The sequence below is a fragment of the Bos indicus genome, chromosome 17 (genome assembly GCF_029378745.1).
Source record: "Bos indicus isolate NIAB-ARS_2022 breed Sahiwal x Tharparkar chromosome 17, NIAB-ARS_B.indTharparkar_mat_pri_1.0, whole genome shotgun sequence".
NCBI lineage: Eukaryota > Metazoa > Chordata > Mammalia > Artiodactyla > Bovidae > Bos > Bos indicus.
The window spans coordinates 29,412,188-29,484,276 of NC_091776.1; positions in this window are offsets into that span (position 1 = coordinate 29,412,188).

The window sequence follows — 72,089 nt, forward strand, 5'->3', positions numbered from 1 at the left end:
TTTAATTTCATGGCTGCAGTCACCATCTACAGTGATTTTGGAGCCCAAGAAAATAGTTTGTCACTGTTTCCACTGTTTCCCCATCTATATGCAATGAAATGATGGAACCAGATGCCATGATCTTTGTTTTTTTAATGTTGAGTTGTAAGCCAGCTTTTTCACTCTCCTATTTCACCTTCATTGAGGCTCTTTAATTCCTCTTAGCTTTCTGCCATAAGGGTGGTGTCATCTGCATATCTGAGGTTACTGATATTTCTCCTGGAAATCTTGATTCCAGCTTGAACTTCATCCAGACTGGTATTTCACATGATCTACTCTGCACGTAAGTTACATTAGCAGGGTGACAATATTCAGCCTTGACAGACTCCTTTCCCAATTTGGAACCAGTTCACTGTTCCTTGTCTAGCTCTAACTGTTGCTTCGTGACCTGCATACAGGTTTCTCAGGAGGCAGGTAAGATAGTCTGGTATTCCCACATCTTTAAGAATTTTTCACAGTTTGTTGTGATCCACACAGTCAAAGGCTTTAGCATAGCCAATGAAGCAGAAGTAGATGTTTCTCTGGAACTCTCTTACTTTGTCTATGATCCAGCTAATGTTAGCAATTTGATCTATGGTTCCTCTGCCTTTTCTAAATCCAGCTTGTACATCTGGAAGTTCTCAGTTCACGTACTGTTGAAGCCTGACTTGGAGAATTTTGAGCATGACCTTGCTAGCATGTGAAATGAGTGCAATTGTGTGGTGGTTTGAACATTCTTTGGCATTGCCCTTCTTTATGATTGGAATGAAAACTGATCTTTTCCAGTCATGTGGCCACTGCTGAATTTTCCAAATTTGCTGGCATATTGAGTGCAGCATTTTAATAGCATCGTCTTTTAGGACTTGAAATAGTTCAGCTGGAATTCCATCACCTCCACTAGCTTGAAGACATGCTAGTAACAGCCAGACAATAAACGCAAAAGTATTTTGAAGAGTTTTAAGTGCTAAGAAGAAAACAAAATAGTTATTAAAGCAGGACAGAGTGATGGGGGAAGAAAAGTACTAATGCTTCTGCTAGGACTGTCCAAAAAGGACTCTCTAAGGACTGCCTGGAAAATCCCACGGACGCAGGAGCCTGGTAGGCTGCAGTCCATGGGGTCGCTAAGAGTCGGACACGACTGAGCGACTTCACTTTCACTCTTCACTTTCATGCATTGGAGAAGGAAATGGCAACCCACTCCAGTGTTCTTGCCTGGAGAATCCCAAGGACGGGGGAGCCTGGTGGGCTGCCGTCTATGGGGTCACACAGAGTCGGACATGACTGAAGCGACTTAGAAGCAGCAGCGGTAAGGACTGCATATTAGACCTGTGTGTTGAAAAGAAAGCAATCAGGTAAACTTCTGGGAAAAGAACATTTCAGCTGGGAAGAGCAAAGGCCCAGAGACATGAGTGCCTTGGGCAGATCGAGGGACAGAAAGGTAAAGATAGAGGTTGAGACAGGGAATGGGAGGAGGAAGACTGAGGTGTGGGTCCTTGCAGGCATTGGTGAGGAGCTTACATTCTATTTCAAAGTGAAAAGAAACCATAAAATAAATGTAAGTGTGAGAGTAGATTGATCTTTACTCGATCTCTCCAACTGCTGTAGAAAGAATGTCTATGGAAGGAAACAGAGAGACTATTAGGAGACTGTAACAATGGCATGGTTGAGCTGTCGTAGTGGAGGCATTGAGAAGTGGTCAGCTTTGGATACAGTGTGAAGCTCCAGGACATAATGATGGATAATAGGTAAGGTATAAAATAAAGTGGAGGATGATGGGTGACTTCTAGGAATTTGACAAAGTGATTGAGTAAACAGTAGTACTATTTACTGGTAATGGGGAGTTTGAGAGAGGAACAAGTAAATGGAGTGTATGTAGAATCAAGAGTATCTTTAGCCATGTTGAGTTTGAAGTTGACTGTTAGACATCCAAGAGTCTCCTGAGTTAAACAATAGTTGGATATACAAATCTAAAGGTATGAGCAAAATCAGAGCTGGAGATATGACTCAGGCCATCAGCATATTCATTGTGTATAAAGTTCTGGGCCTGGATGAGATTACCTCAGCAGAGTAGCTGCCTACAGAACTGGGGTAAATGGAGAGCTCCCAAGCATGTGGCTAACTTATTTATTGTTATTCAGTCACTCAGTTGTGTCTGACTCTTTGCAGAGTCAAACACATGGAATGTAGCATACCAGGCTTCCCTGTCCTTCATCATCTCCCAGAGTTTGCTCAAATGTCCATTGAGTCAGTGATGCTATCTAACCATCTCATCATCTGCTGCCATCTTCTTCTTTCGCCTTCAATCTTTCCCAGCATCAGGGTCTTTTCCAATGAGTCACTCTTCCCATGAGGTGGCCAAAGGACTGGAGCTTCAGCTTCAGTGTCAGTCCTTCCAATAAGTATTCAGGGTTGAGTTCCTTTAGGATTGACTGGTTTGATCTCCTTGCAGTCTAAGGGACTCTCAAGAGTCTTCTCCAGCATCACAGTTTGAAAGCATCAATTCTTCAGCGCTCAGCCTTCTTTATGGTCCAGCTCTCACTATCATACATGACTACTGGAAAAACCATAGTGTTGACTACATGAACCTTTGTCGGCAAAGTGAGGCAAGATTTATTTCAGACCCTTTTGTATTTCCTCCGCTAATGTAATGTCAAAAAAATGAGGGGAAATTACCAGGACAAAATATCTGACCAACATGAAACTTCAAGGATGATGAAAGTTCCTTTTTAAACTAGATAATCTAGAGGGGAAAGCAGCAAAATATAAAAGTAAAACACAAATAATCATTCCTTTCTAAGTCGGTTTCAAAGCCTGTTTTCCTAGTTAAGCTAATGCCATGTGAAATACTGGGGTGGAGGTAGGAAAGAGCTCCAAACATTCCTTTTAGATGACATCATTGATTCTAACCAAAGAATCAAGGGCTCTTGGACAGCAGGACTTAGGAGATAAGGAAAAGGGCAAACCATTAACATTTAGCGAATATAAATACAGAACCTTTTTGGTTTTTATGATTTTAAAAAATTCCACTCTGAAAGCTATGATATTTAATTCCAAATACATTTGATTTTCATTTTAAATTGTAAGGTCTCAAATTTACTGCAATAAGCTTCAAAGGCACATCTGTAATTACAAAAAAACTAAAGCTGAAAGTTCTATAACAAATAAATCTAGTTTTCTATTTTGCTACTGGGAACCTAGGAAGACTGCATATTATGTTTTATACCTGAATCCTCCTTATACAAAACCTAAGCCATATACACACATCTCTACTTTGAAATAGTGTAATCTGGGGGTACAGCCGACCTTCACAAAACAAATCAAGGAATTTTCCATGATGCCAAGAACTTTAGTCAGAGTCTGTAGTATATGAAGTACCACTTTCCCCTTTCACCCAGTTCAAATATATTTTTAAAAAAGAAAGGAGGGAAAAATCAGAGAGAAGGAAGGAAAGAAGACCCATATATCTTAGATAGCTAGAAGACAGATGGACAGATGTTGTTGTTCAGTAGCTAAGTTGTGTCTGACTCTTTGCAATCCCATGGACTCTAGCACACCAGGCTCCTCTGTCTTCCATTAGTTCCTGGAATTGCTCAAATTCACGTCCATAGAGTCCGTGATACTATCGAATCATCTCACCCTCTGTTACCTCCTTGTCTTTGGCCTTCAATCTTTCCCAGAAGCAGGGTCTTTTCCAATGAGTCGGCTCTTTGCATCAGGTGGCCAAAGTATTGGAGTCTCAGCTTCAACAATAGTCCTTCCAATGAGTATGCAAGATTGATTTTCTTTAGGACTGGCTGGTTTGATCTCCTTGGAGTCCAAGAGACAGATAGATAGCTCTTTCATGCTTTTACACTTTTGCACACATTCTGTCCTCTCATCACACTTATTTGTTTCACAAGCCTATGTCTCCCATTTATATCTTTTACATTCATACCCTGGTCTATCTTAACACCTAAAGGAAGAGATCACAAGTAGAATATTTTAAAAATTCCTCCCAATTTAGGTCCTTTGATATTGATTGTATTCATGTATTCATTTTTGTCATGTACCTTGGCAGTGCCCTCATGCTTTGAGTTGAATTTTCTGCCTTACCCCTGACACTGGGATTAGACAGGGGACTTGCTCTAGCCAAAGGGGTGTTAGCAAACATAATTCAGGCAGAGGCAATAAAAAATATGCTTGCACATTTCTACTTGTACTCGTGTGTGTCTGCCATTTCTGTGAGAACATGTTCAGACTAACTTGCTGGCTAGTCATGTAGCAGAGCCAAATTATCCTGGTTGCCACACAGCCAAGGCTATCCTAGAGTAGTCTACCAATCCTTAGACAAGTAAATGAACCCCACCTAAATTAGCAGAGTTGCTGAGCCAACTCACAAATGACCACAGATTCATGAACAAATGCAGCCCGGAGAAACCAAGCCCAATACAAAGAAGAGTCATGAGCTAAACCAAGTGTCAGCCAACTACGGTCCATGGGCCAAATCGCCCACCACCTGTTTTTGTATGGCCCATGGAAAAAAAAATAATCACAGGCCATTCAGTTTCATGGTTTAAAAAAATAAAATAACATTTCATAACACATTAAATAATATTTTATAGTCTGAAAATTATATGAAATTCAAATTTCAGTTCCATAAATAAAGTTTTATTGGAACATAGACACATGCATTTGTTTATATATTGTTTATGGCTGCTTTTGCACTACAAGGGCAGAATTGGGTATCTGTGACAGAGACTGCACAGCCTATGAAGCCTAAAATATTTACTGTCTGGCCCCTTAAGGAAAAAGACTGCTAACTTCTGAGCTAAATGAATGTTCATTGCTGTATGCCCCTGGGGCTCAATGGTATTTTGTTAGGACGCATCACTGGTACAAAAGTTCACTGACGTATCTCATCTGAAAGCTAATTCCCTTCCCTACTCCCCCAGCAGAGAGTGCTAGTAAAGCAGCAAGGGCTCAGGGTCAGAACAAAAGCAGCCGCTCTTCACCACCACAGGAATGGACTTCATGACCAGGGCTCCAAGGATGAATGCCAGTACATCAAAGAATGCCACATTCTTCAGTGATTCCCCATCCAGGGAGCAGATCACATCAACCTTTCTGCCAGTGACCAGCGACAACTGGAAAGCCTCCTTATTCTGCTGACAGTGTCACAACACCTATGAGCCACAGATTCCATCCATTGCCAGCTTTATACCAGAGATCAACTTGCCAAGGAGCAGAAGTGGGGAGAAGAAATATGGAAGTTGAAAGGAAGCTGAGTGTTTACCCTGATCGTAATATTGGACTAAGTTTACCAAACTGAACTAAAATTTCATTCCCACCTTGGAATCCAGTGGTGGAAACTTGGGAGGAACATTATTTTAATTAATACACAAAAAATTAAGAAGCTACATGTTCTTTTCCTCTTTCAATATAATATGGATGAACTCTGCAAACCTGATAGGAATTTTTGTGGAATAAATAGATCAATGAACAAATGAATGATAAACTCCCTACCATATTACTGTGTGTTCTTACCACCATCTCCTGGCATTTCTATCCAGTCAAGATATCAGTCCAGAAATAACCCATTCTTCCTCTTGCAGTACTTTCCAACTTTCAGAAGCAAGCACCAGCTTCTCCATTCAGGTCCCCTCATTCAGAAACACCTCCCTCTCCCTCTGATCCTTCAGTTACTGAATCTAATAGGTAGTCTCAGACTCTTAGACAAATTTACATGAAACAGACAACTATCCTCCAGGTTAGAGGAATTTGGATCTTTCAGTAGACTTTGGCCTTAAACCCGTACTAAATATCTTCTGAGACTGTAAGGAGGCAATGTTTTCCCCAAGAGGAAAAAAAGTCAGATTTCCACATCTGGAGTTTGACCTTTGTGCATGTTGTCATTTCACCCACCACAGGAAACCTTTCTGGGCTGGGTTGAAATGTGTAACTTCTCAACAGCGAGGCTGGTAGCAATCCCACCCAGCTGTGTGGAACGGGAAGTGACAGGGCAATTAATATTCTGTTAAAACTTCAGGGGGCTACACTGAAGCTGGCCACATTCTGGGGCTGACTCATCATGTTAAAACCAAACATAGTATATTGTCTGTTCACTTCTGCTGACTCACCTGTCAGCCCTAAGAAATACGTACCAGGCAGAACTGCAAGGTCTCAGACCTGCCTTGCTAGGATGTTACCCTTCAGCACCAGCCATGCCAGTTCACTCTGTGAATAAGCTTCTTTATTGAACCATGGATGATTTCAAATGTGTGAAAGATTGTTTTGTGAAGGGAGATGACCAACCTCTTTTTCTGCACTGTTTTATACGGGAAAACAAAAAAACAGCATGGATCACAATACAACTGACATTTGAAAAGAGCCATAGCATTTCCAAGCTGGACGGAGGCTTAGAGATCAAGTTGAAAGTACTTTCCTAGGAGAATTGGAGGGTATCGAGCATAGTGGATAAGAGCTTTGAGTCAGGCATCCTGAATTCATGTCCCATCTCTGCCACTCATAGTGGAATTATAAGTAGGAGGCTAATGTAGGTATTAAGTAACTTTAAGCAAACTGCTCAGGCTCCCTGAGCTTCGATTTCCTTATCTGTAAAATGAGGAATAATTATAGCACCCATCTCATTGGGCTATTGTGAGGATTAAAGGGGATGAAGTATAAAAAGAGTACAGTGCTTTGCACAAAGTGCTCAATAAATAGCATCTATTATTAAGGCTGCTGGGGCAAGCCATGGAAACCTCTTTCCTGGAAACAGGATAGATCCCCCATGTGTTCGGTATTAGATGGGTAAAGTGTAGAATAATGTCACTGCAAGCTGGGTATTGGTGGGGGTGGGGCAGGCAAAGAAGGGAAAGTTGCCCAGAGGAAGGATGGGTCCTCAGTGGCTTCAAGGACTGTGCCTTGGGTCCCCATCTTTCTGGGGAAAGGGGCTCATCTTAGGGAAGGTTCCATCACTCTGTCACAGTTTTAGATCTGCTGAAGATAGTCATTCATTTTTTTAAAAAAAGACCTCTCTGATTATAAGTCTCTGAAGGCTCTGCTCAGATTTCCCTTTAGGGGCCTTAAAGGCACACACAAGTAAAGCACAGACCAGTTTAAAAAAAAAAAAAGTCTGGCTAGTAAAGGCCTACAGAAACTGATACTTACATGATACTGTTAAGTGCACTCTTTTTAAACCACTAATTCTTATTCCACGGAAAGTGGTCTTTATGTCAAAGTCCTTAAGAGGTCCAACAGCTTGTATAACCGGCAAACCTCATGGCTGGTTAGCAGCTTTCAGGGCTTGGATTCCCAGTGATAAACAAAAGAATTCCAAAGGCCACAATCCATAAACTCTCTGGAGAAACATATGGAACTACTTAAGTAGGTTGGCTCAGAGTTGTTGTTTTGAAAACAAGTCTCCTCAGCCAGAATCTCCGCTGAGTGCTATTTATTGAATGGTTGGAGAAGGGCAAGACCCCCTGGGTCCTGTAGGGCAGCTCTTCAGCAGTCTTGAACATTTTGCAGATATCTCTCTAAGTCTCCTGATACCCAGGAAAAGATATCGGAAGTCTGTACGTTTGTATCCATTCTCCAGAGGCATTGAGCACGCTCACTTAGGAGCCTGTATCCTCAAATACCTTCTACAAATCTCTGATTGCAGGAGCAGTAGTCTCCAACTCTTTTCTTTCTTATACTCAGAACTTTTTTGATTATCACCTCTACTGTCAAGATTCAACTGGCCACCCAGTCCTTTGCACCTTGACAAAAGTCCATGTGAACTTACATAATAACTGATTCCAAGAGCCAGTCTCCTACTATTGAACTGGAAATTCCTTGAGAGCAGCAACTTTTATCTGCTTCTCTTCCGTATCTCTAGGATTTGGTATAGTAGGTGATTCACAATTCTTTTCTTGTTGTATTAATAACATCTAATTAATTAATATTATAAATCATTTAATAAATAATTAGGTCCTGGCCATCCTGACCTTTTTGGTCAGTGGGAGAGCCAATGACTAGAACTCAAAATTCTGATACTATGATGAGTTACTTCACAAGGACTGACACTAACCCCATCATGTAATTGTTTGTGCTCTCTGATGGTAAATTATGTGGCCACTAAGATGCAGATGTAGAATAGCTTTGGGATCCACCATTATGCTTTAAAACACAGACAGAGCCAACCTTTTTGGCTTGTGCTGTGTGAGTAATTTGTCCTGGTCCCAGATCAACACATATTGTCATTCTCTTTTTAAAACAAATAATGAGATTTTTTTCCCCTTCATTATTAAAGTATTACTCAAGATTTTCTGTTCTAGCAAAATGCAGACTAAGATAAATCTCACTATAAAACCTAGAAATGCTGTATAAAACATAATTTTTAAATGTTTTAAATTCATAGCTAAGCTCTCAAGAAAGAAAGAAAAATCCACAGGCACCAGAAACAAAGAGGTAATTGAAAACAGAGCAAAGTTTCAAAGTGTCTGCTCATGATGTAGCTGCATTATAGTGATGGAAAGTTTGTTATTGATCTATTCACCTAAGTGCTTGGAATTTCATGCTTGTGTGAGGACATAGCATGGGCACTGGGCCCATATGGACAAAGATGGAACTGAGAACACTGCATAAAAGTTACAACACTTAAAGGATTATACCCTATGTGAAAAGGCAGTCTAAGTAAAAATCTATCCATCAGTACAGGGAGATGTCAAGGAAATTAAAACTGTATATAGATGGGTTAAATAGCAGTTTGATACAGCAAAGGAGTTCATAAACTGGAAAACAGATTTGAGGAATTTATCAAAAAGGCACAAAGACATAAAGGTCTGGAAAACATGAAAGATTAAGAGACATGGAAGAGGGAATGAGGAAGTCTAATACATATTTAATTCCAAAAGTAGAAAATAGGATACTTTAAAAAAATTTTTTTAAGATAATGGCTGAACTTTTACATAAATGACTAAAGAACTTGAATCCTGAAGTTCAATAATAATAAGTTCTGAGGAGAATAAGTTAAACTAATTCCAAAGTTAGCCACAACATAATAAAACTTCAGCAATTCAAAGACAAATAAGAGATCTCTAAAGCTATGCAAAAATAATCATAAACATAGAATTCAATGCCCAGCTAAACTTTCATTAAAAAGTGAAGGTGAAATAAATATTCTTTTTAAAGACCAAGAAAGTTTACTGCTCACAGATAATGATGAAATTAGCACCTCCATAACTGACCAAACTTTATGCTATGATTTCTAAAAGTTAAAAACTGAACTGACAAAAATATTTTAATATTCTACTCACTTGAACAACTATCACGACCCCTTTACAGATCTTCAATGCCATATTCCTGTATTTCTTCATAACAAAGAACCCCCTCTTTTTTTTCTTTTGTCCTCAACCAGGGATCAAACCCTCACCCCTCCAGTGGAAGCACAAAGTCTTAACCACTGAACCACCAGAGCAGTTTCTGAACCTCCTTCTTTTAAAAGGTATAGTTGAATCTCTTTATGTACATATGTATATATATATATATATACATTTGAACTCTTTCAGCCCTCTTATTTTGACAATGTATAGTTGACTGTCTTTTGAAATTTGTTTATTTGTGAGTACTAGCCCTCCCTTCCTTGTGGATCCTAAAGTAATTCTTGGAAGGGGTAAATGTTTGCATGAGGGTGGAAGGGAAATCCGTATTCACATATAAACAAGAACTTATAAAATGTATGTATAAGGAAATGAATCGTGATACATAGTTCTGGCCTCTGGTTGCCAGTCTTTTCATTTCTTTTTGCATAAAGATCTTAAATAAGTGACAAAAAGGCATATTTTAAAAGCCTAAATCTGTGGACCTTTATTGAAAAAAATACTAAGTATATACTCATGAAGAAGAAACTTTAGCCAAAAAGTAAAGAAGTGGAATGCAAAGAGCAAGGGTGATCAGATAAATTAAATAAGCATATAGTGGGAATTTAAAATGTGGATAAATTTAACAAGCATGTATTGGGAATTCCCTGATGGTCTAGTGGTTAGGACTCAGCAATCTCACTGCTGCAGCCTGGGTTTGATCCCTGGACGAGGAACTAAGATCCTGAGGCACACCAAAGAAACAACAAAAACCAAGCATGTGTTAGTCGGAGTTCTCCAAAGAAACAGAACCAAGGGGATATATATATACATACAGAGAGAGAGAGCGAAATAAGAAGAAATTTATTACTGAAGTCTCAAGATCCACCATCTGCAAGCTGGAGAACCAGGAAAGCCAGTGGTATACATAAGTGAAGTCACTCAGTCGTGTCCGACTCTTTGTGATCCCATGGACTGTAGTCTACCAGGCTCCTCTGTCCATGAGATTTTCCAGGCAAGGTTACTGGAGTGGGTTGCCATTTCCTTCTCCAAGTGGTGTACATAATTCAGCCCAAATTCAAAGGCCTGAGAGTAGGGGAGTGATGTATAAAGTCCTGGTCAGAATTTAAAAGCTCCAAAACCAGGACCACTGATTTCTGAAGGCAAAAGAAAATGGATGTCTCAGCTCAAGCATAAAGAGAACATTTACTCTTCTTTCACCTTTTTATTCTATTCAGGCCCTCAATGATTGGATGATGCCCACCCACATTGTGAAGATGATCTTTTTTACTCAGTCTAACTGACTGAAATGCTAATCTCTACCAAAGACAACCCCACAGGCACACCTGGAAATAATGTTTTACCAGCTATCTGGGCGTTCTGTAGCCCAGTCAAAGTTGGATACATAATATAAACCATTACAATGGAGAAAAAGGAACCAGCCTACACTGTTGGTGGTAGTATAAATTGGTGCAGCTACTATGGAAAGCAAGATGGAGGTTCTTTTAAAAAAACTAAAAATACTGTTACCATATGGTCCAGCAATCCCTTCCTCCTTGGGCACCTAGAACACCAACTCTCCTGAAGCTCCACTGGCCCCTTGTTCCCAGGAGACAGACTTGCCCTGCCATGGCTGCTGAAATACACTTCTAGGTGGGAGAGCATACTGGTCATGCAAACTGCCTATGGCAGAGCAGTGCGTGCTCCAAGTTGTTCACTGTGCTCAGCTTCTCCAGGGATCGCAGGGCTCCCTGTCAAACCTTATTCTGCTCCAGCCTCCCTCCAAGGAATTTTGGCTGTGGCTTTTCATAGCCTGGAGCTGCAGGCAGGCCTTGCCAGCCTGTCTTGAGAGCCAAGGGGATCAATATCTGTAATTGATACTTGGCATTCCAGGGTACCCAGCACATGTTAGTAGCTCTGAATTAAATCAAACTTCTTAATTATGTTGCTCAAATTTGCTACATTCTTACTAATTTTTTATCTGCTTGATCACCCTTTCCCATCTTATGTCTTTTATTACTTACGTAATTCTATTCTTTCAAAACTTTGAGTTAGTCATTATTATTGTGCTAATCAGCTGCCTTTGCTCTCAGAATACTTAAAATCTACTCTCTTGGCAAATTTCAGGCAAATTTCGAGTATACAATACAGTATTATTAACTAGAGTCATCATGATGTACATGAGATCCTCAGAAATTATTCATCTTATAATTGAAGACATGTATACTTTGACCAGCATCTCCCTATTTCCTCCATCCCCTAACCTATTACATAGTTAGGGGATGTAACATGGTTAGAAGCTGCCAAATCCTTTTAGAGAATAGGCCTGGAAATGATATAGCACCACTCTTTCCAGCTCAACTGGTCACAGAAGTCACAGGCCAGCCCATATTCAATGAAAGAAAAAACAGACCCCACTTCTCAATGGGAAGAGTGTCAAAGAATTCATAGCAATCTTTAATCCAACACAGTGCTTTTGTCTGTTTGTGACTAATGTTCGGTTCAGTAGCTCACTTATATCTGAATCTTTGCAACCCCATGGACCACAGCACACCAGGCCTCCCTGTCCATCACCAACTCCTGGAATCTACCCAAACTCATATCCATAGAGTCAGTGATGCCATCCAACCATCTCATCCTCTGTCGTCCCCTTCTCCTCCTGCCTTCAATCTTTCCCAGCATCAGGGTCTTTTCAAATGAGTCAGTTCTTCACATCAGGTGGCCAAAGTACTGGAGTTTCACCTTCAACATCAGTTCTTCCAATGAACACCCAGGACTGATCTCCTTTAGGATGGACTGGTTGGATCTCCTTGCAGTCCAAGGGACTCTCAAGAGTCTTCTCCAACACCACAGTTCAAAACCATCAATTCTTCGGTGCTCAGCTTTCTTTGCAGTCCAACTCTCACATCCATACTTGACTACTGGAAAAACCATAGCCTTGACTAGATGAATCTTTGTTGGCAAAGTAATGTCTCTGCTTTTTAATATGCTATCTAGGTTGGTCATAACTTTCATTCCAAGGAGTAAGCGTCTTTTAATTTCATGGCTGCAGTGTGCACTTGAGTAATTGCCAAGCTAGAGGCAAGTAACTGCTCTAACAGTTCATTTGCATAGTGAATTTTAAACCACTCATTATGTGAATTTTTGTTTGGATTTGTCTTTTGCCAAAGTCTGAGTTCAATCCTTGAGGCAGAACATTCACTAGGAGATCAGCTACCTAGCTAGCTGGATAGATATATTGACTGTTAGATAGATCATAGAGAGATACATACATATATACACAGATGATAGATTTGTTACAGGTTTGACCTTATACAATTGTGGTGGCTGGCTAAGCAGTCTCTATAAAGCTCTAATTTTAGTATCTAATAGTGGATGTGAGGTCCACAAAGTAGGCAAAACAGGTGTAAATGAGGAAGAGCAAAGTCAAGCTAGAACCCACCAGCATGAGCTAGAATCAGAAATTTCAACATTACATTGGTCAGTGAAATAAAGAACTTTAAAAGATTTCAGAATAATTTCAACTGAATTGCTTTTTAAATGTCTTAAGTAATTTTTGTCATTTGGCTAAAGTTTCTCATTGCTTTCTTTTTATAACAACAATTTGGAGAGATTAGAAGAAATCATTATTAATAAGTCTTGATCAGGAATGGTATATAGTCATTTCTAATATAAAATTTGATACAAAAAGGTTATGTTTATGAAAAAAAGTTTATCATATAAAAATGTGAAAACATTTTAACTAGGCATATAAAAATGTAATAATGTTTTATCTAATGTTTTATATATTTTTATAATTATATAAAATGAAGAATGTGTAATAAATATTTTGCTAAACCCTACAAAACATTTTCAGGCTTCCCTGGTGGCTCAGTGGTAAAGAATCCACCTGTCAATGCAGGAGATCTGGGTTCGATCCCGGGGTCAGGAAGATCCCCTGGAGAAGGAAATGGCAACCCACTCCAGTATTCTTGCCTGGGAAATCCCATGGACAGAGAAGCCTGGTGGGCTAAAGTCCAAAAGAGTCAGACACAACTTAGTGACTAAACAACACAGAACATTTTCAAATCAATTCCATCTTTTGTTACTGTGCTGTACAAACTGTACAATTTTCTATATGTGTCAAAGGATTAAAAGGATTGAAATCACTGATATAAAATGACATATATAGATTTTTGTATCTAACCAAAAAAAAGTCACATTATGCTTCAGTTCAGTTCAGTTCAGTCTCTCAGTCGTGTCCGACTCCTTGTGACACCATGAATCACAGCACGCCAGGCCTCCCTGTCCATCACCAACTCCCAGAGTTCACTCAAACTCATGTCCATAGAGTTGGTGATGCCATCCAGCCATCTCATCCTCTGTCATCACCTTCTCCTCCTGCCCCCAAACCCTCCCAGCATCAGGGTCTTTTCGAATGAGTCAACTCTTCGCATGAGGTGGCCAAAAGAAAGTCACATTATGCTTAGGTGTACATTATACATTTGCAGAGCAACAGCAAAGAGGAAAAAACCAAACAAACCAGGAAGTGTGGGGAAAAGGAAGCAAATCTAAAGGTCTGTTCACAGTTCCAAATTCTGCAGACCCTCCTAGAGAATGAACCATTCTTTTCACTTTCCATGCATCCACAGTCCTTAGAGATCCTTGCACTTCTTATTTTGATAACCTTTTAAATTAAATTATAGATAATTCAGCAATAATTTGAGGACATGGTTGCTTCCATTAATAGAAAGAAGATCTTTGAAGTACTATGTTTTACTATCTTCTTCAAAAACACATAAAGTAATGACATATGTAACTACAGAACCAACATAAGTAATACTGATTCAGAAGATGAAGACAAGCTGCAGTGTTTCCTAGAGTCTATACCTTAAAGTCTGAATCACTTGGAATCCAAATATGGAGAATATGTTAGAAGCAGGAGTATTTTGGAGCAAAGGAACAAAGGCTAAAATATAATAGTAAAATATTAACATTATATGTCAATTTTATATTTTAATAAGATTGGGAAAAATTAGGAACTGTAAAAACAAATACCTTCTTATAATAGATATAAGTGATATAGCTGTCATATTAACTCTCCTTTCCTACTCTTCCTACCACTTTTCCTAAATGGACATAACCAAAGGAAGACATCTAATGCAAAGGCAGCCAATTCACGGGCCTGTCAGCAATCAATGACCTGGAATCTGAATAAAACAGATGAGTTTGGCCAGTCAAATTCCTCCCGTTAGGAAACCGAACCAAAAGACTCTAGGGAAATTTTCAGTTATCAGTAGGGGTAAAAGCCAACTGGACATATCAAAAGGTGCCGTGATGTAAGAGGTCTGGAGTCCTTATTATAGGCCACATAGATGTGGTTATAAGGGAGCCAGGCAATAAAGAGGGTGGAGGCAACATACAAAAGGAATGTTTTGTTTGTGAGGCCAGAGAAAGAAGTAGGAGGGAGACAAGAATGGCCTCGGTCCATTACAGCTTCCCTTTAGACCCAACTATAATTCAATTTCTGTCTCTGGATTCCTCCGAAATCTCTCTGAAACCTACCTAACGTTTCTTATAATTAAAAGGGCCCAAAGCAAAGCAGTACAGCCTAAAGTTAGTACACTTCTGGCCAAACTTATATATAGTTTATTTATCTGCAAGAACTGGAACTCAGAACAAAGGCCTTACATTAATTAAGGAAACAATTTGCTATAAAAGAAATTGGTTCCACTGTGATTTTCCACTGTGATGTAATCTTGGGAAATTCACTGTATCTCTCAAGCCTCACTTTTGTCATCTATAAAAAAAGGCAAACAGATTTCAGGCTTGTTGCAGAAACAACAATAATGCATGTAGAACACCTGGCTCCTGGCACTCAAAACCTGGTAGTTGTCACCTTCTTCAGAATAAAACCTAAGACTTGTTCAAAACTTTTCTACTCTGTTTATTTAATTTGGTACACTCTGCAGCCCTGATGAGGTAGGCAGGGCAAATATTCCTCTTTCTATTTTACACATGGCTTAGTGAAGACTCAATTCCCCAGCCGGCAAGTGAAAAAATAGAGACTTGAACACAGGGCTTATGACTGCTGGTCAGTTTGCATTTTTCACCAGAAAGCCTCACATTTCATCAAAGTCCAAAGAGTGCACTCATGGATTAGGAAAAAAGTTGCAACGGAGAAGTTGAAAAATTATGGAGAGAAGGATCCTGATTAACCCTCAGGTCAAGAAAAAAAAAAAATTGTTCCATTAAAATACCCTTTCTGTGTTCATTTCTGATTTTAGGTTTTTATAGTTCTTTGAAATACTACAAGATTAACAAAATGCACGCACACATATAGCTCCAAGAGATAATGGAAACAGTGGTACTTTCTAGGGTAGAGGAAGAGAAATTCATTACATTAGACAATCCTGGAAGAATGACCTGAGAGGCCAGGATGAATGCAAGGAAATGTAGAAAAGGAAAGAGGAAGACGGGGAGGGAAGCGGGGAATTATTTCTGGCACACCTAATTACTGCAGAAACTCACCTGCTAATCCCCAGAGTAATTCACACTTTAATAGATCAGTATGACAAATTACTTTTTCAAATTTTATTAAAACAATCCTGAAAGTTTCAGATTTAGATAGTGAACAATCCTGAAAGTTTCAGATTTAGATAGTGAACTTTGTCAGATGCAACGACATTTCTAAATAAAAGTTCGTTTCTAAATCTAAGTTTCCAAAGTTTCCCTTTTATATAAAATAAGAAAGGTTTTAATTATTGTACATATTTACCTTCTTATGATTTGAATAATTAAAATGCTAAAACCACAGCCATGTCCTAGTACATAAAACCCTCAAGGGGCAAAACTTTCACTTCCTAAGAATTCTGTTTGGCACCTGGAATGTTGTGAGCACACGACACAAACTAAGCACTGCTCCCTGTTCATTCCTATTGGGAGCCTCGACAGGAAGATTCAGGTCAGATGAGACGAAGCACACAGTGCTCTCATACAACTGCTCCAGGGCCTCAGGTTCCCTGATGACATGACCCCTAAGGTCTCATCCAGAGCTAAATTTCTAAGCTCTATAAACTTTCAGCCACTTCTTCAAATCAAGTTTAATGATGATATCAGATGACTGAACTTCCTCATAAGTCCAGTCAATGTTTATTAAGCCCTGCATATCTTGTATGACTCCGAAGTCTAAAGTGACCATAGTCTCAGGGTTAGGAGCTTGAGCTTTGGCATTTATGAGCTGTGTGGCCCTAGGAAAGTAACTGAATCTCTCTGTGCTTTGACTTACCCAATTATAAAATGGAATAGTACCTACCTCATAGTATTTGTTGGGAGGATTAAATAAGTTAATGAATTGAATACACATTAAAGAATGCTTATAAAAATGCCTACAAGTTGTAAGTTCTCAATAATGTTAGCTGCTTATTATCCTCTTTCAACAAAGCAACGTTCTTTAATATACGCAAGCACAAAGTCTATAGAAGCACCTGCCACCAGGGAGAAAAGACGAAGTCAAACATTCATAAAGATGAAGGACAGGAAAGTATGACACAAGACACTGCTTGCTGCAGGCTGCATCTGCGCAGCTCAGCTGAGGCGAGCCTCATAGTGCATGATTGGCCTTCACCACCAGCCGCTGCTGGTCGATGGGATGACAGAGTGTGGGCGGATCAGGAGAAATCCCTTCCCATTACCCGTCAAAGAGCCTGGCCCAGCATTCCCTGCTGTCCCCCATTAGAGCACAGTGGACCTGATACACTGCTAACAGGTTTTAAAAGTTGAGAAGTTGAGAGGAAGAACCAAGGGCATAATGGAAGAGCTGGCATTCAGGCTATCTCTGTGAAGTGTTGTCAAGCTGCTTTTTGCGGGCAGGTGCAAAGAGAACTTGGAGAAGGCAATGGCACCCCACTCCAGTACTCTTGCCTGGAAAATCCCATGGATGGAGGAGCTTGGTGGGCTGCAGTCCATGGGGTCGCTATGAGTCGGACACGACTGAGCGACTTCACTTTTACTTTTCACTTTCCTGCATTGGAGAAGGAAATGACAACCCACTCCAGTGGGTTCTTGCCTAGAGAGTCCCAGGGACAGGGGAGGCTGGTGGGCTGCCGTCTATGGGGTCGCACAGAGTCAGACATGACTGAAGCGACTTAGCAGCAGCAGCAAAGAGAACTTGGGGAGAATGGAGCAGAGCTTTCCAGATAAGAGGAGTAGCATGTGTGTGCCCCTGGGCATAAGGTTTGGGGAACCCCACATGGAAAAAGACCAATGATGCTGCCAGGAAGAGAGAGCATGAAATAAAGTATAGCAGTAGCTATAGCCAGTAATACCAGGGAAGATTTTTGCCTATTTCGCCAATTTACAGAGAAATAACCTCTGCAACTGGGTGTGCTTTGTTGTCAGGTTAACTGCCTTTTAGGATTATATTTAGACTTTCTTTTTCTTTTCTTAGAAAAATCTCAAGTGACTGCAAGTTCCACAGAATATTGGAATATTTAAATAGGTTACAATAACCAAGGAACGCCTTTTCCCTTTCAGGCAGACCCCTGAAACTCTAGATTCCAGAGAACTAGATTCCTCATTCATCTGGGGGACAGAATGGCAAATTTGACCTGCCCACTCCCATCTCCCTCCATTCTACTTAAGGACTCTCGGTTCACTATTCAGAAAAAGGAAGGAGCATTTTCTCAGAATGAAAATCAATTCTCCAGTAAAAGAAAGCTGAGTGAGGGTTTCTAAAGGTTAGAGACTTCTCACACAAGTCAGAGCATTTTATATCACTGGAAAGGGATAACCAAGGGGATTACAGGGATATTACTATAGAGAAAAACAATAACATTTAAAACTGCAAACCCCACTCGGTTCCTTATATGGCAACCAACAGTGATGCTCAATACCTGCTGTCAGGGCCCAATAGTTAGATGAGAATCTCAACTCAATCACAGAACTCTTTCATCCATGCTGCTCATACAGGGAAGAGAAAAGGAAAGGAAAATCTTCTAGGGAGAACTTATTTTCTTTTCTAAAGTTCATCGTGGGGTTCAGGGAGAATTGGGAAACAATAGTCTAATTAGGAAGAAGTTATCCTCACTGGGACAGGCACATCCCACCAGCCCTTTTCACAAGCTATCAACACATGGTGTACCCACTGTGGAGTCATGGCTTCCCAGAATCTTTGTCTGATCTTCAATTCTTTTCCAACTGGGGAAAATGTTGCCAGATATTTTCACTGAATGTCACTTCCACCAAAAAGATTCTGATTAAGAATTTTGGAATCTTGGACTAGAATACTTTCCAGGACAGTTATTGTATCCAAGGCTTCAAAGGAGTGAAAATTGAGGATAAGACAGAGAATTACAGAAGATAATCTGTAAGACTTTAGTTATTAGTTACCCATCCGCCTGGATTCTGGCTTTGCTCCTTCCCTGTGAACTTACTGTTGAGATTCTGTTAGCATTCCACCTAGGACCAGGGGATTTATGACAGCACAATATAGAGAATAAAGGAGAAAAGAAGATGATTCCAAGGCTCCAAGCCCAAGACAAAAAGATAATGGGGTAGATGATATAGGGAAGAGGTTCATTTTTGGGAGGAAGATAATGGAGGTAGGCTGAGAGACAGAAACATAAGACTGGAGAGAAGATGTGAGGTCTAGCTTCAAAGATAGGGTGACAGCTAAAACCATAAGATAAACTTTCTTAGGATAAAATAATTAGCAACACAAGTTAGCATGCATGTCCAGGTACACAAATGCACAAGGCCTGGGTTTTCAGTGTAACCAGGAGGAGGAGGGGAAAAAAGGAAAGAAACAGTGAGGATAGATCAGAAAAGTAGGAGGCAAAACTCTAAGATGTTCCGAAGCCAAAGAGAATATTTCACTATGGGGAAAAGAAATAAAGAAGGAAGGAGGAAAGAAAGGAAGAAAAACAGGAAGGAAGGAAGAAAAACTTGTGTTACAGTATTAATATCATACAAGGTAGATTTAAAGGAAAATTCATCATTCCAGGTAAGAGATCACTATATAATAAAAGTCAGCTTACAAGGAAGATATAATAGTTCTCAAGCTGCATGGCAATGAATAACACAGTCTCTAAATAAAGCAATAATTGAGAGAACTTCAAGGGAAAAAAACGTTCTACCATCATACACTCTTTACTCAGTAAATGATTATCCTAAAAATCAGTAATATCATAAAAATATCTCTAATGATTTCTAGCTATCAAGTTCCAAATTATTTAATGGTCTTTAATATTCTTATATCATTTATGTTCCTCCTACTTGAAACTCTCCAACTTGAAACATGAACTCTAGTCAAGCCAGTTCACCAAACATACCTTCTTGGTTTCACTTCTATTTCTATCCTCAGGCTGTCACCTAGTTAAAATGGTCTCTCCTCTCCACAGACTTTGTTTCCTTGCAATTGTGAAGCAGGCTGAATCAGGGTTGGCAAAAGCAGATTTCTGGATCAAAATGATGAAGGAGACAAAAAGACAGAAGAGCCCCAGATACAATATCATTCCTCAACTTCCACTGGAAAGTTATATTTGTTTCTAAGTCTCCCTACTGGTTGCAGGCCATTCATCCCAATCAGTGTACAAGGACACAGCTTTGATGAAGTTTGGGGTGACAATCTGTGTAGAGTATGGAGAACAAGAAGGATTGGAGGGTCAATTGTGTCCTCTCTTTCAGGAGAAAGTTGGTGGCCCAGGAAGATAGTGAGTGGTCCTGAATGAAGTAGATTCATTCACTTGAATGGGTGGATGAAGGAGAAGAGGAATAGAGTATCTGGGATGTCAAGCCAGAATATGACAAATAAGGGAAGAGCCAAAAAATAACTTGAAGGTACCAGTGAATGAATGAGAAAGAGGAGATTAATGAGACACCAAGATACAAGTTGAGTCTGTATGTAGACCAAGTATAATTAGTTATATTGTGAAGTTTTAGGATTGGTCTCTTAATCCTATTAAGAAGCCATAAAATAACTCCTTGGGATGGACTCTCGACATTCTGCCTCTTCTGACAGGTGAGCCTTTATCAGAATTTAGGCACACTTTGACCCGAAGACACAAGGAAAGAGGTGTACTGCTTCTCTTTCTAACTCCTATAGTTGTAATGCACCTGTAAGTAGTCGGTATATATAAAGTGACAAGTCATGATAAAGATAATGCTGTCTGCAACTTTCCCTAAGGGCAAGAAAAGCAGAGGAGTCAATCACCTTCCTAAGCCAGACTATGGTTCTGGTCCTGTTATCACTGTCAGCACTTTATGAAAAAATATATAAATAATTCAAATCTAAGTGCCAGATGACAGTTTTAATAAACTAACAATTTTATGGCATGAAAGCCATGTTGTTCACTCATATTACTTGCTATCTAAAATGAAAACAATAACAATAATATACCCAGATGTACACCCTTAAATAGAAATTGTAAAACCATATAATGTCAAAAAAGGCCCTTTTCCAAATAAGCAGAAAGTCATGAAAATCAATAAGCCCCAGGCTATCTCCACCCTGGGGATACTGTCTAAGAATCAGATGTTTCATAAATCATGCTGCTTTCTTTATGCTAATCACAGATGGTCCCACCCCTTTCACAGCCTCAGAAAAGCCAGAAAATGCCATGAAGACAAATTCACTCAGGTGTAGGTTGAGGCTGCTGTCAGCACAGGCAACTGGAAGAGGGCTATTCTTTCACAAGGACATAGCTTTGATGAAGTTTGGGGTGACAATCTGTGTAGAGTATGGAGAACAAGAAGGATTGGAGGGTCAATTGTGTCCTCTCTTTCAGGAGAAAGTTGGTGGCCCAGGAAGATAGTGAGTGATCCTGAATGAAGTAGATTCATTCACCTGAATGGGTGGATGAAGCAGAAGAGGAATAGAGTATCTGGGATGTCAAGCCAGAATATGACAAATAAGGGAAGAGCCAAAAAATAACTTGAAGGTACCAGTGAATGAATGAATGAGTGGATCTTGGCAATTATTTTGTGGATTTGACACAAAAAATAAAGGCAACAAAAGCAAAAATAAGTTAGAAGGACAGCATCAAACTAAAAAGCTTCTACACAGCAAAGGAAATCAACAAAACAAAAAGGCAACCTATCAAAAGGGAGAAAATATTTGCAAATCACTTATCTGATGAGGGGTTAATATTTAAAATATATAAAGAACTCATATAACTCAATAGCAAAAAAAAAAAAAGTTTTACATGAGTAGAGGATCTGAATAGACAATTTTCCACAGAAGACAGAAAAATGACAAAGTACAGGAAAAGTACTCAACATCACTAATCATCAGATCGGATCAGATCAGTCGCTCAGTCGTGTCCAACTCTTTGCCACCCCATGAATTGCAGCATGCCAGGCCTCCCTGTCCATCACCAACTCCCGGAGTTCACTCAGACTCACGTCCATCGAGTCGGTGATGCCATCCAGCCATCTCATCCTCTGTCATCCCCTTCTCCTCCTGCCCCCAATCCCTCCCAGCATCAGAGTCTTTTCCAATGAGTCAACTCTTCGCATGAGGTGGCCAAAGTACTGCAGTTTCAGCTTTAGCATCATTCCTTCCAAAGAAATCCCAGGGCTGATCTCTTTCAAAGCCTCTGACTGTGTGGATCACAATAAACTGTGGAAAATTCTTCAAGGGACGGGAATACCAGACCACCTGATCTGCCTCTTGAGAAATCTGTATGCAGGTCAGGAAGCAACAGTTAGAACTGGACATGGAACAACAGACTGGTTCCAAATAGAAAAAGGAGTACGTCAAGGCTGTATATTGTCACCCTACTTATTTAACTTATATGCAGAGTACATCATGAGAAATGCTGGGCTGGTGGAAGCACAAGCTGGAATCAAGATTGCCGGGAGAAATATCAATAACCACAGATATGCAGATGAACCACCCTTATGGCAGAAAGTAAAAAAGGTCTAAAGTGCCTCTTGATGAAAGTGAAAGAAGAGAGTGAAAAAGTTAGCTTAAAGCTCAACATTCAGAAAACAAAGATCATGGCATCTGGTCCCATCACTTCATGGCAAATAGATGAGGAAACAATGGAAACAGTGGCTGACTTTATTTTTCTGGGCTCCAAAATCACTGTAGATGGTGATTGCAGCCATGAAATTAAAAGATGCTTACTCCTTGGAAGGAAAGTTATGACCAACCTAGACAGCATATTAAAAAGCAGAGACATTACTTTGCCAACAAAGGTCTGTCTGTCTAATCAAGGCTATGGTTTTTCCAGTGGTCATGTATGGATGTGAGAGTTGGACTATAAAGAAAGCTGAGCACAGAAGAATTGATGCTTTTGAACTGTGGTGTTGGAGAAGACTCTTGAGAGTCCCTTGGACTGAAGGAGATCCAACCAGTCCATCCTAAAGGAGACCAGTCCTGGGTGTTCATTGGAAGGACTGATGTTGAAGCCGAAACTCCAATACTTTGGCCACCTGATGAGAAGAGCTGACTCATTTGAAAAGACCCTGATGTTGGGAAGGATTGAAGGCAAGAGGAGAAGGGAATGACAGAGGATGAGATTGGTTGGATGGCATCACTGACTCAATGGACCTGGGTTTGGGTGGACTCTGGGAGTTGGTGATGGACAGGGAGGCCTGGCGTGCTGCAGTACATGGGGTTGCAAAGAGTCGGACATGACTGAGCGACTGAACTGAACTGAACTGATGGAAGCTCAGCTGAAAAGAAACAAACATAGCAACATCATGTATTAGTGATATCAATAATATAGCGGATAAGAGATGCTGCTGAAGGGGGTGGTGACTGACTGAAGGGGGGATGGTGTGGGGAAGGGGATCATAATACTATTGAGAAGACAGAGGATAAGGCCCAACAGTGAGAACAATGATGTTCACTTGGGTTCTACCTGAGAGTAAGACCTAGCACCCAACTTCACATTATAAAGGATTTCCTAGTCTGTCAGTGTTTCTATGCAACTCAAAGGAACAATTCTGTTGTGACATTTGAATGTTTCCCGAGTTCTTAGACTGAGGTCCAGTTTTTTCTTGGTTTAATGCCAGTTCCCCCATTTCTTTATGCCAGGCTCTGTGTTGTTTTGTAATTTACACAATAAAATGCTGTCTGTTCAAAGGGGAAGATCATTAGAGGATTTGCAAAGGCCCCTCAAATACTCCATTCATTTTTAATGGGGCACTTGACATCCTGCAAAGTTCACACACATGAGGAAGAGATTGCACAGCGTGAACTGGAAGAAAATCCACTGTTCCTCCAGGAGGAGGCTGATAACATGAGGTGACTAGTACATGGCATGTTTTATAGGACAGCTCTGTAAATGGTCATGCCCTTCAGCACAAAATGAATTAAAACATAATCATAATCCCAGTACCACAGTTACCACTGGGTGGCATTCTTTATGATTAAATATATATCACATTGTTTCCAGGCCTGCTAGGGTAAAAACTGCTGAATTCAGATTGCCAGTTTACTTTAAGTTTTAAAAATAAAAGTGATGTGCCAAAAAACTGTTTTTCAATTAACACTTTATTTTCTGTTACAAATCAAGTCATCATGATGAATGTTGAGGAGGTATCCATAGATCTTCCCAACACTGTAGTTTTATGATGTTGAATATTGTTCAAAATAAACAAGACATTTGGTAGATATTTTTAAATTTTTCTTTATGGTTTCAACTTACTGTCAAAGAATCTAAGACATAAAAAGTCAGATTTATAGAAAAGATAAATTGGAGAAAGGATGTTGTTTACACCTTCTTCAAGATTCACCACAGGATTCCTGTATAGCAAACCCCTGTGGTAAGATGACAGCTCCCAGGTTGGTTCCTGCTACCATGTGCTTTGGATAATTTTCTTCTGCCAACATTCGGAGAGATCAAAGAGAAGCATTTTATTTCTCTTTCAATGAGCGAACTATTCCCAGCCTTCTCTTTCTGCCAAGCTCCACATTTAAGATCATACTCAACAGCCTGATGCAAGTTGGCTACCAACCTTTGCATACTGTTTGAGGAAGGGTACCCATTGTTATTTCTCCACAACTTTAATTCTTCCTTTCTCAATTTTAGGTAAAAATCTTTCACCAGCATTTGGAGACCCTATGAGAAGAGTCTCTTGTGGTCCTGGGCACTTACACCTCATGGAAAGAAAATGGGTACTGGTGTCCGAATCCCAGTTCTGACTCCACGACTTAGTAGCCAAGTCACTGTAATATTCCAGAGCTTCCATTTTCCCATCAATATTGGACATTATAATACCCAGTTGATTGGAGAATAAGAGGATACGTTGAGCGTTGATAAAGCATCCAGGCCTGGGCCTGTTACATAACAGGAGCTTAACCAACGGGAGTTTTTGAAATGGCAGCTATTATTATAAGTGCTTTGTCTTGTCTTTATAACTGTTTTTTTTTTCCTTGTCTGTTTTTAATGATCCTCCAGTAGGTTCTCAGTTGATCCAGAGTTTCTTCCCCTTAACTTGCACCACGCCCCATAAACTCCTCTTACTCTTACTCTCCCTCCTCAACCAGTGGATCAGCAGTCCCATCACACTCAACAGGAACTATCATGCCTTTCTCCTTAACCCCTCCTTAATCTGAAGTCTGACACTATTTCCATAGAATAGTGATGCATCTGCGTGTTATCATAGTTCAGTTCCTCTGGATCCAGTCAAGTTAAACCCTAACCCTAACCCCTAACCCTAATCCACAGTGACTTTTAGGGAATGGAGACTCTGAAAAACCTCCTCTGTACATTCTAAATAGGATTTGATTAACAATAACTTAGTGTACAGACAACTTTCTGGTTCAAGTCTGTGGTTCTTGAGAAGTGAGTTTCCCAAGTTTAAAAAGAAGTTCTCTGTGCGACTTCCCTGGCTGGTCCAGTGGTTAAGACTCCAAGCTCAAAATCCAGGGAGGAATTGGATCCCTCACGCTGCAACTAAGAGTTTGCATGTCGCAACTAAAGATCCCACATGCTGCAACGAAGATCAAAGATCCCACAATGAAGATGTAGCCAAATAAATAAATAAATGGAAGTTCTATGCAATATTGGGGCTTCCCTGATAGCTCAGTTATTAAAGAATCCACCTGCAATGCAACAGACTCTAGTTCGATTCCTGGGTCGGGAAGATATGCTGGAGAAGGGAGTGGGTAGACTATCCCTTTGTACAAGTACTGAGCCTGGATAGGAAAGTAGATAGGAATAAAGGTACCTAGAATGTAGTGCGGAGAAGGCAATGGCACCCCACTCCAGTACTCTTGCCTGGAAAATCCCATGGACGGAGGGGCCTGGTGGGCTGCAGTCCATGGGGTCGCTAGGAGTCAGACACGACTGAGCGACTTCACTTTATTTTTTCACTTTCATGCATTGGAGAAGGCAATGGCAACCCACTCCAGTGTTCTTGCCTGGAGAATCCCAGGGACAGGGGAGCCTGGTGGGCTGCTGTCTATGGGGTCGCACAGAGTCAGACACAACTGAAGTGACTTAGCAGCAGCAGCAGAATATAGTGAGTGTCTATTAGTGCAAGGTTCTGTGCTAAGTATTTCACTACTATTACATTACTTAATCTTCATAACTACCCTCATAAAATGAGTATTGTTTCTTTGTGATGAAAAAACTGAGATTCCAAGAGGTCAAGTGACTTGCTAAAGGCATAAAGTTAGTAAGTGGCAGAGTCAATATGAAGCTAAGACTGCCTCACTGTTAATGGTACACAGAGCTCTATAAAATGTAAAACACATTAAAACATGCCCTTCTTGTTGGCTTAATATTTTACCTAGTACTTTGGCTCATTGGAGGTGAAAGACCCTCATATACGTGGCAGTAAGAGAACTCTGACCCCTTCAGTACCTGGATAGTTGCAATACTCTAAAGTTGCAGAAAGTCTTAGGAACCAGTCTTACACATTTTTCAAGGTTTCTAGAAAGCCACTAATTGCCTAGTGAAAAATTTTTTGATTCGGTTCTCACAATCACATGGAAAGTACTAATTCTGTTGACCACAAGTTAATCTCCCTTTCCAAAAGCTGTGTATGAACAAATGTATAGAAAGACTTTGGCCTCTTCCATTCTGAGATGAACAAGCCAGGTAAGGCCCAGAACTACAGCCTTAACCAGGAACTATAACATGACTGGGAGCTCAAATTCCACTGAAAATATAACCCCGGGTTATTGAAAATTATATTTATCAGACCTCCTTTTGGGGAATATACTGAGTGTGTCTGAAAGCAATGCCTTAAATGCTGCTGGAGGTGAGAGAAAGAGATTCACAGGGCTATGACAAAGTCATGATGGACAAGCCCTCAGTTGTGTTCTAATGAGGTGAGACTGGGATGACTAGCGGACTCTTGTTTTGTAGGGTGAGGTTTGCATATTTGAATACAGAACTAGAATGTCCAGGAGAGGCTGAGTCCCGCCACCCAGCATTCATTAATTCACTCAATACAAATACACCAAATGATCTCTATATGCTGTGTTCTGTTTGTGGTGCCGGGGATAAACCAAAGAACAAAAAGACAAACAAAAAGACCTCAGTCTTTCTGCTAGCTAAATACTAAAAAGTACTTAAGGGCATCTTATGCCAGCATGTGGCCAACAAAGCCAACACAGAACCCCTTCATCTTACAGACTAAAAATGTCTGACATAATATAACAATGTCTTTAATATAGTTGAGATTCAAAGAAAGGATACCCTCAGTATCAGAAAAAAAAAGAAACATAAAGTTGAAGTAGTAACAGTGGCCCAGAGAAGGGACTGGACTAAACACCAGAGACCTCAGTCCATTAAGTGCTAGGATATTAGTTGTGATAGGTGTCAGGAGATATGGCCTTGGGCTCATATGAGACATAAAGTTGGAATGGAAATTCTGAACTAAAGCTGGTACTCACAAAGTTTAATGCCCAAAGTGAAAGGGTCTAAAAATGTCTGTTTTTCAGCATCAGAGAAGTGACAAAGAACACAAAAGAGGGTTTCTATTCCCAGAATATTTGGGTGAAAAATAAAAAACACAGATTTGTGCCATGTCCAGTTTAGGAGTTCTCATTTACATTGAGAAAATGAACATAAAAACCAGTCCCAGACTGGCACGTGTCAAAAAGAAATCAAAACCATTCTCTAGGGCAAGGAAGACTTTATAGGAAAAAACCACTGCAGTTGAAGATGAGCTCACAAAGCATATGCAGAAATAATCTACCTTGGGAAAGAGTGAGCAGACAAAAAAGTTTTGGAGGATTAGCACACCCAAATAGTTGAGATAGTAAAATAATCTGGTATAGCCTATTTTAAAAAGAATGTCTAAAAAGATTAAAAAGAAAAAAATAATTGAAACTAGAAGGAAAGAACTAGATACAATGGGAAAAAATTAAGCATATCTCTTGCTGTACCAAATTATTAACCCACTGTGAATACCACAGTATTTATCAAAGTATCAAGTTACCTTGAGTGTCCTGATTCAAATCCTGCTTTAATTTTATGATTCTGTAATTCTTTATCACATTCAGAGAACAAGCATTTACCAACACAAGAACAGAATTAAGAGAATAATTTTATTAGTGTTTCAAGAACTTCTCAATTCTATGTACCCATCTTTCCTTTGAATAATGGGGGAACAAAGGAACAAAGACATCAACTGAGTTTACCTGCTGTATTAGTCGGGATAAAGGCTAAGCTTTTGTAACAAGGAAATCCCCAAATATGGACGTGTAGAGAAGATTTCTCTCCCAAGTAATTGGCAGAGTATCTCTGCTACAGGTTCCTTTTATCTTATTTCTCCACCATCGTATAGGGCTGAGAGGGAGCAGATTTGCCACCCCAAAGTATGCTTCCTTGGCATATTCATTATTTCAAGCTGGTTATTTTTTTAAAAAACTTCAGATGTGACAGAAGCTCTGAAAATTGAGTACAAGTTAGCCTTTTGTAAAAAAAAAAAAAAATTACATTCACAAGGGAAATCTCCATTTGTAAAAGTGTCTCCCACTCTTACTGAGAAGAATGACTCTAAGTAAGAAATTTTTAACAATGGAAAAAGTAACAACTTAAATCCACATAACAACCTTTTTTTACTGTGCTTGTGCAGGTAACCATTGATTCCCCACTCCCCAAATCTTTGGTCTTCAGCTGAAGAGGTGTTTTTTAAGGCAATGACATCAGCTGTTTGAGTTACTCAGTTTTCCTGGGCATCTCCCATGTATACAGGAAGTATGTGCAGGTTGCATGTTATTAAACATTTGTTTGTCTATTAATCTGTCCTATATCAATTTAATTTTAAAGCAGAATCTAGAACCAAAGAACTAGAAAGACCTAGAAAGAAAGAAGGGAATTTTTTTCCACCTCTATAGGGCATTTTACCTAATCTGCATGGTCAAGTTGTTAAAGGAAACACTGAAACCACTCACCCTGGCCAGGCAAGATGGTGGTCAGTTGCATGAGCTATCTTACAACAGGAAGTCCTGGTAAGGAAGGTAGAACTAATAAGCTACCACCAATAGGAAGAATTCACGAAAGGTCAAAAGAGAGAGAAGATACCAGTCCATATGTCCTACCAACCTCCCAGAATCCTTCTCACTGGAATCCATCCTGGCTGAGCAATGTCTGCGCCACCAAGAAGGAAACTGAGTCAGAATGATTGGCCAGAGACAATCCAGAAACTAACCTCATCACCATAAAACCCAAGACTGCAAGTCATGTGGCAGAGCAGTTCTCCTGGGTTCCATTACCCTGCTGCTCTCCTCCTGGACACACCTTCCCAGTAAAGTCTCTTGCTTGGTCTGCATGTGTGTCCTCTTAGACAATTCATTTTCAAGTGTTAGACAAGAGCCCCCTCTTGGACTCTGAAAGGGGTCTCCCTTCCTGAAACAAAATCTGACTCATGAAAAAGTCCTGTTTCACTTAAGGGACAAGGGGCTGGATCAAATGGGATCACTGGCCTACTGTTCTAAAGCAAAGTTCTAGAAATGGCACACATGACTTTCACTCTCATCACTTGGGCCAACTTCAGTGATTCGACCTCATCCAACTGCAAGGGTACCTGGGAAATACAGTTTCTAACCAAGTGACCATGTATCCAGCTAAAAATCTATCACTATGGAAGAAAGGAGAAATGAATTGAGGATTGAGGGTCATCTAGCAGTGTGTCACAGGTATAATTAGCAACTACTGGGGGGTGAGGTGATTAGCTAAAGGTTTTTCATTTTTATTTATTTTGGCCAACCAGGGATTGAACCTTGACGGTGAAAGCACCAAGTCTTAACCACTGGACCACCAGGGAATTCCCACTTTTTTCATTTTTAAAATATGTTTCAGCCCATCTATCAGTCAATCACAACTATTTGTCAAAGTCCTGCTATTAGTTCATCACTGCAAGTAGCAGAAACAAACAAAAAGAGGTGACAATTGAAGAGTAGCAGAATATGCCATCCCTAAATATTCTTCTTTGGCTTAAACATTATTTTAAGCTGATTATTTTATAGAAAAAAAAAATGTACACAGGAGAATTTCTAAACATGTAGAATTTACTCTTTTGTAAGGGAAACCTCTACTTGTAAAGGTACCTCCCTCTTTGTACCAGAAAGAGAAGGATGACTCTAGGTCACAAGAGACTCTTAGCAATGGAGAAGGACACTTAATTCTGTATAACAACCTTACCCTTGTTTATCTTACTTTTCCTGATAACTTCCCATAACTGACCTCCCCACCCCTTAACAGCTTTCTTTTGTCTTCAGCTGATGATGATATATCAGGTGGTGACTTGGGCCATTTCAGAGAGATTTACTCAGTTTTCCTGGGCATCTCCCAGGTATACATGAGGTATACACGTTATTAAGTTTCTGTCTGGTTTTATCTTGTTAATCTGTTTTTTACTACAGGGAAGTCTCAGTCAAGAACAACAAAGGGTAAAGGGGAAAGTATCTGAAAGTTACCACTCAACCTTGTTGCTCTCTCTCTGCCTCCATAACAGACTGCCATCCATTTCTATTGGTTCTACCAACAAATACTTATTGCTCCTCTTGCCTCTTTTCTAGCTCAGTTGCTTATCATCATTTCTTCCAAGGATTATTGAACAGATCTTAAGAGTTTCCTTTCTTTCTTGCCTCCAAACTATCTAAACTCTTCCTGAGTGATCTTTCTAAAACACAGATCTAGGGACTTCTCTGGTGCTCTAGAGGTTAAGACTCTGTGCTCCTAATGCAGGGGGGCCCAGATTCAATCCCTGGTCGGGGAACTAAGATCCCACAGCCACAACGAAGATTCCATGAGCCACAACCAAAGCCCAGTGCAGCCACATAAATAGACAAATATTAAAAAAGGAATCAATAAACACAAATTTATTTTTCTGTCTACCTACCTACCTATCTGTTCTATCCATCTAGTGTATACTTTGTGGCAGGTACTGTCCTAGGTGTTGGGATTCAATAGCGAACAACAGATTCAGATGGCCTCATGATGGAGGCCATTTTCATAGGAGGAGACAAAGCGTAAATAATAAACAAAACTATGAGCACATTATAACGCATGTTAGAAGGTGATATATACCAAGGAAAAGAGAAATGTAGAGCAGAGTAAGAGCGACTGAGAGTGTTAAAGGTGGGAGTAGGATGGTTGGCCAGGACTCAAACTGACTGAGAAGGATGTTCATTAAATGAGAAGGTAACATTTAAACCAATGAAGAAAGTGAGAGGGTTAGCTGTGAAGATCCAGGCAAAGAGAATTTCAAGAAGAGGGACAGCTGAATTGCAAAGACCTGTGGTGGGAGCCCTCCTGGCAGGTTCAAGAAACAGGAAGGAGGCCAGTGAGGCTGCAGAAGAATGAGTGAGTATAGAGATGGGATCAGAGAGGTTTGTAAGGACTTTGGTGTTCACTTTGAACCATATTAGAAGCCACTGGAGACTTTTGAGCAGAAGAGTGACATGATCTGACTTAAATTTTTTAAAGGATCATTCTGATTGTGGTATTGAGAGTAGACTATTGAGGGAGGCTGAGGGAAGGAAGAGTGGAAGCAGGAAGACCAATGAGAATGCTGTTGCAATATGGCAGGTGAGAGATGACGGAGGATTCTACAAGAGTAATACTAGTGAAAAGCTCTGGATATATTTTGAAAGCAGAGCCCACAGGATATGATGTGAGATACGAAAGCAATAAAGATGTAAGATAAGAAAGGATGCCATCATGGCATTTGAGGCTAAGCAAATGCAAGGATGCGCGTATACATGCTCAGTCACCCAGTTGTGTCTGACTCTTTGCAACCCCATGGACTGTAGCCCGCCAGGCTCCTCTGTCCATGGGATTCTCCAAATAAGAATACTGGAGTGGGTTGCCATTTCCTTTTCCAGGGAAATGGCAGGATGGAGATGCCATTAACTGAGATGAAGAAGACTGAGGGAGGGGTTACATGACATTTTGAGGGATAGATCAGGAATTTTATTTTAGAATAATAAATTTGAGATTATTTGGCATCAAAGTGAGGATGCCAAGTAAGCAACTGATTGTATAAGCCTGGAGTTCAGGCACGAGCTCTGGCCTAGAGATACAATAATAAAGCCAATAGGTATATATGCATATATACTGTTACAAGTATTTTACATTTGCTAACTCCTTTAACCCTCACAACAATCCCAAGAGGTAGTAGGAAATATCATCACTGTTACCAAACTCAGATCCAGCTACTCACCACTCAAAAATCAATACCAGTTGTTGGTAGAAAGGAAAGTTGCTCTTAATCATAAGGTTGGCAATCTGGAGAAAAGGTTAGACTCACTATTCCCCCCAAAATCACCTCCAGAGATTCTGCTCAGTCATGAAAATTTTCAAAGAGTAAAAGGGAAGTAATCTCAGTTAATCACTGAGATAGGGGTTCAGAGTCACAGCCATCCTCCACTGCATGCAGGTTTGTCGACTTCTTGTGATCTTTCCTTAGATGTGAGCTTGTTCACACAGTTTGTTCAAGAGATTACTGAAGTTGCAGCTAGGGAGGAGATCTGGTCATCTATAAATTACTTCTTCATCATTTCTACTCCTTTGGTCTATAGAAAGAAGCAACAGGTTAGGCAAGGTAATGCATGAATGGAAGATCTGAAAGGTGTGCTAGGGCCAGAGATGAGTAGAGCATCTTTCCTGCCCAAAGCTACTTACAAACCCCCACTTGTCAGAATGCCATTCCATTTCTATGGGATCATGAGCGAAGGTTCATCTTCTGTAACTTCATGCTGACATAGGGCATTGTATTCTTAGAGTGGAAGATGTCAACATGGGTCTGTGGCATCTCTTTGCTGACAGTTTTAGTTGCCCATTTACATAAATGGGTGGAAGAAGCTACAATTATTCTGATGCCCACAAAGATATAGATTGTTATGAGCTATAGGTTAATTTCATTCTCTAAGGCCAGTTCTTGGAATTGTGCTAGCCATAGGTTCAGTACTGCTCAAGATATAGCAGCTTTTGTCATAGCTACAGTCTGGTCAACATGTAGTTAACTTTTTCCCTCTGGTGGCGATTAGAATCTCCCTAAAACAACTCAGGCACGTGCATCAAACACCGAGTCTGTGACACTATTATCCTAATCATTAGCTGCTTGAGCCTGCACTTTTGTGACTCAGAAAGGCCTGGAAGACTTCAGCTTTTCTATAAATAGGGGAGGCAGGGGACATGGAGAGGCTTTTGTACTTGTGGGGGCAGGGAGGATGGCCTGCAGAGTTCTGCTCAGTTCCATCTCTTATTTCACAGACTGGATAACTGAGGCATTAGAGATTAAGTAACTGAGCTCACAAAGGCAGTCTGTGGATGAGCCATGATTTTAATTCAGGCACCGAAGTATCACAAGCCATGCTTTGAGCCACAGCGATATAGTGTAGGTAATAAATTTGAGTCTTCAGTTATGAAGGAAATTCAAAGCTTTGAGTCTACATGAGATTACCAAGAGAATATGATATCAAAAAGATGGTCTGAGAATCTGGTTAATAATAAATGGGCTGGGATGGAGGGAAGTGGGTAGGAGCATCAATGAAATAAAATTGGACCTGATAACTATAAAGCTGCATAATGGGTACATGGAGGTTCATTATACTTCACCATTTTGTGCATGAGTAAAAATTTTCCATAATAAAAGCTGAAAACAATGACAGAGAGATGAAGAGGAATCATCAAAGGAGACCAAGAAAAAGTGACAATGAGGCAGGAAGAAAACTAGGAGTATGGCATTCTGGAAATCAAATGTCCCGATTGCCCATTGCGGCATAAAAACCATCCTGAAACTTTATAACTTAACCAAACGATAATCATTTAATTTGCTCAGAATCTGCAGTTTGGGCAGGGCTCAGTGGGAACCTGTCATCTCTGTTCCAGCGGTGTCAGCTGTTGGCTGGGGTGACCCTCCTGGGCCTGAGGACCCATCTCTGAGGTGGCTCACTCATGACTGGTAAGTTGCTATGTCAGCTGGGAGCTCAGCTGGCTCAGTCCTATCTTTACTTGGGGTCAATCCCCAGATTTAGTAAAGATTAAATACACCAGTGCAAATGAGAGTTACTTGAAACTTCTTCAAGCATGTGCCTTACTCTCAACTGACAAATGACACTTCAGAGGTCGTTGAGGAAGATTCCACTGATGCTGGGATTGTTTTCTTTATAACAGTTACGGGAAACAAGAAGGACACATTTGTTATCTAGGTCTCTGTAAATGCCAGGAGAGCGCCTGGATTTTACAGTAAGAGATTCTGAATTTTGTGCATACCCTTTGGCACAGCTCCTCCTTGGAACTTCTCCTTTGTAAAATACTTTAAATATAGCAAAAACTAATGTTTCCTTAATCTTCTTATTCATAATTCAAAATAGTTCTGCTCGTGGGTTTTTAGAAGTTTTTTTTTGTTTTTTTGTTTTTTTTAATCATGGGTGGGCCAGCTGGTTGCTCCTCACAGCATTCTAGGGAATTGACTGCCAATAAAGCCCATCAGTGTTCACTTGAGGGTTTTAACACTGAGACCTGATTTCTGAAATGCTTTGACCCTTCAAATCAGGTGAGAGGTTGGAGTGCCTGGGCTGCATCTCTCCCCAAGTACACCTAGAAATTAGAGAATAGGAGGGGCGGCCGATCCTGAGACAAGTGGTCACCTTACCTGCCGCTGAATATACACCACTGGGACTGCTGGGCTGTTGCAGAAGAACCAAGGGTGAAACAATTTTTTAAATGCATGGGGAGAACTGAAAGACAAGTTTTGTTTTTACTTCATTTCTGCTAACTTGACTATATAAGGGGTATCTGAAACTATCAGATGTGAATTAGTACATGTTCTGATCACGGTGCAGTATTTCTGCAGGTTGTCTTTGCTTGTATTTTATTATCTGAGAACAGATTTAAATGAGCCAGTTTTTCCTCTGTGGTGAAGTTTCCAAGAGCATCATTCTCAACAACAGGCACCCATCATTGACCCATGTCCTTGGTCAGGAGGTGAAGTATTTCTCAAATACTCCAAAATTGACACAAGTCTCCTGTGTGCGTACTAAGTCACTTCAGTTGTGTCCGACTTTGTGTTACTGTAGCTCACAAAGCTCCTTTGTCCATGGGATTCTCCAGGCAAGAATACTGGAGTGGGTTGCCATTTCCTTCTCCAGGGGATCTTCCCAACCCAGGGATCGAACCTAGGCCTCCTGCATGGCAGACAGATTCTTTACCATCTGAACCACCAGGAAAGCCTATAAATAGGAATGTTAGTTTCACTCAGTCATGTCTGACTCTTACAACCTCATTGACTGTAGCCCACCAGGTTCCTCTGTCCATGGGATTTCCCAGGACAGTAGCCATTTTCTACTCCAGGGGATCTTCCTGACTCAGGGATCGAACCTGAGTCTCCTGCATTGCAGGCAGATTCTTTAGTGTCTGAGCCACCAAGGAAACTCTACCTCTCTAAAGTCTCAGGAGAAAGTATTAACCCTTCCACCCTCTACTTTCCACTAGTGTAACTTGGTCCAATCACAGTAAGTTAATGAAGTATCTGGAAAGAAAACTCTACTTCTTTATCAATAGACAAACACGTGTTGAATTCTTTTTTCCCTTCACCTTTCCTAATCACCTGTTACTGCTTACCATCCTCTCTTAGGAGGTCATTATCTCCTGATTTTCCTCTACCTCTCAGAGTTCCTCTACCTTCCTTACTTTGATTCTGTACCCAACCCCAATGTGTGCACTTTTTTCCCCACACCATGCAATTCTGTGATACTGTGTTTCCTACAATTCAACTCAATTCTGACACTATCTGCTTGGACATAGCCTCAGATTCCACAAGTTTAGGCCTCGGTCCAACAAGACTGCCCCCTGATCCAAACTTCAGATGCCAATCACAAGTCCAAGTTGCCACCTGTGCTTCTCACTCATCAGCTATAAGTCAGAGGTTCCAAAAACCCTTTCCTTGGGTTCAATTAATTTGCTAGAAAAGCTCACAGAACTCAAGAGAAACATTGCACTTACTAGATTATCAGTTTATTATAAAAGGATATAACTTAGGAATGTCAGGTGAAAGAGATGCATAGGCAAGGTATGGAAAAGCACATGGAGCTTCCTCGCTCTCTGAGACAACCACTCGTCCTGAACCTCCAGGTGTTCATCAACCTGAAGCTCTCCCAACCTGGTCCTTTTTGGGGGTTCATGGAAGTTTCAGTACAGAGGCATAATTGATTAAATCATTGGTCGTTTGTGACTGAACTCAATCTTCAAACCCTCTCCCCTCCTTGGAGGCCAGGGGCTGGGGGGGCGGGGTAGGGGGAGGAGGTAGGACTGAAAGATCCAACATTCTAATCACGTGATTTGTTCTCCTAGCAGGCGGTTCTCCTCCTTAGGTTCCTGCAGGAACTTTCTAAAAATCACTCATTAATAACACAACAAGACACCTTCACTGCTCTCATCACTTGGAAAATTCCAAGGATTTTAGAAGCTAGGTGCCAGAAACAGGACAAAGGCCAAATATATATTTCTTATTATAAATCACAACATCACACTTACACTTCTCAGACTCTTCTTCAGCTTCTCACACCATCTCCCCATCAGCCTTACTATTGCTGTGGGAGTAGTGGCAGTGGTAACAGCAATAGATAGAGAAACAGCACCAATGTCAATGTCAGCAACAAGAGCAGTAAGTAATGGCACAGCAGTGTCGTTAACTTCAATTACTGTAGTAGCCCTCTAAAACTACTCCCTAGCCTCCATCTTGCCCCTTATTACATTCTTCACATTACTGCTAATATAATTCTTCCAAAATAAACATTCAATCATATCACACCCTTTCAATTTTCTAACGGCCCCAATGACCTCGGGAATAAAATATAAATTCTTAACATGGTATAAAAGGCCTGTCACCACCTAACCCTGTCTACATCAGCCCCTACAATATGCCCTTTGCCATAGCCACCCCATTTAACCACCGAAGGTAGGCTATTTCTCACCTCTGTTCCTGGAATGCCCTTCCCTTCTCCTGCTGGACCACCAACCCAACTGATTCCTATGTATCCTTCCAAAAACAGCTGCAGTAAAGTGTCCTCTCTAGGAAGATAACCTCAAGCCTCCAGACTCCATCAAAATCACATTATAATAATAATTATTATTATTTTTGCTTTTTGTTAATTCCCTCTTTCCTGTGTGCCCAGTAGCTGATTGTAAGCATGTTAGAGATACTCAAGAAAAGGTAGAATGAATGAATGAGTGAATTATAGCTCAATTATAGATTAATACATACACTGCTCTTCTGTTCCCAGTTACAACTTGCCTTATCCCCTCAGGTTGCTCACAGTCTAGCAAGGCATACAGAAATGTGAGTAGAAACCTATTATCATAATTTTAGAGGATTCATGGACCCCCTGAGGCTCACCTGGGAACCCATGTTAACAACCAATTAGATAATGATGAAATGGACACATAGGATAAATGAGATCAACATCATTTGGTGACACATAGTGTCAGAGTTTTGTCAGAGCATCAGCTTTATAAAATAAAGAGCAAGGCCACCAGGCTGACAGTAACCCACCAGGAAGCACCTTTGGAGAAAGGTCACTCAGCCAGTTTTGAATCCATCTAGTTGAGGTCAAGGCAAAGTACCTGATAAAAATGCTTTGCTGTAATTCTTTGCTTTTCTCAGATCTACTAACTTCAGAAACTTTATTGTTTAAACATTACACATTAGTTTTTTATTTCTCTGGACTTTATCTACATAAAGGCTTGAGAGTCTCTTCCTGGGTCCTTTGAGCTCTGGCCATTTCACATAGAAACTTTCCATTCTGGTTCTCTGATCTTGCCTGACTCAATTGATTTCTTTTCTACTTTTCCCTAACCCTACTTTCAGCAATCCAATTCACAGGGCGTGACTGCTCATTTCAGTACCTAACCTAAGCTCTGTTCATCACTTTCCTTAATCACAAGCTTTTTCTTCCACACCAAGCTTTCTTTTCTCATCACTTCTGGCATTCTCTACCTTCCTCCTTATCAGCTTTCCATCTAGTCTTGCCCAGGCAGCAGCCTCTAGTTCACCCTGAAATGTAATCTCCAGAGTCCACACATATTTGCATCTATATCCTTTCTTGATACAGTGGTCCCTTGGAATCCACCAGGGTCTATTCCAGGGCCCCACAGATACTAAAATCCTGGATGCTCCAGTCCCTCGTATAAATGGCACGTACAAAAAAGTAAAGTGAAAGTCACTCAGTCGTGTCCGACTCTTTGCGACCCCATGGACTGTACAGTCCATGGAATTCTCTAAGCCAGAATACTGGAGTGGGTAGCTTTACCAACTGAGCTATCAGGAAAGCCCCATAAAATGGCATAGTATTTGCATATAATCTATGCACATCCTCGCGTGTACTTTAAATCATCTCTAGGTTACTTATAATACCTAATACAATTTCAGTGCTATGTAAATAGTTGTAAATACAATGTAAAAGCTATGTAAATACTTGATGCTACCTGGAAAATTCAAGTTTTGCTTTTTTGGAACTTTTGCATCCTAAGATGAAGATCATAACACTTCCTGACTCTTTCTTTGCTTGTTAAAAGGATTAAATGAGTTCATAGGTGGAGAGAGCTTCAAAGAATGCATGGCTGACCCAGAGAGGTGGTGAATAAATCTTTGGTACCATTGTCTTCGAAAATCATACCCTATTTGTAAAGAAGGTTTATTGAAGTATCGTGTGTGCCCTCATGCTTAGTCGTGTCCGACTCTGTGATCCTATGGACTGTAGCCTACCAGGCTCCTCTGTCAATGGAAGGAAGGCCTGGGGGCGAAGTGCAAGTGACTCAGCACAGTCCTACTATGACAGACCTGGGTCAGCAGTCAGGACCGTCCTCCTACATAAAGTACCACAGACTGTCCCTTTGCCCTTGTCCTATAGCACATGAAATGGTAGCCTGGGGGCTGAGAAAGGGGCATTAGCTTCATCCAACAAAGTGACTAGCTCCACAAAGGAGTTTACTTTCCAAGGTTTACTAGAGATTTAGGTCAGGTGAAAGATTATACACATTGTACAGCTTTTCAACAGAAACAGACTGGGCCATTTGATTAGGCTTGTAAATCTAGAGTTAATTGGGAATTGAGCATTGCAGCTCTAGAAAACAGGGTACTTGGCATGTTTGTATATTTCTGAATCTGTCCCCTGTTTACAGCTACAAACATATGCCATTAATTTATGATTTTACTTCTATAGGCTTCACCGGGGAAACACAAATACAGATTAGTCATTAAACCCAGGAGGAATTTGAGAACAGGACATAAAATTTAAAGAAGGTTATACACTGAGACCAAAAAAAAAAAAATGATGGAAGAAGTAAAGGCAACAGAAAATTAGCTGCTAAATCTTCGGGATAACGCATTTTTCAGGTTGTTTTTTAATAATATTCACTGTATTGTGCTTTAATCTGTGGTTCTCCAAGCTAAGCTAAGTGATTCCCAAGAGAAGGGGAGAGGCTTTTCTAACTAGAGAAAATAAGTTTTTCGAATTAAAAAAAAAAAAAAAAACCACACACAAAAAACCCCCGAATCTCGTCTTTCCTGAGTTTGTATTTTCTTCATTACTTTTTGTCCACCAAACCTGCAGGGAATATAGAGTGTATAGATACTGACTCTATTTCCAGATTGTCTGCCATCCCAACTAAAACCTGGAATCAGAAGATGAGACCTGAGGTTCTTCAGGCTCAGCCCAAGTCAGACTCCTTCCTGGCCAGTGTAGGAAATGCAGGAACAGCTTTGTCAACTTCTTGCCAAGTTAGAGTGGAAGGAATTGATGGTGATACATTCCATATTCCCCAACCTCAATTCCAAAATCCAAAAAGCCCTGCAACCAAAAGTTTGTCTCATAAATTTGGCCCAAAAATTCTTCTGGTGGCAAAATCTGACCTTCTTAACATATAGCTGAGGATAGTCATTCTTTGTCTCACTCAAAGTGTGATGACACATACATTTTGTGGTGGAAATAAAATATTTGAGTATGGGGTGCTGATCCAGACTCCGCTGAAAATAATATACAATATATGAGACAACTACCATTTTACCTTTCGAAAACCTAGAAAATTTGGCTTTCTAAACATATCTGGCTCCTTGTGTTTAGAGAAAGGATGGTGGACCTGTCCTAAGTGTTCTGAGGTAGTAAGAGGTCTGAGAAAAGAAACACATTCTGGCTCTGCAGAAGGAGATGTGAACTGCAAATCTAAAAGCGCTTCAGATGGAATGGAATTCAAGGCGAGCTGTCGGCATTACCTATCTCAGCAGAGGAGCAGGAAAGCAGTGCCCTGAGTGACAAAAATCAGTCAGCAGCCACACTCCGTGACCCACTGGGCCTCACTGCCCACCCGTCCAGGCTGTGGCCCAGCTGATCACACACAGAGGGTACCGCCACCCTCCCTCCTGGAATCCTTACCTCGGAACCCACACAGGTGCTTTTGCTAACATCTTCACTTTTTTCCACTCTCTTTCACCATCTCTCTTCTCTAACAATTCCTCTTCTAGTCTTACAAGTTCTATACTAATCACCATTCAGAGTTCACTGGTGATGATAGCAAGTTTAGGCAATCTAAAAAGAGCAATGTTAGTTTCATTATGGTTATATTTGTTTTACCTTTTTATTCTGGATTCAGACTGACAGGGTTCAAATTATGGATCCAGTCACCTATGTGAATGTAGATGAATAATTTAATCTCCTTGTGCCTCAGTTTTCTCACTTATAAAATAGGGATAATAGTACCATTTTCACACAGTTGTTGAGAGGGATTTAAAGGAGCTAATACTATACAAAGCACTTAGAGTAGGGCTTGGCAAATTGTGAGGACTCCACAAATGTAAGCTACTACTATTTCTGTGGCTGTCTGCAACTGTCTTCTAAAAGAGCTTCATACAACGAAAACATGTTTTTTTCCTTATAGGATTTCTTATATCAAATTTCCTAAAATGGTATCATAAGGACACTGGCTGGTCAATAATTATTTGCTATATATGATGATAAAGGAGAAGAAAACAAAGACAAAAACCGGTTGCAGAATCAAAACCTTAGTATGAAATTACAATTAGCTTTCATCACACTGGCGACTGTAACATTCTTGTAGTATGCACAGCTTCTCTCCCTCCTCTATGCTCCTTTCGCTACTTTGTTTTAAAAGCTAAGAAATAAAAAGAGAATAACAAAACACTTGGTATACAAATTTAAGAATAAAACCATCAAGCAGGAATAAATCTTTGAGGAAGTCCTTCATTGTATATTCACATTTTTGTTTTCAGATTACCCACCCCTTAATGTAAATAATATTAATCACACTGTCCAGAAAAAAATGCACTAAGAACAATTAAATTGTGCATTAAATTGAATTCCAACTACTTAAGCATTATAACTAGGAAAGTAATATTTCCAATGATATCTCCTTCCCTAATAGCTCACAAAGCTCTTCCATTCAGAGTCAGACCTTGGAGAACTTACTCCTTGACCTTCCCCAAGACATCAGAACTGGAGCATGGGTCATCTCCATCAACATACTCATAATTTTCAGCTGCATTTTCAGTGCTCCCCACCCTGTGGCCCTGGGTGTGGAAGGAAAACTAGGAACCCCATATATTCACTATTCCTCTCTCACCTCCCAACCTGACTATGGAATTAATGTTGGGGCAGCTGTGGCTTTTTTCTAAAGTCAGCCCTAATTGGACCAACTCATATTTGTCTCAGTCGAATTCACCTCTACCCTATTTTATTTATCAAAAAGAATGCCCAACTCAAGGTGGGAAAAAAAAAAAAAAATCACAGCTAAATGTACGTTTAAAGCTGAGGAGACTTGAGATTGAAAAACTGCCAGTTCTTACTGCTCACTTACTCACATGAGGGTTTACAGCTCCTGAAATCATGCCAGGACTTTGAAAATGAAAGCTTGCAGTTAGAAAACGATGGCTCATGACAGCAAAGATCAGTCATGTGATAGGCCAAGCGTTTTCCGTCATTGCCTTCTTCAATCAGACAGAGCTCAGAAACAGAGGTTAATCGGTCAGATAGCATCCACAGGGGCTGAGGGCAGCAGAATCTGGCTGCAGCAATTAATCATTTAATTGCTTTCTGATTCACTTTAAATGTCTTTTAAAAAGATATTAAAGAAAAACATTATTGAAAGAACATTTTAGACTATTTAATAAAGATCCAATATACCCTTTGTGAACCAGAAAATAAATGGATCTCCAGCTAAACTCTGTTCAGTGTTTGCTTGGGCAGCACTTACTTACACAGAGGAAGGAATGGCAGAGTCTCTGCAGCAGGCAGAAAAAAAAGCATGTATAAAAGCACTTAGGAAAGAAAATATGCATGTAAATAAAAATAGGCTTTTTGTTTGTTTGGCTATTTGTTTTTTTCTGGCTAAATAGTAGGGTGTGTGACAGGGGTTGACAGGAGAGCCTAGAAATACAGTAAACTAGATTTTTAAAGGGTCTTGAATGCTGAGATACAAGAGCCTGGACTTCAAAAGAAAAAAAAAAAACAAAAACCTGATTTGATCAACTAATCAGGCAATGGGAGCCACTGAAGATTTCTAAGCAGAGAAAGCAGCACATGTTGGGAACAGCATGAACTATGAGGTTCACCAACCCTAGGTTATAATTTCTAGCCATGACTCTCATTAGCCAGTGTGGCTAGAACCTCCCAAGCTGAACAGTGGAAGTAACAATACCACTTCCAAGGTTACTGAAACATTCGATACGATGTACGTAACACCCCCCTACCCAAGGCTTAGCACATAAAAAGCATCTAGTAAATGGTGTTAGCTATCCTCCTGCTATGCTCTGGGTAGGAAGGTCAAAGGGGAAGAGATGGACTGAGGGAGACCAGAGAGAAGAAAGTCTAGACAAGACAGAGTACAGGCAAGGAAAGTGGTAAAGAGAAAATAAGACAGACTATAAGGAACACAACAAAGGTAGTGCTTAAGGAAATGGAGACCAAGAAAGATCAACTTGCTCAGTGCCGTTTGACAATGACTGGACATGACTGAGAGAAGAGAGGAAGCCAGAGAGCCTCCAAGAATCCGGCTGAGATAAGCAACACACGGGTTGGAGAGATGCAAACTTCTATGAGGTCCAAAATAAATAATACATGTAAATAAACGCCAAACACTGAGTTTGCATTTCTCGAACGACTACAGAAATAGCCGTAAACATCTTTCTTTCTGCAGTGATCCCATCTGAATTCCTAATAATGAAAGCTGCCCTGAGAACAATTTTTTAAATCCACAGGGCCAGATGATTTGGGTCATGACATTATGCAGGGTCGAAGACCAGTCAGGGTCATCCTCCCACGCGTCTTCCCCACACACCCCTTTTCGCGTCATCTCCACCACAGACATGCCACCCTCTCCTCAGGCCCATTCCCCACACACCCCTTTCCGCGTCATCTCTACCTCAGACATGCCACCCTCTCCTCAGGCCCAGCTTCACTGTTGTCACTCACTCTATGATCCTCTCAGCACAGACGACTGCCTGCTCTCCTCAGGCCCATTCCCCACACACCCCTTTCCGCGTCATCTCCACCTCAGACATGCCACCCTCTCCTCAGGCCCATTCCCCACACACCCCTTTCCGCGTCATCTCCACCTCAGACATGCCACCCTCTCCTCAGGCCCAGCTTCACTGTTGTCACTCACTCTATGATCCTCTCAGCACAGACGACTGCCTGCTCTCCTCAGGCCCAGCTGCCTTCCTCACAAGACTCTGCTGCTTGGATAACAGGTAGAGAAATACCTGGTGCTTCAGAACAGCAGGGCAGCGCCTAATAACTCACGCACCTGACATTTTCATTACACACTACATTAGAAGTTTCTTCAGGAAGCAGCCTTAATAATTTTGCACCACTCTGCTCAGTGGGGATTAATATTACTTACTTACATGTTTGGGGGGGCAGCCACTCTTTCAGCACAAGCTTCAATCCTCATCTGGGTCACTGAGGGTTTCAGCCCGGTCAGCTCCATGTAATTCACAAAGGGATCAACCCATGGACACTTCCCAGCCTGCAGGACACACAGGGGAAACTTTATCGTGTATATAAATGAACTTTAATATTGCAGTATACCTTTTGGGATGTACTTCTAACTTGTTAGAACAGGTAGAAAAGCTGACAAGCCACTTTGTGCCCTTTAGGAGGCCTCTGCTTTGCACCAGCTGGCCTATAGAAGCACAGGATCACACTGTCTTCCCACTCAATGCCTTCATGCTCTCTGTACAGGAGTGTTCCCACCTAAGCTTGCTCTGGAACATTTAGAAGTTTAACTTAGACTACAGAGTGTTTTTTTGAAGGTTTTTTTTTTTTTTTTTTTTTGGACTGTGCTAGGTCTTCGTCACTGCACTCGGGCTTTCTCTAGTTGCAGCAGGCAGGGGCTACTCTTCACTGTGGTGTGTGGGCTTCTCATTGTGGTGGCTTCTCTTGTGGCTTGGTAGTTGTGGCACACAGGCTTAGTTGCTCCAAGGCATGTGGGATCTTCCCAGACCAGGGATCAAACCTGTGTCCCCTGCATTGGCAGGAGGATTCTTAGCCACTGGACCAGCAGGGAAGCCATTTTTAAATCTTTTAAAAATTTTGGCCACACCACGGGCCATGCAGGATCCTAGTTCCCTGACCAAGGATCAAACCCAAGCCCTCTGCTTTGGAAGGCAGAGTTTTAACCATTGGACTGCAGGAAAAGTCCCTTAACTTTATTTTATTCTTAACTTCAAGACAAATGTCATGCTGACTTATCGCCAGTTAATGATGTTGTACTTCCTATGCAACCCAATGGCCTCCAGAATAACAGAACTCCACACATGTACAGTGTTTTGTAGGCAAAGATGTTTTATGCTTTACAAAAGGAAGTGAGACTTGAGAAGGGGGTTGATGACAACACAAGAAGGCCAAAGGTTGCTTAGAAGTCAACCCATTCAGCTAGTGGTAAAGAACTTGCTTGACAACACAGGAGACTTAAGAGACACGGGTTCAATCCCTGGGTTGGGACGATCCCCTGGAGGAGGGCACAGCAACCCACTCCAGTATTCTTGTCTGGAAAATTCCATGGACAGAGGAGCCTAGGGGGCTACAGTCCATGGAGTCACACAGAGTCGAATACAACTGAAGTTACTTAGCACACACATCATAGATAGTAAAGTGTTTCTTCTGGATTCTTCACAATATTCTTAATCCAGGAGCACTTGGCATCGGGCACTAAATGTACTATTTGCACAGATGACCCTCTGATGGTGTGCAAACGTTTTTCTTTTCATGTTACTCCTGGTTCTGAGGAGTGGAGACTGATATCTACCGTTAAGATTTCTACCTTTATTTCCCTCTGTGTACCAGAGTAATATTAATGATGGACATCTGGTATCCACATAGTGCTACTTATGTCTCTTTTACTCCTTTGTCACCACTCTGTGAAGTAAGGTGAAAAAATTATTACTCGTAATTTACAGATGAAGAAACTGAGCCTTACAGAATTTAGATAACTTACTCAAAGCCAGACAGCAGTAACTGGGAAAACCAGAACTCGAATCCAGGTTTCTTTTGTGTCAGACTCAGAGTTAAAAATCATAATAACTCACTGGAACAATGACATCCACAAATGACATTGCAGGAGCATTTACTGGAAAATTCTGGCTCGATACCCACAATAAAGGGGAAATAAGTCTCAGTACTTACTGCTATGAATTTGATTCCACATGCATCTCTGAGTGTATGATGACCTTAACTGTTTTAGGAAAAGCTACATCAACTCTACAATATTCATTGACTTCTTAGTCTATAAAAGGCACACAGCTAATTAATCACTGAATGGAGGAGGTTGGGTGTCAAGAAGAGTGAGATATCCACTTCTTAAGGTACCTACATCCCAGCTGGGTAGATAGGCCCTAAATACATGCAGTGTGTATACTGAGATGATATCAGGAAAGGCATTGCAAAGATTCATCACCAACTTAACAATACACAGCAAGAGCACTAGGGTGAGTCAGGTGAGGGGGGACTCCTCTCCAAGCAGGAGGAGCCAGAGAAGACTAGATGGGAGAGATGGGAACCAACAGAGGGGAAGCACCTGGTGAGGTTAGAGATTGCTGGTAAGTGAAAGCCGCATCCAGGACAAGTGAGAAGATATCCCTAGAGTGAAGTTGAGGCCTCCTCATAATGAGTCTCATGTTATCACCCCATGCTTGACTGGAATGCAACATGAGTCCAGAGAGTCAACACTGACAGTCAACACTGTCACAGGCTGAATTGCGTCCCTTAAAATTCATGAGCTGAATTTCATGAAGCTCTAACCCTCCTGTGTCACTATATTTAGAGGCAGGGCCTTAAAAGAGGTAATTCGGGTTAAATAAGGTCAAAAGGGTGGGCCCTTAATCCAATGTCCATATAAGAAAAAGAAGAGACACCAGAGCTGCTCATGCACTGAGGAAAGACCACGTAAGGACATGGCAAAAAGTCAGCAATCAGCAAGCCAAGGAGAGAATGCCAACACTTTGATCTTGGACTTCCAGCCTCCAGAACTACAAGAGAATACATTTCTGTTGTTTAAGCCATCCAGTCCATGGTTTTCTGTTATAGCAGCTTGGTAGACTAATTACACACACCTTCATCTATTTCACACACCACTTCTCTGCTTCTCTACGCTGCCCTGGATCCAGCTACCTGGAGTAGCAGGTTTCTAAACCTGTGGGCTACTCCATGTGATTATCATGAAGACCTCTGCTGGAATGCTTGAACAAGCTGAGGATGATCTAAGGCAGTGCATCTCAAATTCCCCGTGATGAAGAACCAGTTTTCCCCCATTCTTTGGCTGACGGATACATGATCTTACTATGCTTGCTAAGTAGGCAGCAGCAGCCACAAGCAACTCACTGTGCAAACTTAACAACATTCTATTCGATAGTGTCCCCTGATCAGGTGTGTGGATATGGCAGCTAGGCAGTGGTGAGCTGGTAAATGTTCAGCACCCGGGGTGTTGGGGAGGAGTCCTGATCTGTGGCATTTGCCCATTTGTTAGATAAAAATACTTCTTGTCATGACTGATTCCAAGCTACCAATCTGAAGTTAGCCACAGAGATGGGAAGGAATGCTTGTAACTGGCTCCCTCCAGCTGGTACCACCTACCTTTAGCCCATTACAGCAGCAATGTACAATTACTAAAAAGTTCCTACTTATTGTCTTTTTTGTACTTAACTCCTTGCAGAAGGCAGATTGCACTTTGCATAACACTGGCTTAATTTTTTTAAGTGTGGGAATCCCCAAAGAGGTCCCCTAAAGCCCATCAGCTCACTAATTTTACTAGCATAAATTCTGGACCCACAAAGTTCTAAAAAAGTATTTTCAGAAAGGGCCTGTTTACCCAAAATTACCTATGAAAAAATGGCAGAAGCTCAGCTTTTCTCTCTTTTTTTCTTCCCTTCATCTATTATCTACAGATCTTCTCCCTATCTCTTACTTTTTCCCTTCCCTTGTCCTCCCTTTCCTAAAAGATTGTTCTTCCTTTTGAAAAGATAGAACATTTCCTCTGGTCTCTTTAACATCATAGTTAAGCACAACCTTTCCAATGGTCCACTCTCTTTCTCCTACAACTTGGCTTTATTGTGGGGATGAAATCTTAGTCTTTGTTATAAGAAGAAAATGAAGGGATAAATCCACTCAGGCAATTCAAGGGTAAAACTGAAGCAATAAGCAGATTTAAAGGACCTATAAGATTAAAGGCAGAAAATGGAGAGTTATATTAGTCCTCTTTATCCTTGCCTTCCCAGAACCAATTCAGCTTTGTTCTTTTTTTCTTTCTTTTCAAACACAGAGCCAACTGTTAGTAGAATAGCCAAAGCCTGTGGCATACAGAACAGTGACTGGAGTGAGAGTGACCAGCACTGAAACCCAGACAAGAGGTAATTAGGGCTGACCTTGGGAGGTGGCCATGAGAATAGAAACTCAGACACAGACACAAGTCATAAAGCCATATTCTTAAGTAAAATCAACAAGATTGGACCATGGATTAGAGATAGAATAGCAAGGACAAGGGAGGAAGATGGCGCAAGGCTCTGAACACTGACTGCAGCCAGATGAGTCATCCTAGAGCTCGGCTCCAATTGAGTTTACTCAAATGAGAAAAACCTTTGGATGGCTCCAAGCCCACTGCACATAGAATGAAGTCTAAATTCCTATATAAGGACTGCCACAATTCTGTGCTGAGTTATTAGCAAGCTTGGACTCATTCATTCAAGGGACATTTATTGAACAGCTATTATGTATTATGCTGGATCAGAAATCAAAAATGGGGGAAAGGCACAGTTCCTGACTTTGATGAATTCAGTCCCTATAGGGGGTAACCTTCAAATAAATCAATTCACATATGCTCAAGCTCCATTCACAATGTTCTCTTCATCTGAAATCCATTTGTTTATTGAGTGCTCACTCTATGCCAGAGACTGCTCTTGGCCCTAGAGACCCAGTCAAGTTATTTCTATTCATTTCCCAATCAGACCTGTGGATTATTGATTTGGGATTTTCTGCGTAGAGAGCTGAGGCCAAAGGGAACCTCAAAGGGGAAAGACTGAGGAAGAGGAAGAGAACCAACACCAGACTCTTGGAATCGTGCCTACAGTTCAAGGATTAGAAAAAGGGAGAAGAGCCAGAAGTGGCCAGAGGAGTAACAGAGGGCCAAGAAAATCGAGTCATAGAAGCTGAGTGTGGAGAGTTTCAAGAATAAAGAAGAATCTGAACTGTGTAAAATGTGGCTAAAAGGCTAAGAGAGAAGACTGATGAAGGAACCAATACAGCCTCTCACTTCAAGTGATAGAGGGAAAGAAGTCTGTGGCGAGGGACAGATCAAAGATGAACAACAGAGCAAGAGAATGCTTTATGAAGACTCTGGGGCAGAAAATGAGAGGGTACAGAAATCGTAGACACAAGTAAAGAGGTTGACCTTAGAGAGAAGAGAGACAATTTTTTCCCCAAGACCAGAGAGAAGGACAGGACAGAAGAATATCCAGAAACACGGGTAAAGAGAGGACATAGGGGGACCCCAGGGGTGTTTGAAGTCAGACAACGCCAAGTTTGGATCTCAGCTCTTCCACTTACGTTTTTTTTTTTGGCATGTGGGATCTTAGTTCCCCGACCAGGGATTGAACCCATGCCCCCTCCAGTGAAAGTGTGGAGTCTTAACCACTAGGCTACCAGGGAAATCCTTCTTCTACTCACTTTCTGCATCATATCAGGCAAGTTGATCAAGCTCTCTGATCCTTAGTTTCTCTATCCTCTTATAAAATGAATATAATAATGCCTTTCTCATATGGCTGTTGTGAGAACACACTGAGAAAATATATATATGCCACCAAGCTTCCCCCTTGCCTTATCAGCTAAGGTACATACGAGGTCACATGAATAAATTTTACTGACCCTTGCCCCAATGCTCATACAGCACTGTAGCCCTCTGCAAAGTACCCTTGTAAAAGTGCTCACAAGTGAGCCCACCTCGCTGAGCTCCAGGGAGTCAGCCGAGTCTCTGTTGTCCCCACACTGCTGCAGCTAAGGTCCTGGAACAAACAAGATGCCAAATCTAAACACACTGCCTGGTACTACAGTCTTGATGAAGCAGCCTTTTCAGCTTTTACTTAAACCCCTTCCCCAAAACAGCCTCCACCAGTCTCAGTCTGGGCCTGGATAGAAACCAGAGTGAAAAGCACATTGCTGTACCTTGAATTGTCCCTCCGCTCTTATGACCAGGTTTGAGTCAGGCTCTGGGAGTCTCTCTATCCTCTAAGTGAATACATTTCTGGTAGGCCCTCTCCATTAACTTGCTAAACACCTCCTGGTATGTATCAATCCCAGTCATCTAGATTACATCTAGTAGACCCTGGCGCACACTACGGGCTCAAGAAAGTTGACTCCTTCTTCCTTAACTCACCTCCACAGTTGCATTTATACTTCTGATTTCTAGTGTCCTTTCTCCCATCCTCAGTCATATCTGGGTTTAACCGAGGTGCACAAAGACTTGGTTATACTTCACAGTGGTGAGCTTGTAAATGTTTAGCAACCAGCTCTCCAGGAGAAAAAGCCAGATTTTGTAGTGTTTGCCAATTTTCATGCTGCAAACACTCCCACGCTAGTGGTAAAGAACCTGCCTGCCAATGCAAGAGATGTAAGAGACTCGGATTTGATCCCTGGGTCTGGAAGATCCCCTGGAGGAGGGCATGGCAACCCACTCCAGTATTCCTGCCTGGAGAACCCCACAGACAGAGGAGCCTGGCAAGCTACAGTCCATAGGGTCACAAAGAGTCAGACACGACTGAAGCAATTTAGCACACATGCACAAACACTCCCACCATGGCTCATTTCAATTTACCAACATACCATCAACCACCTTGCAAAACCACTGAACCGGTTACCTGGGAATCTTGGCTAGTAGTATACTGAAGCAACTCTGAAGTTTCTGCCCATTGAATAAACACCCAGGTATATCTAGCTACTGCTTTGTAAAGACGACATTCCACCCCACCTGCATTGCAATGGGGATGAACTGTAAAGGCACCAAGTCTCACTTAGGGATCTTCAGTACTTTCATGTGGTTTGGGAAATGATTGTGTTTAAATGGCATTTTGAGGGAAACAGACACACCCTGATGGGTGAAATCTCAGGGATGATCAGTGAACAAAAACACTGTCACCGAGTAAGTAAACAGTGACAAGTTTATAAGATGCTGTTGGCAGTAGCTGGATTTCTCAGTGCTGAACACTTGAGTTGGGCATGGCGGGAGCGGCTGGTTAGCCATTTGTCAGGCAAAGTCAAAACAGCCCTCCAGCTACAGCACAGACGGCAGACTGCAGCTCGTCAGCATTTTATTTATGACTCTTAATTAGCAAGCAAAAAAGGAGGGAAAAAGTTTCCAGCTTGGGATATACATACTTATATATTTCCCAGAAATTGTCCTTGTCAAAATAACTTAAATCCCCATGACCCTGAGAGGTAGATATAATTTACATCATATAGACAGGAAACTCCACCCTGGTAGGTAAATATAATTATCCTAATCTCACCAATGAAGGTTCAGAGAGGCAAAGTGACTTTTACAAGGTAACACAGCTTGAACACGAGACTGACAACTTTCAGACTCTAATGCAAAGGCTCTTTCAGTCACATAATGGTTGGCTCTTACCTCGCACATCAGAGTAACAGTCCATTGACTTGGACTGAAAAAGCTGAATACCAAATTCACTGCTGCTGCTGCTGCTAAGTCGCTTCAGTCGTGTTCGACTCTGTGCGACCCCATAGACCGCAGCCCACCCTGGGATTCTCCAGGCAAGAACACTGGAGTGGGTTGCCATGTCCTTCTCCAATGCATGAAAGTGAAAAGTGAAAGTGAAGTCGCTCAGTCGTGTCCAACTCTTAGTGACCCCATGGACTGCAGCCTACCAGGCTCCTCCGTCCATGGGATTTTCCAGGCAAGAGTACTGGAGTGGGGTGCCATTGCTTTCTCCAACCAAACTCACTACACTGGTGAATAAACTTCATATTCTTATGGTTAGATAATTAATTCTTTGGAGGGAGGAAAATTATTAAGGGAAGTGAGAAACAGGACAAATGAGTGAGTAGGTCAGCTTCCTGCCTGCTCTGGAATAGCCTGGGGTCTTATTTTGCAACCAACAGAGTCTAATCAGGTATAGGGCAGAAATAAAGAGTGGGACCTCACAGCCCATGAATTTAAAGTGACTCTGCTCTATGGAGGTGTCTTTGAGCTGCTGGGCCTCCAAGTGATTGTGAGGTACAGGAAGCATCAGAAACAAGAACAGACCTGGCAACTATAAACACAGAGGACTGCTACCTCAGCCATCTATTTACAGATGACATTCAGAAAGGAGTGCACTGATTACTTCTGATCACTGAGTGGAGCCAAAAACATTTAAAAAATGATACTTACATAATAAATTTAAATTTTTATTGATATAAATCATCTTGATTATGGGTTTAAAATTAAAAAGTTATTTTGATTTTTAATTCCTGTGAAACCCAAAAAAACAAAAGGTTTCTATTGATTCTCAAGGGTTCCATGCCTCAATAAAGGATGAGTTGGAAGGTGGCAACTTGGAAGCTCTCTGAGGAGCTGTGTAGGTCATCAAGGAGGTCACCGACACGTCTGGTTCTCCTGTTCTGCAGGCACAAGGACGGACTGAACTTCTTCATCCCCCTGAAGATAAGCATGGCCACAAGACATGCTCTAGCCAATGAATATGATCAGGTGTAAAGTGTGTCATTTTACAGGGGCCCCAGGGAGGGTGGGGCAGGGGGAGACTTAGTTAAGAGTTCAGTTCAGTTCAGTTCAGTCGCTCAGTCGTGTCCGACTCTTTGCGACCCCATGATTCGTAGCATGCCAGGCCTCCCTGTCCATCACCAACTCCCAGAGTTCACAGACTCACATCCATCGAGTCAGTGATGCTATCCAGCCATCTCATCCTCTGGCGTCCCCTTCTCCTCCTGCCCCCAATCCCTCCCAGCATCAGAGTCTTTTCCAATGAGTCAATTCTTCACATGAGGTGGCCAAAGTACTGCAGTTTCAGCTTTAGCATCATTCCTTCCAAAGAAATCCCAGGGCTGATTTCCTTCAGAATGGACTGGTTGGATCTCCTTGCAGTCCAAGGGACTCTCAAGAGTCTTCTCCAACACCACAGTTCAAAGCATCAATTCTTTGGCGCTCAGCCTTCTTCACAGTCCAACTCTTACATCCATACGTGACCACTGGAAAAACCATAGCCTTGACTAGACTGACCTTTGTTGGCAAAGTAATGATTCTGCTTTTGAATATGCTGTCTAAGTTGGTCATAACTTTCCTTCCAAAGAGTAAGCGTCTTTTAATTTCATGGCTGCAGTCACCATCTGCAGTGATTTTGGAGCCCCCAAAAATAAAGTCTGACACTGTTTCCATTCTTTCCCCCATCTATTTCCCATAAAGTGATGGGACTGGATGCCATGATCTTTGTTTTCTGAATGTTGAGCTTTAAGCCGACTTTTTTACTCTCCACTTTCACTTTCATCAAGAGGCTTTTGAGTTCCTCTTCACTTTCTGCCATAAGGGTGGTGTCATCTGCATATCTGAGGTTATTGATATTTCTCCTGGCAATCTTGATTCCAGCTTGTGTTTCTTCCAGTCCAGCGTTTCTCATGATGTACTCTGCATAAGAGTTAAATAAGCAGGGTGATAATATACAGCCTTGACATACTCCTTTTCCTATTTGGAACCAGTCTGTTGTTCCATGTCCAGTTCTAACTGTTGCTTCCTGAAAGAGTTAGGGCACAATTATCCACTCTCACTCCCTCTGCGGCAGAGCTCCCCAGAGCCTGGTGAGATGACAGGCTGTCTGCTATTAGGACTCAGGGTCACTCAGACAGGCAGAATCTGTCCTGAGTTTGGAAGCTATCCTCACTGCAGCATAACTTCACCTATCCTACTAGGAGAGAATTGTTTGGTGAGAGAGGAAGTTAACTAAGAGGAAAATTTAAAAGTAATTAGTGGGGATCCCTAGTGGTCCAGTGGCTAAGACTCGTGTTCCCAATGCAGGTGACCCAGATTTGATCCCTGGTCAAGGGCTTCCCTGGTGGCTCAGATGGTAAAGAGTCTGCCTGCAGTGCCAGAGACCTGGGTTTGATTCCTGAGTTGGGAAGATTCCCTGGAGAAGGAAATGGCAACACATGCCAGTATCCTTGCCTGGAAAATTCCATGCACGGACAGAGGAGCCTGGAGGGCTATAGTCCATGGATTTGCAAAGAGTTGGACATGACTGAGTGACTTCTTTTTCTTTCAGGGAACTAGATCTCATGCCACAATGACAGTTCGTATGCCACAACTAAAGATCCCACATGCTGCAACTAAGACCAAGTGGAGCCAAAGAAATACATAAACATATAAAGTTTTTAAAGTAATAAGCCAAAAGCTGAAGATTCTTGGACATTTTGAATCTCATCAGAGGCCTGGGACTCTGAATGCTGAAAAACTCAGCATCTAGGGTGTTCTTCCTGAACGATCAAGAGAAGGTAGAATTCGGTCAAAATGAATCTGTACCTTCACGTTTCCAAACAGATAACTGGAAAGGATCTAGACTCATTAGGATCTAACAAAAACTCTCCTGAAATTAGAAGTATCTATTGATCGCCCACTCTTCATATAAGATGATGTTTGACATTGTGGGAGATGCTTAGCAGGACAGAAGCCTTTTCTTTCTTTCAAGGAACTTACAAGCTAATTAGTGAGTTCAAACTGAACATCAGGAAACATCAATTCATATTTTTTTCTTAAAAAACTTCAGGTAATGATAAACATGATGCCATGAAGCAGTGCAATCAGTGACCAAATTCACCATATATAAAAATCCCTATAGATGGGCTGAAGGAACTCTATCACCACTACAAACCTAACAGTAGTTTGCACCCTACTTTATCCTCACATCCACTGTTGATGTACTGTCGGCACCTTACAGCTGAGACTGGTACAACTGGAAAAGTCAGAGAGGATATTCAGGCTCTCAAGGCACACAGCAGCAGAAGAGTTCCTCAAATTCTTGGCGGTTTATAACCAAAAGCAAATAAGCTGCTTTGTGAGGCCTGCCTCGTTTGGCCGCACGCCCTCAGTGTAACAGTGAAGAGACTAGGGGAAGGCAAAGGCCCAAGACCAGTAAACTGTAGCAGCTACCTGGCCATCACACCCTGCATGCCCCCCTCACCCCTACTCCAGATGACTGGCAGTAACAAGCAGGGGTGCTGCCAACTCACTGGGCAACAGGGAAGCTGCTCACTGCTCGTATGTTATGGCACCCAGAGGTAGCCCTTGAGAATCTCTCTTGGGATTAAAATATAAGCCAGATCTTATTAAGAAAAACTTGATTATAACAAGGAGACTGGTACCTAATCCAACCACTATCCTCTCCTCTCTTAGCCTGGCCCCAAACAAACCTGTGCTGTACAAAAATGGCATGACATCATGGTTCAAATAAAGGTTCTATTTCCCTTTCTCCAAGTCTCCCGAATCATTGAACGTTGAGTGTAAAATACCACCCTTAAGATCATTCTCCAAGCTGCATGACTGAATTCCTGCAAAGGAAAAAAGAGGTGGAGAGTTCACCTTTTACTAGAGTTTGAGCAACCTACCAGGGCAGCAGTACCCTGCCAACAGGACAACCAGCATTGTCAGGCCTCAGAGAACAATGCTGCTCCTGCCCTTGTATGGAGGAAAGGACAAAATATCAGTCAGTGCCTTTCACATCCACAGCCATCCTGAAAGGAATGTCAGTGCCTACTGTCCAGGCTGAGGGGCACCCTAAGTAGGTCTTTAACAAAGGTGACTCAAGGACTGCCAATTACAGTCTGGCTCATTTTTCACGAGGTGGGTAGGCGTCCAAAGCTCAATCCACACAGAGACTATGTGATTATGTAATCAAGCCAAGGAGACTCTCCTTCTCTCTCTCTCCCCTGCCCCCCACTTCCCTCCCTCCCTCTCTTCCTTTCTTTTCTGGAAATTGAATGAGAAATATGGGGAATAGGGTCATTGAGTTGTCAGTGGGAATAGAAACTGGAAAAATGTATACAGGAAGCACACACCATGTAGGAAAACTATGAGACAGAGGGTATGAGAGTGCCAAAGTTGAGACTAAAGAAATAAGCTACTGAAAAGATGCACAGTGCTAAAAGCCAGGCCAAGTTGGTGGCCGTAGTTGTGCTGGACACATAAGCAAGTCCCTGTGATGGCTAAAGTGGGGACAGGAATTTCCATGGCTGAGCTGGGCTGGCTTCCCCAGTTTCAGCTTCCTTGTGGCCTCCAGTAAACTAGTTTCCCATAAGTCCTGTCCCCTGTATCTGCCAATAACCCCCATCAGCAAAGTGCCTTCAGTGCATCCCAGTTCTTGCCCTAAAACTAACACACAAGCAGAGGGCCAGGTTCTACAGACACTTGGACGTCAGCCAGCCTGGACCAGCTCCAAAGCTCCCTTACCCACATCACCTGATGCTTTTCCTCTCAGGCATTTGACACTTTGCATGTCAGGCTATATTCTATTACTCATTTGTGCAGGTTTTCATGCTATCTCAAAAGCTATTTGTTCTGTGGAGTATTTTTAGCATGAGATGAGGGAGGGGGCTGGGAGAATGGTTGGGGAAAAGGAGAAGTGTTCTAGCCGGGGATAGCGTCTCATTCTCAACGCTGTGTTAAGTGCCGTGCACAAACGCATGCTCCAAAAATGATTGTGGATGATGCTGTCTTAATCCCACCTTCCTGTGTTTATAAAGACAAGTACAGGCAATTGAAAATGAGGTCTCAGGGGATCCCTGACAATTGAAACTCTTCCTCCCTCAGGGAGAAAACCAGGAAACGCATAAGTGCACCCATGTGGTCTTCATAGGAAGATATCACATAGGCCCGAAGATTTCAGGGGAAAAAAAAGAAAAGAAAAAAACCTTTTTCAAATCCTTTTAAAGCAATCTGTGCAGCTGTTTCCTGAACTCTCCGGAAGAACTGAGATGCAAAATGCTGTATCTCCCCTCTATCACTCCCCCCACCCCCACCCTGCAAACTGGCTTTCAGGTGACGCAATGATGAGACCTCCGTGGTGAGCTCGGTCTGGAGGACGCAGCAGCCGACAGAGCGTGGGGTGCTGCCACCTCTTGGAGGTTCACAGCCAGAGCAAGTCTCCGTCCCAGAAAGGATGTGTTTTAGTGATATTATGAAATGTTAACGGGCAATCTGTTCCGAAATAATTGCTCAGTGTGTTGGCCTCCTTTTCCATTTTAGAATTTCAAAGGCATTGCAGGCCAAAAGCACTGCCAGCCTGTTTGTGGTACCTACACTGATTAAATCTAGCCCATCACAACCATGGCTACACAAAAGCCCCTTTTCTCAATTAATAAAATGCAATTAATGGTATCATTGAAAAACTCCTGCCACTTCCATTTAGAGCCAGTTAGAGCTTCAATTTAGAGCTGTGTGCAAATTTTTGGATATGCATTTTCTTTTCAGTTGATGTGATTAACATTACCTAATTTCTGGGATACGCCCAATTTCTGTAGGGCAAAAGAATGTTTACCAGAAACATACACAATAATGACAGCTTCCTTCCCTCTACAGACACACACACACGGGCTCATGCATGCAACCGAGTTCAATTCCACTTATTCAACGACCACACTGCCTCTCCCACCTATGGGAAATGTCATATGATCACATTGGAAATATCCAGGGTGGGTGCTCTGAAGTAGGATACAAATTCTAAGGCCTTTATTGGATGATGGTCCTTTTGAAATATTTTTATTGATCAGTCCAGTTCCTGAGAAGAAATAGATTGTTTCTCTTATTCTCCCAGGTATAGGTCATTTGAGCAGTTGGGTTGTCATTTTTTTAATCTTCACGTTTCCCTGAGGATAGTGAGAGGATGATTTCAGCAGCAACATTAGCTGCTTTAGGCTAGATTTTCAAAGCTACACCAGGGAGTTAAAAGCGCAAATCCTGTTATTGTTACAGGATTAATGCACAGAAGTCCCAGAATACCACTTTGGAAATGTAGCCAAGGAATATTATTTCAAAGTACGGTATGTTATTTTTAGACTCAGCTATAGCCCAATTATCAGCTGGCATATCAAAAATGAGACAAGACAGATAGCTGTCTTTAATCCAAAATTCTAATGAGGTTTTTGTGTTTGTGCTTTTTCAACCCTTAAAAATCTGGATATTTGGAGGAAAAAAAGTAGAGGAAACTACAGCAGCTACTTCCTACCTGCTCTGCTGCGTTAGAGGCTGCAACTTCTAAGGAATAAATTAGTATTGCTTTGTTTCACTTTTTTTTCTAAGAGAGACAGGTGGTAGGAAAAAGAGGCACTGAATCATGGGGACCTCTTGACCACACCATAAAAAGTACAAATCAACAACAGCATACTAATGATTTCAAGGCACAAGTCAGGGCTCCTGCCATCACTCATTTCTATTTCTGCTTTTATACATCTTAGTTTGCTGTTCAAAAATAACTATCTGCAAAAAGTCCTCCAGTTGGTGTAACTTTGCTTCCAAGTTGCCCTGTGGGCATCAACCAACATTTATTGATTCTCTAGATGCTTGTTGTTGAGTTTTATTAAACTGGGCTTGCTTTTCCTTTTGGCCTCAGTAACTGCATAGATGGGAGATGACCACATCACCATCTCTAGGCTACATCTAGCCTGCTAGATGACACTCCATGGAAGAACTCCTACCTTTCCGTTAGTCAAGAAATACCCTACATGAGTAGTTCCTTTCACTAACTTTCAAATCCCAGAGTGTTTTCTGTTATCTCAAGAGGCATTATACCTTTTTAAAAAGGAAAAGCATTGCTTGCACAAGTCTGTTTCTGTGTGGGTCTTGGTGATGGGAGGACAACCCCACTTTCAAAAACTCTAGGATTTCACTATGTCAGTATGGGAGGGTTCACTTGGAGCTCTTCTTCTCTGGCCACCAAGGACTCACGCACCCTCAGAGACATCTCAACAAGCAGAATTGAACCCTTTTTGTACAACTTGTAACTGCCAGCTCTGATTTTGCTTTTTAGAGCAGTTGTGAGGAAGACTAAATAAGTAGCATTCTAAGAAGCAATTTGCACAGGGCTGGGCACATTGTAGGCTCCCTGAGTTAAGGAAGCAGCGGTGTCAATGGTTTTAAAGATTCATCTCATGTTTATAGGCATTTTTAATTTATAAAAATGTTTCTGTACATTATATCACTAGAAATACAGTGATAAGCCTTGGGGTGGATACTCATGCATTTAAGGTGGAGCTAACTCAAGTTACATGCGGTTTTTTTTCCCATGTATTTTGTACACTGAGGTTGTGCTATAAATAGGACTAGAATGAAATTCTCCATTTCAGTGTCTGGGGCATTGTTCATATCAGTAGTGGTTACACTACTCATCTGTGTTTCAACTCTGAAACAGCGGTGATTGGGTCCTAGACACTCAAAAACCAGAAGATATATTTTAAAAATATGTTACATATTTGAAAAAAAATTAATAGATTAATAATTCTTAAGAATATCTACTGCTGCTGTAACTCAATATATTAGGCACTATAATATACTTTATGAACAGCTGCTCCCTTTAAGAAACACTTGCTTAAGAACTATTAGGATGCTTGTATACACCTATATTCTACCAAGAATACAAACTTATCTAACACAGTAGCATACCTAATATCTTATAATTCTACATACTCATGAAATAAATACACAAATGAGTAAAGACTATGAGTCACTAAGGATGAATTTCAATGTCAGTAGGTACAGGTAGGAGAGTCAGAGAACTTGTTGCCCCTTCTATAAAATGGGAGGACCAGAAATGCATTGGAAAATTACTATGAGAATAAAGTGAGACAAGATATGTGAAGGACCATGTATGTAGGCAGCCTTCTAAAATGGCTTACAATGATCCTGGCTCCCCAGCTTTCAATGCCCTGTGTAATCCCCCACACTTAAGCATGAATTGGTAGCTTAATAGAACTAATAGAATAAAAGGTGATGGAAGGTCAGTTCTGTGATTAAGATATAAAGGGCTGACTTCCATCTTGTTAACACTCTCTTTCTTGCTGACATCTCCCTCACCCTCTCGCCTGTGAGACACTCATGTGTACAGAGACTGAGATAAACCTTCGACCAAGAGTTTGTGAGGAACTAAGACCTCAGGTCCAACAGCCCATGAGCAATGGAATCCTGTCAAAAACCACGTGAAGGAAAGAAATTCTCCCCTGCTCAAGCCTGGGTTTGACCATAACCTTGAGTAACACCTTGACTGAAGCTTTGCGAGAGACTCTGAAGCTGAGGACCAAATCAAGGCACACCAGGACTCCTGATCCACGGAAACTGGGAGATAATAAATGTTTTCAGGCACTCCATTTTGGGTAATTTGTTACACTGCAGGAATAGGGAATAGATAAAAGGAACTATCACACCATGGCCATTTAAAAATATGTAATATATAGAAGTCATTTTATTATAGTGGGGTTGCAAATTAAAGTGGGCTTATTTACAAGGCTAGTTTTTAAAACTAGCAAAGAAAATGATAGAGTTGCCTTTACTAAGGAGAAGAGCTAAGTAGTGAGTAGAAAGGAATAAGTTCTAATACCCTCAGCAAATAGCAGAAGCTAGTCCTATATGGCAACCAGCTCCAAATAGCAGTGAGGAAGGAAATTCTTCAATTACACAGCTGATGGGCAAAGATGCAGTTAAATTCATTACTGCTAAGCAGGGGTTGAAATGGCAGTGGTCTCCTGGAACCACTTCTGTAAGACATTGGGAAACATGCTTGTTTAATATGAACCCTGGACTTGCAGAAATTAAATGATTCCCTCCGCAGTCTTATTTTGAACTGTGCTTGTCGCCTGCTGAAGACAGTTGGCTCCTAATCCATTTTATCAAAGCACTTTCTGTTCCTTGGATAAAAGGAAGTACATAAATTTCAAGTGCCATATTACCATACATGCATGGTTCTGTTTGGGCACAAGCACGCTGTTCTTGTCATAAATTCTGACTCAGAATGGGAACTCAGGATTTACCATCTCACTCTTTATAGTTACAAGATTGACTAAATTGATTACAAGAAGAAATATGTAAGCTCTGAAACTGTTCACACCATTGATGTGGTTCAGTAGCTTATAAAAGTTGCAAATAACAGCAAGCCAAAAGAAGGAAATTTCAGTAAAGATATAGTCTTAAAAACACAGGCTTGGTTGTGTTCAGAACCCAGGAACAGTTGGTTCTTTTGGGAGCCTAGAAGAGTCTCTCTGCTACCTATTGTTGGACTGTGGTTCTTAGAAACTTGGGTTTATTGCCCTGTAGCCCTCCCTCCAAGGCTTCCCTGGTAAAAGTGAAAGTGAAAGTCACTCAGTTGTGTCCAACTCTTTGCAACCCCATGAACTACACAGTCCATGGAATTCTTCAGGCAGAATACTGGAGTGGGTAGCCTTTCCCTTCTCCAGGGGATCTTCCCAACCCAGGGATCGAACCCAGGTCTCCCACATTGCAGGCAGATTCTTTACCAGCTGAGCCACCAGGGAAGCCCAAGGATACTGGAGTGGATAACCTATCCCTTCTCCAAGGGATCTTCACGATCCAGGAATCAAACCACGATCTCCTGCATTGCATGCAGATTCTTCATCAACTGAGCTATCAGGGAAGCCCTGGTGACACAGTGGTAAAGAGTCTGCCTGCTAATGCAGGAAATGCCGGTTTGACCCCTGGGTTGGGAAGAACCCCTGGAGAAGGAAATGGCAACCCACTCCAGTATTCTTGCCTGGGAAATCCCATGGACAGAGGAGCCTGGAGGGCTACAATCCATGGCGTTGCAAAAGAGTCAGACACGACTCAGCGACTAAATAACAGTCCTCCCGGCATCACACTGGAGTTGCTGGGACCCTGTTCCAAAGGCTGGTACCTCCAGGAACTGAGGAGCAGTCATTCTGAGAGATGGAATTTTCTCAAATCCTTTAAGTCATCAGTTACAAATTGTATCTGTGTGTGTGAGTATATTGGTTTGGTTTGTTTGTTTCAGCCTATCAAAAGGAATCTAGGGCCCCATTATAGACTTTTTTGCCCTTGTCCTAGTCGTTAAGCAGGACAGTACAGCCACTAAAATGAAAAGTAATGTAGGTAGAGCACAAGGGTATGAACTTCAAGCCTCACTAGCTGTGAGGTCTTAAATTATCTAAATCCTCTAAGACTCAGTTTCTTCATATAAAAAAGAGCAGAATCTTATTTCCTCCTCATATTGTTAAGGTGAAGATTAAATGTGATAATCCATATAAAGCACTTAGCACTGTGCCTGACACAGTAAATATAATGTAAATTTAATGCTTATAGTATCATCGTTCTTTTATGTTATTTATCCTACTTTCATGTGTTGAACTGTTAACTCTTTGAGGACAAAGAATGCTAGGATTTGGGGCATAGAATTTTACATACAGTTGTCCTTGGTATACCAACTCCCCACAGATACCAAAATCCACAGATGCTCAAGTCCCTTATATAAAATGGCATACATAAAACCTATGCACAACCTTCTGTAGACTTTCTTGAGAACACTTACAATACCTAATATAATGTAAATGCTACGTAAATAGTTGTAAATACAATGTAAATACTATGTAAATTGCTGCCATGTGCAGCAAATTCAAACTTTGCTTTTTGGAACTTTCCAGAATTTTGTTTCAAATATTTGAATCTATGAATGTGGATCTCTCAAATACTGAGGGCAAATTGTAGAAGACATTTTGGAGCCATTTTCCAATGAGATTACCTAGGCTGAAAAATCCCTGCCAAGCCGTCCTGCGAATGTCCTCTTTCTATTCAATCTACATTCCCTCCCTTGGTGATTTCATCCCCTACTGACTTAAAATACTGTACACTTACTGCCAACTCCCAAATTTCTATCTCTAGCCTAGATCTTGTCTTGAACTTCAGATTCTGTACCTAACTGCCTTTTTGAAATCTTCTTTAGGAAGCCTGGCAAATATCTCAAACTCAACAGATCCGAAACAGAACTCCCCACAAAAAACCTACCCAACCCATAGTTTGTGGTAATCCCATTAAGTCAGGTGCTCAAGCCAAAAATTTTGGAGTCATTCTTGTACTCTGATTTTCTTTTATAACATATCTCAAATTCACCAGGAAGTCCTACTGGTTCTACCTTCAAATTATATCTAGAATCTGACCATTTTCCACCAACACCACTGTCACCTCCCTGGTCTAAGTCACCATCATCTCTCACCTCCAATAGCCTTCTCTTAGAAATAAAACTATTTAGAAATAATTTTAACAGAATATTCTGAACTTTTTTAGAGTAAGTCCTATCACCTCAAAGCACCCCCTAACAAGTATTTTCCAAAAACAAGAACGCTGTCCTATATAACCAGCATACAACTCTTTGAATTAGTAAACTGACATTGTGTGTGTGTGTGTGTGCACACTCAGTCACTAAGTCATGTCTGATTCTTTGTGACCCCCTCATGTATTGTAGCTGACCAGGCTCCACTGAGACAATACTACTACTATACCACCCAATCCCACTCAAATTTCATTAATTATCTCAAGATAGTCCAAGATCCTCTTAAGAACACATGTTGTGTTTAGCTATTATGATGCTATATCTCCTTTGACCCAGAACAATTCCTCAGTCTTTCCCCATTTCTCATTTACTAGACACTCCGTAGCATATGGTACATTTTGTAGGATAACCTCTTAGTTCATTAGGGCTGTTAAAACAAAGTATCATTGACTGCATACCTTAAAAACAACAAACATTTATTTCTCCAGATAAGATCTGGAGGCTGGGAAATCCAAGGTCAAGGCACCAACATGGTCATGTTTTGTGGTGAGGGCCCTCTCATGGTTCATAGTACATATCTTCACACTATGTGCTCATATGGTGGAAGGGTGCTAAGGAATCTCTCTGGAGCCTCACTTACAAGGCACTAATCTTGGTCAGAAGGGTTCCACCCCTATGACATAGGCACCTCCCAAAGGTCCCATCTCCTAATGCCATAACATTGGGTGCTGAGATTCCAGCATGTGAATTTTGGAGGAATACATTCAGACCATAGCAAATTCCATCATGGAATGTCTGATGTTTCCTCATGATCAGGCTCAGGAAATTTATTGTTGGCAAGAATTCCACAGAAATGATGCTATGCTCTTCTCAGTGCATTACACTGAGATACATAACACTGAGTATAAAAGATGTTGTTGTTCAGTCGCTAAGTCATGTCGGACTCTTTGCAACCCCATGGATTGCAGCACACCAGGCTTCCCTGTTCTTCACTATCTCCCAGAGTTTGCACAAACTCATGTCCATTGAGTTGGTGATGCCATATAACCTTCTAATCTTCTGTTGCCCTCTTCTCCTGCCTTCAATCTTTCCCAGCATCAGGGTCCTTTCCAGTGAATCAGCTCTTCACATCAGGTGGCCAAAGTATTGGAGCCTCAGCTTCAACATCAGTCCTTCCAATGAATATGCAGGGTTGACTTCCTGTAGAATTGAGTGATTTCCTTGCTATCTGAGGAACTCTCAAGAGTCTTCTCCAGCACTATAATTCAGAAGCATCAATTCTTCAGTGCTCAGCCTTCTTTATGGTCCAACTCTCACATCCGCGCACAACTACCTGGAAAAACCATAGCTTTGAATATATGGACTTTTGTTGGCAAAATGATGTCTCTATTTTTAATACACTGTCTAAGTTTGTCATAGCTTTTCTTCCAAGGAGCAAGAGCCTTTTAATTTCATGGTGTAAAAGTATAAAAGATATGTAACATCAATCCACACAACACTGGTGATGTTAACCTTATTGACATCTGCCAAGTTTCTCCACTTCTTTTCTCTTTGTAACTGTTTGATATTTTATGAAGAGCTATCAGTCCTGGGTGTTCTTTGGAAGGAATGATGCTAAAGCTGAAACTCCAGTACTTTGGCCACCTCATGCGAAGAGTTGACTCATTGGAAAAGACTCTGATGCTGGGAGGGGTTGGGGGCAGAAGCAGAAGGGGACGACAGAGGATGAGATGGCTGGATGGCATCACTGACCCGATGGATGTGAGTCTGAGTGAACTCCGGGAGTTGGTGATGGACAGGGAGGCCTGGTGTGCTGCAATTCATGGGGTCACAAAGAGTTGGACACGACTGAGCGACTGAACTGAACTGATTCCTAGATTATATTGAAATACACTGTTCCTCATGGAATCTTCACCCTTCAGCCTTAGCTGATTTCCTATTTCAGCCAAAATCAACCAAATCTGTTCAGGCTTCCAAATCACAGTTCTCTATTTATATTATTCATGCTACATTTATTAGTTGGCATTCTATAAGAAAGACAAGATTTCTCTTCATTTATTTATGTATATGTATGGATTCATGGATTCCTGATATATTCAATGAGTTGTAATCTATTATTCCCTTTTTAATGGTAAGATTGTCCCTGATTTGGCCAGTGGGAACCCCTGCATCCTTTTGAAATGTCCCCATCACTCACTGAGTATTTCCTTATTTTACAACACAAGATGTTTCAAGTCATGCCCCCATTTTGGAATCAGCCGTTGGCCATTTCTCCATGGATCCCTAGCTTCTTTTATTGTAGGATGGCTATTTAGACACCAATATCTGGTTGTTCATCATACTCATAGTTTCTAGATGCCGTTGCTTCTAAGTCCTCTCAGTTGACAGAGCTAGGAGGTATGTATGTGTGTATTTATGGACACACATATATCTTACTTATATATCTATATTGAGAAAGAGATCAAGTGAATCAACACTCCAGAGTTCTTTCTAGACTCTCCCCTTTCTGTGCTCATTAATTCCTTCTCCAGCAATGAGAAACTTGGCTTCTATTATCCTCATTATATTTACTTACATGCACAATTAATTTACTAGTTTGCTCAATATAATTGACCCACCCCCACCATGCTGGCCAGTTCTGCCTACCACCTCCACACCATACCCTCTCTGCAATATTCTCAGCTGCTGGCCCACCAGTCTATACCTCCCCAACCCCAGCCCTTACTTCTGCATGGTTCTCCAAGCCCCCTCACTGCCCCATGATTTCAACTGTCATGCTGTGTCCTCCACATGGAAGGAAAAATGATGGAGACAGGGTTGCAATAGCAACCTCACCCACCAGGGTTTATTCTCAATCAAAAGCCAGAGAGGTTTTAACAAAATGTAAGTCTAATCATGTCCATTCTGCACACAGTACCCACGGTGACTCTCCATTTCATTCAGTGTAAAAACCAAAGCTCTGACAATGGCCTGGAAGGTCTAACATGATCTGGCACTTTACTGCTTTGACTTTACCTCCTACCATTTTCCCTCTCACTCACTCTGCTTCAGCAACAGTATTCTTGCTATTCCTCAAACATGCCTGACATGCTCTTGCCTTAGAGCTTTTGTCCACATACTCCTCTTTACCTAGAATAATTCTCCCCATAGAGCTACACAGCTAACTGCCTTATCTCCTTTAAGACTTTGCTCAAGTTCAGTTCACTTCAGGAGCTCAGTCGTGTCCAACTCTTTGTGACCCCATGAATCACAGCACACCAGGCCTCCCTGTCCATCACCAACTCCCGGAGTTCACCCAAACCCACATCCATCGAGTCGGTGATGCCATCCAGCCATCTCATCCTCTGGCGTCCCCTTCTCCTGCCCCCAATCCCTCCCAGCATCAGAGTCTTTTCCAATGAGTCAATTCTTCACACGAGGTGGCCAAAGTACTGCAGTTTCAGCTTTAGCATCATTCCTTCCAAAGAAGTCCCAGGGCTGATCTCCTTCAGAATGGACTGGTTGGATCTCCTTGCAGTCCAAGGGACTCTCAAGAGTCTTCTCCAACACCACAGTTCAAAAGCATCAATTTTTCGGTGCTCAGCTTTCTTCACAGTCCAACTCTTACATCCATACGTGACTACTGGAAAAACCATAGCCTTGATTAGATGGGCCTTTGTTGGCAAAGTAATGTCTCTGCTTTTTAATATGCCATCTAGGTTGGTCATAACTTTCCTTCCAAGGAGTAAGCATCTTTTAATTTCATGGCTGCAATCACCATCTGCAGTGATTTTGGAGCCCAGAAAAATAAAGTCTGACACTGTTTCCACTGTTTCCCCATCTATTTCCCATGAAGTGATGGGACCAGATGCCAAGATCTTCGTTTTCTGAATGTTGAGCTTTAAGCCAACTTTTTCACTCTCCACTTTCACTTTCATCAAGAGGCTTTTTAGTTCCCCTTCACTTTCTGCCATAAGGGTGGTGTCATCTGCATATCTGAGGTTATTGATATTTCTCCCGGCAATCTTGATTCCAGCTTGTGCTTCTTCCAGCCCAGCATTTCTCATGATGTACTCTGCATAGAAGTTAAATAAGCAGGGTGACAATATACAGCCTTGACGTACTCCTTTTCCTATTTGGAACCAGTCTGTTGTTCCATGTCCAGTTCTAACTGTTGCTTCCTGACCTGCATATGGGTTTCTCAGGAGGCAGGTCAGGTGGTCTGGTATTCCCATCTCTTTCAGAATTTTCCACAGTTTATTGTGATCCACACAGTCAAAGGTTTTAGCATAGTCAATAAAGTAGAAATAGATTTTTTCTGGAACTCTCTTGCTTTTTCGATGATCCAGTGTTACCTCAATAAAGCCCATCTTATCTATCCTTTAAAAAACCCAACTCTTCCAAGTACACATAATTCTCCTCTTCCTTTATTTTTCGACTCTATATTTTCCATTGCATTTACCATCTTTCAACATGCTGTGAAATTTAGTTAAGTATCATTCTTATCATTTATTATCTGTCCCCCTCCTTCTCACCATCTCCACTATATCATAAAATTCTTTGGGGCAAGGATTTTATTTTTTACTGATGCACCCCCAAGCACCTAGAATATTATCTGGCACATAGGAAAAAAACCTCAATAGATATTCAACAACTATCTATTGTTGAATAACTGAATTAATTAATGGGTTAACATGAGATTATCTCCATCTTACTTTGAGGAACATGCATTCAGAAAAGCCAAAAGGATTTTTCCAGGACTCACAAAAGCTAAAATAAATTGCCCCAAGTTCACATAACATTAAGTCTTTCTTGAAATTCTATCCCCAAATTGTTTAACTTCTAAAACATTTGGCACTTTAATAAAATTGACTAATTTGATTGGCTGAGAATGAGCACCTCCAAGATATCTAACTTAAAACAAAAAAAATCTGAAGAACTATGATTACTTATTGTGTATTAGTTATTAGCATTTCCTCAAAAAGAAAATCTTAGTTTTGTTACATGTTAAGGAGCAGAGTCATAAAGAGGTTCTTGAGAAACTGGTGATATCTCAGAATCACTGAGATCTTCAACATGATTTATTCTATACTTTCTAATTCTACTTCCCTTATTGGGCCAGGCCAGAATTTATATTAATGAAGCACTTCCCTAAGGATAAATGACTGTCTATCTTCCCTCATAAAGAAAGATAATCCCAGAGTAAATGAGTTTTATACATAAAGATGTTCATGATGGCATTGTTTATTATAATAAAATAGCAAAAACAACTAAACGTCTACCATATGGGAATGGTTAAGCAAACTCTGGTATACGCTTTTGTCAGTAATTGAATTTGTACTTGCGGTCCTCCAATTAAACTCAATGACAGATTTACCGTGATTAAACTATAATGACAAATAACATACACTGAAGCACTTACTACATGCCAGGCAATGTTTCAAGTAATTTATATGCACTATCTCTTTTAACTCTCATAAGAACTCTGTGAGACAAATACTGTTACTATCATTAACACTATTTTACAGATGAGGAATCTGGGGCTCAGGAAGGCTGAGTCAAGGAGTAACTAATGAGAGAAATGGCCTCTCCATTATGCTAGAAAGGGAGAGATAGACACTCTGGCTCTCACTCTGCTTCCTCCCCTTTATTAATCTAGGTCTAATCAGGAGAAAGAGCACACATAGTGATTTAACAGGAATGTTTAATATAAAGAACTACTAACTACATCAGCAGATTGGAGTAAAAGGGAAGTGGCCACAAAGAAGTAAAAGGAAGTCTAAAGGATATGGAATTAAGGAGGAACTACAACCCCCAGGGCTAAGACACAGTACCTAAGGAACAATCTCAGCCTCTCTTCAAACAGGGGGAAATCCAGACTTCACTGGAGAGAGTACAGACACAGAATGAATGGTAGAGAAATAGTGATGGTGTCATGTTGACCAAACATGCTGGAAATCTGCTTTCTGGAACTTGCAGGATATTCCTTCTCCAGTGCATTGGGAAAGGTCTTCACAGGAAGATGTCTCACTAGAGGCATTTCACTACAAAACCACCCAAGAAGAGATGAAAGAGTAACATGCTGGTCACTGGGTACAGCTGGCTACCATGTATGATAGGTGCTGTTCAGAGCCAAGTGCTGGAGAAACCACATCACTCCAGGAACCTACCTAGGGAGCAAAGGCCAGGCTGGAAAGCAAAATTCTTTCCTCCTGCAATGTCTCTCAAGCATTGTTTACTGACAAAGCTTAACATGGTGCCAGCTGGTAAAGAAAAAAAACACTTAAAGAGCTCACAGGTGGCGCAGTGGTAAAGAATCTGCCTGCCAATGCAGGAGACTCAAGAGATGCAGGTTCTATCCCTGGGTCAGAAGAACCCCTGGAGAAGGAAATGGCAATCCACTCCAGTATTCTTGCTTGGGAAATCCCATCAACAGAGGAACCTGGAGGGCTACAGTCCATGAGATCACAAAGAGTCGGACGCAAATGAGCATACACACTATACTATCCACTCTCTCAGAGTAGACAATGAAAGACAAATTTGCAACTGTGAGGCAATAAATTGTTAATTGACACATCCTCCAAGGCAGGAACATCACTTATTCTTGTTGATTTTGGTTCCAGGAAAGTTCAGTGTAGTAATAATTATCGTCAACAAAAGTGTATAGCTTATTGATGTAAATTCTTCCAAGAATGCAAAAGATTGGTGAAAGGGTTGTTGAGCCTTCCAGATCCAGAGACCTACTATGAAGAGTATCTGCTGAAGCCATGTGTCTCATCTGGTTCAGATCAGAGTAAGAAAAGCCATGCTGAGATACGCTACAACTGCTCCCACCCTCTGAGGACAACTTGCTGCCCATAGATTTCATACCCCTGCCTTACTAATCTGGGAACATGCTCAAGGCTGATCTATTTGTGTATGTTATGGTCTCCTCCATCGAGTCGTGTCCTTTCTGAAATGCCGCTGCACTCCATGGATGTTAAACAACCACCAAAAATGTTATTCAAAAAGAATCCATGGTAAAACAGGGGAAAAAAGCTTATGTTATAATTCACATGGAAAAAAAGAAGGGTGCAATACTGTGATATGCAAAACAAGCAAAGCTGCGTAGGAAAGAAGGGAATACCCACCAAACCAGTCACTGTCTCTGGGTAGAATCAGGATAATTTTTCTCTTTTTCCTATTATTCTGTATAGTTTACAAATTTTACTATAGTGAACATGTACTGGTTATAAATTTGGGACAAAATCATTTATATACCAATAACAACAACAAAATATATATGTATATATCTTGAAGTACTAAGTTGAGCCAAGGTTTGGGATCTAGAATTTGACAAATAGAGTTCTCTACTAAGTGTTTGAACCAGTTCTCTACAGTTTACCCAAGATAAGATGACTGAAACTCAATAGCGGTTTGAACTACTGAGATTAGACAAATTAGCTACCCTGGACGAGCTAGAAAAGGGCTGTATATATACAAAATAAAATGGATCACACTTTCTCAAACTCAAGTTGTTGAGACATACATATATCTGAATAAGACATAAGAGAAAATCCACTATAAAGAATTAGCCAGCCAAAGACTGAAATTCAGCCAAATCTAAGTAAAACTAGCAAAATTTGAAATGTCAGCAACTTTCTCATCCAAGAACCAGGCAAGTCAATCTCCTTAGAGTTCTAACAGCAATTTGGAGGAATCCCCTAAACACAGAACCCTGTTTAGACCTCTAGTCCGGGAAATTTTTATTTAAACGTCCCATTATAAAGCAGTAATTTCCCCTAAATCATACATGCTAAGTTGCTTCAGTCATATCTGACTCTTTGTGACCCCACAGTCTGTAGCCCACCAGGCTCCGCTGTCCATGGGATTCTCCAGGCGGGAATGCTGGAGTGGGTTGCCATGCCCCCAAGGGATCTTCCCGACCCAGGAATTGAATTTACATCTCTTTAAGTCTCCTGCATTGGTGGGTGTATTCTTTAACACTTAGTGCCACCTGGGAAGCTCCCCGCCCCAATCATAATTGCTGCTAACAAGTAAGAGCTCTGCAGTTCTAAACTCTTAGGACACCCTCACAATTCCCTTACAAAAACCTGGGCAGCAATGCCTCTCTTCCAATCCCATAACGACTTTTAAGGGAAAAAAAAAACCTGGATAGGATGTAAGAAACTCAAATAGCAAATAACAAAAATTATAAAATGATGGAAATAGCATTGACCTGTTCATTATCTGTGGACAGCCCTGCCCAGCCTGTCACTGGGAAAAGATGATCTGAAGGGACCGTTTAAATGAAACCTGCTAGGAGGCAGAGGATGACTTCATGACATCTGAGAATCCCTTCCAGTTCTGGAACACCATTACTGGCAGAGATCTGGTATACAAGGAACATGTTAGAAAGAAGAATTAATCCTATAACAGAATGAAGAAAGGAAGACAAGTTGAGGCTATGAAGGAGGAGGAATGCTAATGAGGGTAACCACAGTTTGCCAAGGAATCCTTGATTTTAGCACTGGAAGTCCCACATCCCCACAATCATGGGCAAACCAGAATGTCTGGTTACCCTACTTGACCTGACAAAAATGAGCTTCTTTGGGTTTCCATGAAAATTAAAAGCTCTAGTTAACTAAACCTCATGAACACCTTGCCAGGAGAAACTTTCAGCGAATGACACTAATTTCTGCCCCTTCCACCCAGCTCCCTTTAAGCAAATTCTCACTATTATCCACACAAGACCTAGTTTCTGTGAGTGCTTCCGATTGGAGATCAGGAGGAGTTGTATGTGGTTAAATCCTGGGTCCTGCTGGAAACATGGGCAAAAAAGCTTATTCCTTCCTTTGGGTGGTGCTGGTTTAGTCACTTAGTTGTGTCCGACTCTTTGCAACCCCATGGACTTTAGCCCACCAGGCTCCTCTGTCCATGGAATTCTCCAGGCGAGAATACTGGAGTGGGTTTCCATTTCCTTCTGCAGGGGATCTTCCCAACTCAGGGATCGAACCCACATCTCCTATATTGGCAGGTGGATTATTTTTTTACCACTGAGCTACCTGGGAAGCCATTATTTCCTTCACTAGCTATAAAATGGCAAGCCCTCCAGGAGAAAAAGGCCTCCTGTTTGGTGGCTTCTCTGACTACATGAGAAATGTACTGCTTAAACCCAACAAACTCAGAGACCCGCATGGTTCACTTTTTGATGAGCACTCCCTTCAGGAAGCACAGTTCAACAAGCCAAATTATTTAATAATCAATTATATTATTTGCGTGCTTCCTTTTTAAAGGCAATAAAGTGTATCTACATACATGATTTGTATAATACTTTCCTTTTTCCCATGCTTCTCTCATCTACTTCCTTTTGATGTTTAAATCTCTCCACCAGCCTCTGTGATCCCCAGAAAATATCCTCCTCCATCCCCAGACTATGTAGTTTTCTTTCCTTTTTCTCCTCCTACTCTTAGCATATTAGCCTATCGCCCATAAAGACAGAGCTTTTCCATAAACAGGTGGGAGGAGGGGAGAAATTAGGTTGGTAATTACAGGATT